At 41.5% G+C, this 55000-nt stretch overlaps 4 protein-coding genes across 4 annotated transcripts in view; 2 read left to right on the top strand and 2 right to left on the bottom strand.

The window, feature by feature from the left end:
• The window catches only part of l2hgdh (L-2-hydroxyglutarate dehydrogenase), a 12535-nt gene extending 12324 nt beyond the window's left edge, over nt 1-211 (top strand). The window contains exon 10 of the mRNA XM_036575268.1: nt 1-211. This exon is cut by the window's left edge and continues 1425 nt beyond it. The gene's annotated coding sequence lies outside the window, so the exon portion shown is untranslated.
• A 2166-nt stretch (nt 212-2377) lies between these two features.
• Nucleotides 2378-36805, top strand: sos2 (son of sevenless homolog 2 (Drosophila)). Its single transcript, XM_036575267.1, has 23 exons — nt 2378-3249; nt 15115-15240; nt 16100-16231; nt 16985-17149; nt 18059-18262; nt 19334-19477; nt 20219-20329; nt 23858-23956; nt 24790-24917; nt 26727-27382; nt 28031-28112; nt 28709-28831; nt 29297-29409; nt 30052-30274; nt 31058-31177; nt 31371-31533; nt 31624-31741; nt 32559-32731; nt 32824-32940; nt 33267-33528; nt 34711-34752; nt 35148-35248; nt 36129-36805. The coding sequence occupies exons 1-23, from the start codon at nt 3166-3168 to the stop codon at nt 36663-36665; spliced, it is 4023 nt and encodes a 1340-aa protein (XP_036431160.1). The 5' UTR covers nt 2378-3165; the 3' UTR covers nt 36666-36805.
• A 10591-nt stretch (nt 36806-47396) lies between these two features.
• LOC118811118 lies at nt 47397-50015 on the bottom strand. Its single transcript, XM_036575328.1, has 3 exons — nt 49431-50015; nt 47486-47801; nt 47397-47453 (listed from the first exon to the last, which is right to left on the bottom strand). The coding sequence occupies exons 1-3, from the start codon at nt 49682-49684 to the stop codon at nt 47397-47399; spliced, it is 627 nt and encodes a 208-aa protein (XP_036431221.1). The 5' UTR covers nt 49685-50015.
• A 1993-nt stretch (nt 50016-52008) lies between these two features.
• The window catches only part of LOC118811117, a 3829-nt gene continuing 837 nt past the window's right edge, over nt 52009-55000 (bottom strand). Inside the window, exons 4-6 of the mRNA XM_036575327.1 lie at nt 54790-54910; nt 53089-53227; nt 52009-52176 (exon numbers count right to left, since the gene is read on the bottom strand). Of these exons, the coding sequence (XP_036431220.1) occupies nt 52009-52176; nt 53089-53227; nt 54790-54910 (428 nt within the window). The remainder of the gene's footprint in view (nt 52177-53088; nt 53228-54789; nt 54911-55000) is intronic.

The following is a 55000-nucleotide window of genomic DNA, read 5'->3' as shown; positions in this document are numbered from 1 at the left end:
CGTAATGCACAAGAATATTAGGCCTCGGTTTGGAAACTTAAGCATTATTTTCTGAAATAAATGACGGTGTGAGAGTTTTTTCCTAAGCTGAAGCAGGATGTGAGAGCTGGGGTGTTGCTGTTTTAATTCCTTTATTTTGTAATTACATTTTCTTAATTTGTGTCAATAGATGAGTATTTTGTCAATAAAATATCCACAAGAGGGAAATTCAGTGCTTTAATTTGTTTATTTTGGCCTTTAGTTTCAGTCAGTGAGCCAAGATTAAAAATGAGGTTATGTTGACACTGATAAACTCGTTTGTGCCGCACGAAGGTCATGAGCGCTAAAACCAGTATTATGCTTAAATATGTGAGCCGCCTGTGATGTGCAGCAGCGTCCACAAGAGGGCAGCGCAGTTTCTTCACCGGACAGTTCAGGATTTATTTATTTTATTATTATTCATTTAATTTAAACATCAGGAGACACAATGTGTCCAACTTCAATTTCTATACAGCTTCTATTCTTGATCAAATTCTCCGTTCCACCTTAAATGGAGGCGCCAGATCGTAACAGTTGCACCATTTAAGGTGGAACTGAAAATTGGAATTAAGAAATCAGTTTATAAGAAGTTTAATTTAAAAGGCACTTTATAATATAATCATTCTGATAGATACACAAATGGGGCATGTTATGGTTCCTCAGATTGAAGGAGAATGTGTTACATGCGATTGTGTGTAGAACCTTTTTGAAAATGGTTCTACGTAGCACCAAAAACTGTTACAAGCTTGACATCGTAACAATGACAACACATTCTCCATCAATCTGAGGAACCATTTCACCATGCAGAGAACCATTTAAGCATGCAAATGGATCTTTGAGTGTTCTAGACACATAGAAATACACATATTTGCTGAAGAACCCTTGGAGAACCATCTTTTTTAAGAGGTTTTTTAAAGGTACCTTTATTGACTCAGAGTTGTTTCACTGCGGGAACAGAACTCCTGACTCACTGTTATACGACAGGAAACAGCCATCAGCAGATAAATGGTCTGACATTTGGAGAGTTCCTTAAAAGCGAAAGCGTTTCTGACCCGGTTCTGAAAGCGTTTCTGACCCGGTTCTGAAAGTAAAGCACGCTGGGAGCTGAATATTTCAGTGCTAGGTTTGTGCTTCGCTGTGTGCTTCGCTGTGCAGGCAGGCCGGATCGGTCTGGACTGCTGAGACGATTCGCCTCCAGCCTGAACATCACTCAGCTCCCATCCATCAGCGATGAGTTCAGCAGGAGCGCAGTGACCGCTGCACAGTTTAACCACCGCGACCTGCAGCTCTGCAGCTCTGCAGCTCTGCATATCAGGGTCACTCAGCCTCAGCGCTGCAGTGCAGTCGGCCTGCGCAGCCACACTCACGGTTTTATTACACTTATTATATGGATTAATATATCATAGTTAATATACCGAGGCCACAGGTTACTATATTGTCATGAGCTGCGAGAAACTTAACTAGTGGCCTCAGTATATTAATTGGTGGCCTCTATTTATATTTGTGGCCTTAATATAGAAATTGGAGTTCTGTAGAGAGGAGAGCTTAAGGAACATTCCTATTCCATACTGCGGGCATAGATTAATATATTGAGGCCACAAAAAATTATATACTGAGAACATAATATATTGAGAATATAAAGTAAGATATTGGGGCCACAATTAATCTACTGAGGCCACAATTTACTATGATGAGGCCATGAATTACTATATTGAGGCCACAGTTTACTACACTGAGGCCACAAATGAATATATTGAGGCAACATATTTTAATGAGAAACGTAACTTCTGACCTCAATATATTAATTTTCTTTATCAAAAAATAATCACCATGTCACCTTAGAGGCCATAAATGAATATATTGAGGCCACAAATTAATATGTCGAGGCAAATAATTACTGTATTGAGGCCACAAATTTACTATATTAAGAACATGAATTGATATATTGAGGCCTCTGATTTCTATATGTAGGCCACATATATTTATGAGGAACGTAACTCGAGGACACAATATATTAATTTGCGGCCACGCTTTATCGAAAACAATCACCACGTCACATTAGGGCTCCGTAGAGAGAAGAGCTAAGGAACATTCCTATTGGACAATCCTAACTTTTGCCTAAAGTTATCCGGTTAACCGAGGAACCCCGCTTTGTGAAACGTTTCAAACGCATCAGTTAAACTTTCACTACGCTGTATTTCAAACATACCTTCTCTACAACACCGCCCCTCCCTGCTTGTGACCAGCCAATCAGAGGGCTTAGAGGGGCCTGAATTCGTACACATGTGGGCGTGGTCCAAACCGAGACGCCCCGCCCCATCTGTGCGTCATTCGCGGGAAGTCCACGCGAGGACGCGAAATTGAGCGAGTGAGTGCGGCGCTGTGATTCTTCCGACAAGGAGCCCAAACAACAACAACAACAACAACAACAAATAAACAAACAAGAAGCCGAAGAAAAACAAACAGAGGCTCCCTGCTCTGCGCTGGACTGTGATGGATTTAAACACCGGGCGTGTTTATTTTATCGGACCCTGAGCGGAGCATGAGCGCTGAATGCGGAGTCTCGCGGCCCCAGCGGCGCTCGCGCAGCAGCAGCAGCAGCACCAGCAGCGGCGGCGGCGCGCGGCGCTGCCAGATGTGCGGCTAGCTAGCGCCCAGATTAGCTTTGGGCAGAAAGAAGCAGCCAGCGCGGATTAGATTAAAACCGAGTTTGTGTGAAAACTCACTTTATCAAGTCTGAACCTGGCTTAGATGGATGTCAGAGGTTTCAGTTTAAAGTTTTTTTGGATTTTGGCCCCAGAAAGCGGCCCGATTAGCTTCAGCTAAGCTAACGGAGCTAATTAGTGGGCAGGTAGTTAGCCGGTGAGCTAACGCGCGCGAGGCTGAAGAAAATCCTAAAAGGCGCGAATTTCGCTGAGGTAAAGTCAGTGAGTGATTGTGAAGCTGCGCTGAGGCGAGTCGCGCCGGATTGTTTGAATTATTTACTTAAATATCGAGATATTTCTTGTTGGGACTTGTAGTTTAGCTCGTTCGCTAGCCGGACGAGCGGGGCGGAGCGGAGCGGAGCAGCCCCTCCGCGGTGGTTGGTGGGTTAGGCCGGTTCGTGTGTCGGTGTGACCCCGATGCGGTCGGTCTGGTCCCGCAGGCATGCAGCCGCAGCACGGCTATGATTTCTCCAGCGAAGAGAACAGCCCAAAATGGAGAGGCCTCTTCATTCAGGCGCTGAGAAAGGTGAGTAAAAAGCGGTGGAAACTCATCAACCGGGGAAATAATAAAACTCCCCCTAACCAGGTCTGGCCTGAAGTTGGCTTCTTTTTCGAATTTCTCGTTCCACCTTAAATGGTGCAGCAGTTACATTCTGGCGCCTGAGGATGAGGAGAATGTTGCTAACTGCTGCACCGTTTAAGGGGGAACGAGAGATTCGAAGAAGCGGAGCGGGAGGAATGTGTTTATATTATGATTACGATCTCTGAGCTGAGATTAAACGTTAGCTTGTTTCTGATAATAACAAGGCACGATAGCTTTAAACCAGTTAAAGTTCACCTTCATGATGTGCCATTTCAACCTGTTAGCTAGAGGTGGGCGAAATGGCAAAATGTCATCACGATACTTCAGGAAATTTTTTGTTACAATACACGATGTGTCACAATATTTATTTTTGTCTGATGAAAACTGTGAGTTCAATTGCTTGTAATCAACATTTCACACTCGTTTGAATCAAAGAAGCAGCTGGTCAGTGTTTTCAAGTACTGCTGTTGATGGTGCTGTTCTGTGTAAATTAGGGCTGCACGGTATTGACATAAAATACGACATATCGACGATACAAGAAGCGGTACTTATTATTAAAAGTGTGCCTCTGACTGGATGTGATGCAGATTTTTTTGGATGCATTAACAGAAATCTAACTTAATGAATGATTAAAGAAGAATCATTCAATACTATGCAAAATAAAAAGAAAATAAATACTAAAATCTGCTTAGATGAGGACAGTTTGTGCTGTACATTAGTGTAGTGAGGTCTCTCTAGCACTTTGTGTACGAGGTTATCTGATCTGTTATTGCTGCTCTAATGATGCGTTTATCGTAGAAGCTCATGACAATAACAATAAAAATACGATTTATCATACAGCCCTGGCGTAAAAGCTGCTCTCCTTTACCTAACCTTAACCGTAACCCTAAATATCAGCTTTGTCCTCTTTTACTTTCTTTAACGAAAGCTGTGAGTATTTTTTAGCACCGATCCTCATGTAGCGGTTAGAGCAGTCGAGTTTAATATTCGCACATATGAGACAAATCACTTTCGGATGTAAAACAACATTCGGCACTATTTTTACAAGGCTAAAGTTGGCCTTCTATTCGCCAGCTTCTTTTTCAGAATTTTCCAGTCCACCTTCAATGATGCAGCAATGTTACCGCTGCTCCATTTAAGGTGGAATGGGAAAATCTATATAAGAAGCTGACTTCAGCTTCATACTAATTTTGCCACGCTGTGGGCTTTACATACATTCACCTTTGTCTAGTTAGGGTTAGAAAGCAATATTGAGATCTGTCTATATATCATATGTTGTTAATTTCTGTTTTTACTAGTTTGCCAATTAAAAATATTTTAGGTTTACTTCAAATCAAATATTCACTTCACAACTGCATGTTGGGAAAAATAGAGTATAATTAGACCTGTAACTGGACTTAGCGCAGCACATTGTGTAAAATGTCGAATACTAATAACTGAATGCATAGATTTGACAGCCTTTTTGAACATGGTCTGTTCTAATTTATCAGACATCAGGAAAAATGATGACACATCATGTATCGTAAAAAAAACTTCCTGAAGTATCGCGATGTGAAGTTTTGCCATATCGCCCACCTCTAGTGAGAATGCACATGCACATCTGTAATATAAGCAAGCTAGATTAAGCAGGTTTATACATTCAGTCGTGTTTATGGTTCTCTTCTGTATAAGTATGTGTAAATGCTGCTGTGCTTCACAGAACTCTAACCTTAAAGATCAGCTTCTTTTACTTTATCTAACAGCAGCTACAGGTCTTTTTAGCATCATTTCTCATGAAGAGCAGAACCCACAGTGACAGAATGGTCATCTTTTTGTCATCCTGGGAACATGGGGTCCTCACAAAGAGATAAACACATACTGACACACACACTAACAGTGAAAAATACAGAAAGTGTGGATCTTCAGCCTGTGTTCGACAGCAACGTGACTACAAGTAGTTACTTAAGCTATTAATCTGACTGCATTTCCATATGTTAACATTTCCATTGTCAGTTTATTAGAGCGTTCTTAAAGCAGTATAAAAGTGCAGTCTTTGATACAAAAGTAGAGCTGGGCAAAATGGCAAAAATATAATTTTGCAATACGTAAAGAAATTTTCACGATACTCGAAATGTCACAGTATTTATTTTTTCAGACGTATGATCAGTTGGAACAAAGAAAAAAGAACCAATAGTGCAACATTTTAAAAATACTATCAAAACTGTTAACATAATGATTCATATTCAATATTTGGCACTAAATCCAGTCAAACGGGTCTAATTTTGCTTTCTTTATAATGAAACATGCAGTTGGTCAGTGTCTCCAAGTACTGATGATACACACGAGATGTTCAGCTTTAGACTTTGAAGACACACGATATATTCTGTTGTTACATCCTTGATTTCCCAGTAGTGTGGTGGTAGTGCTGCTGTTTTCCGAATCAAGTAGTGAGGCTGTTTTACTGATTTAGCAGTGAGCTAGCATAATGTAAACGTTACATCAGTTCCTCCTCACAGGCTATATATCAATTCACAACGATTATAAAATGCACTGCACTAAATTAGAGTACAGGGCTTATGCTGTATGTTTTAATATAAAATGTAGTTGGTCAGTATTCTTAAAATGCTGACAATACCCACAATATTCTCAAAAAATATATTGTGACGTAATTTATCATAATGATGAAATATCATCAGATTGTCAAGCCCTAGGTCACAAAAGGCTTTTCTGATCATATTGTGGATATCATGAATACTTAAAAACACTAACTATGTATGTGTTTGATTATGAGGAGTGAACAATTAGGCCTGGTTAATTGAGTTTATTTCAGTGCATAATGTTCTTTGATCATATTCTTAAAATGTGGCACTACTTTATCTGTTCCAGTTCATCAAATGCCAGTAAAAACAAATAGTGTGACCCGTTGTGTGTCGTGAAAACATCTTGAAGTACTGTGATATTGCATTTTTGCTGTTACCCTTCTCTGCTATTAAACTGAAGTTGTTATTTGCGTTCTGAATTTCAGATTTTCAGAGACACCTAATTTTACTATCAGGTTATGCAGAGCATAATGTGACCAGATAAAGAAGAGCTGTCTGTGAAGCAGTAAACTCTATGACAGAATTACGTACAAACTCAATGACAACATTATGTACGATTTCAAAGTATTTGGCAATAAATTTTCTGAAAGAAAACCATGGAAATTTTTTTTGCAACAAAAAACGATGTAGTAATTAAGTGGTTAAGATGTAATCAGAGAGGTTCAGAGCGGTTCAGAGTGGTTTGGTGTGAAACACTCTGTTCTAGAGAAGCTTACTGAGTCAGAACTGTTCACAGTGGTGGTGATAGGAACCAGACGTCCACCTCTAAAATCTCCCTCACAGAAAGTTACTACAGTAAATGGTTATGAATTCACTGCCTGATGACTGAGACACTGTTTTATGATAGTTTTGAGAACTTGAAATCCATTCATGGTGGAGGGATACATGCAGGGTGTTATGCGACTCAGAAGACTCGTGTAGGTTCACTGGTGGTTTTGATAGTAAATAAAATGTCTATATTTGTGTTGTAGTCATGGCGACCTCTGGTTCCTATCACCACCACTGTGAAGACATCTGAACCATTTCACACCAAACCACCCTGAATCACTTAAACGCTAAATTATGCAGAATTTTTTAAACATCAGTGGAATTTCCCTTTAAATGCTCATAAACACGTTGAAGGAATTATTGCCAAAATTGTCTCAGTTATCAGATTATTTGTACATGTAAACATACCCACTTTTCTCAGCTCTAGGTTTTCTTTTTGCAGCGTATGATTAATTTTAGATCTTTTTTTACCCTCTTTTTGTCTTTCTGCTTGAGTTTCACTCTCTTCTCTTATTTCTCCTCCTAGTTGTTGTTGTGCTCATTGGTATGTTGGATGGGAGAGACTATTAAAACCTGAATGAATGTATGTACAGTATCACTGAGTCAGGTGACCCTGGGAGCAGGTGCTGTATGTGTATGTGCACCCACGCTTGCGTGTTCTAACAAGTTTCTGTTTTTATACAACTTCTTATGGCAAAATAGAGCGAGACAGTGACGTCAAAACGGTCTTGACTCACTGTGTGTGTGTGTGTGTGTGTGTGTGTGTGTGTGTGTGTGTCTGTGTTTGTGTGTGTGTGTGTGTGTGTGTTTGTGTGTGTGTCTGTGTGTGTGTGTGTTTGTGTGTGTGTGTGTGTGTGTCTGTGTGTGTGTGTGTGTGTGTGTGTGTTTGTGTGTGTGTCTGTGTGTGTGTGTGTATGTGAGTGTGTGTGTGTGTGTGTGTGTGTGTGTGTTTGTGTGTGTGTCTGTGTGTGTGTGTGTGTCTGTGTGTGTGTGTCTGTGTGTGTGTGTGTGTCTGTGTTTGTGTGTGTGTGTGTGTGTGTGTTTGTGTGTGTGTCTGTGTGTGTGTGTGTGTATGTGAGTGTGTGTGTGTTTGTGTGTGTGTGTGTATGTGAGTGTGTGTATGTGAGTGTGTGTGTGTGTGTGTGTGTGTGTGTATGTGAGTGTGTGTGTGTGTTTGTGTGTGTGTGTGTGTGTGTGTGTGTGTGTGTGTGTGTGTGTGTGTGTGTGTGCATGCTTGACTCATGTGGAGTGTTTGTTTTTTTTCTCGCAGAGGGGTTTCCCTCTGTTTAATGGAGCTGCTGGCGTACCCATCGCCATGCCAACCAGCCAGAGACAGAAACCGAGAGACGATCAGCTACTTAGTCATTTTGCTTTTTGGTGGAAGAAACACATTTAATCACGCTAAGGAGTTTTTTTTAGAAATGAAGGTGTGGTGCAGTGTCAAAAAAATAGTAATGACTGTAAAGGGTTGTAAAAATTTTTTGTAAATCCAACTGTTGTCTTGAAAAGACAGTCATTTCATTAGAACACATAAAGAAGAATATAAACAAAAGTGCAATATTTATATAACAGTAGGGCTGTCACGATCATTAAATATTAGCCGGCAATTCATTGTCGTATAAAAACTGCAGTTAATGATTTAATTGTCTTGTACTTTGTATACATCTATTAAAATACAAGCCAAAAGTGTCCTTGTTGGCTTGTTAGCCATCCTATCTGTTGTAGGGCTACTAGGTTGTAGGGCTGCACGATATTGACAGAAATTGTGATGTTCGATACAGCTGTCGAATATCACAGTGATGATGGGAGAAGTGATACATTCTTATTAAAATAGTGCTCCTCTGGCTGGACATGATGCAACTGCAGACCTTTTTTTTGGATGTGTAAACAGAAATCTAACTAACCTCACCTTTAAGCAGATAGCAAGAAGGACAGTTCACTATTGTACAAAATAAAATTAAACACGAACAGCTGCTTAATTCGGAACTGAAACAGCCTCATCTCAACAGCTTTTTCTATAAAGGCTACACAAACAAATAAATATATATTTGTTTTTATGTAGGCACGCGGGAACGAATACATATTTTTGTGTATTTATTTGTTCATTTTTGTTTAGTTATTAAATATGTTTGCTGTGGCAGTAGCCTTTACTGCCTCACGCACTTAAAACACAGCACTGGTTGTGAAAACAGTCGTAATGTTTGATGTGTTTTTACAGGCTGTAGTTCAGGATGGAGGAATGTTCGAGCTGCTGTGTGCGATTTGTAATTGTTAATGGTTAATTTGCTCGTCTCCTGCATGAAGAGCAGAGTTTAATCCCAGCGCAGAGAAACTCTCATTAGGCTTCTAACGTTTGTGCTGTAATGTAATGAGGTCTCTCTGCCGCTGCGTGTGTGAGGTCGTATGATTTGTTATGTCATTGCAGCTCTAACAGTGTATTTATCTTCGAAACTTGTGTCATGATAACGCTGACGTGGGTGTGTGCACAAATGTCTCAGTTACACAAGCAAAGTAGTCGAGCAAAGCTTTTTTTTTTCTTAAGAGTGAAAATTAGAAGCGAAAAAACTCTATTCTGTTAGCACACATGCTAGAGAAGTTAGAATTAGCTACATAGCTAACAAATAAACGACGGTACACTCTTCAGCTTTCAGATGTATTGTCTGTTTGAGTGGTTGTTTGCTCAGGATACATGTGCTGCCATGGCCAGCTTTGCATTTCACATTACAGAAAATGCAGAGTGTCGTCTGCGGCAAGCTTTGAAAAGTGTAACCACACTTTAGACCGCTTTAGGCTCTCCACTGCCCTGACTGTGGGTTAGGCTCGAACTGACATTTCACACAGATTGGTTTAACATAGGTCAAATTAAAGTAGTCAGTAGTACTGACTGCAATCGGTTGTTACCCTTAAATGTACAGAGTTCGGTACTGACTATAGAGCAGAGCATCCACATGTAGAATGCTGACTTTTCACAAAGTCTGATTAAAATAAAATAAGCCAGAATAAATAAACCAAACAACAAAGCTGATGTTTGGTTTATTTATGATCCTCTATTAGCTTGTGAAAACTGTCTGAGCTACTGGGGCAGAAGTCGTCGGAGAGTCTCACGTGTTTGTTTAAATGTCACACGTAATTGTTTGAACAAGTTTGTTTCGTTTATAAATTGTGATTCTTAGCATTTAGATTCAATTTCAACCTATGTTTTTTTTTCTTTCTGTTGCAGTTGATGCAGATATGAGTCAGTACTCAGTGGTCACATTTTTACTCAAATAAGTATCAGAAGCTCAGTATTTAATTACACAAATATTGTAACATTGTGGAGTGAAATTACCCATAATTCCTTGTGTTTTGGTTCTGTTCATTTATTTCTTATTTTTTATTTTTATAAAAAACATGTTATTATTTTAACCACAATGTTATTTTCTGTTCAGATTCACAAGTTCAGCCTGTATTACTGTGATATAGGTGTACGGGGTCACTTCTGAGGTTTGGCCCCATCAGGACTGCAAGTTTGAATCCTGGTCAGGCCAAAAACTTCATTGCCGCTAATTTTTTCAGATACCAGTAAAGTCACGGGTCATCGATATCAGCCATTGTTAAAGACAGACCGATATATTGGTCATACTAGCCTATAGAAATCAAACTGAATATATATTTATATTAATCTCATTTACTCCACTGGACAGCAAAGTCAGCACTAATTTTCCTAATTTTGAACTAATTTCAAACCGATGTATTTATTGTACATATAGGTGATTTTGTGCGACGTCATTAAAATATTTGCATTTTACTGCATCTGTAACCCTATACAAATACATTTTATTTCTCTATAATGCTAATCCAATAGATCTTGTTACAATTACGGCATTTTACAAATGTTTACATATAGACATTGGCAGATATATACATGAAAAATATTGGAAATCGTAGGTGTTGCCTATGTTGGCAAAAAGTATTATATATTTCTGTACTTTTTCATGATACATGATGTTTAGCTTTTCTCATATATAGTAAGTTGGAACAAACAAAATAAAACCTGTAGTGCCACATGAAAAAATACGTAACAGCAATAATAAAACGAAGAAATTACAACTAGAGGTGGGCAATATGGCAGAAATATAATATTGCAATACTTCAAGAAATTTTAGATGCCTGATATGTCACGATATTTATTTTTTCAGACATCTAATCAGAGAACAAAGAGCCAGTAGTGCTACATTAAAAAAAAATCAAAAACTGTGAATACATTGATTTTTATTCATTGTGTTCTACAAGTACTGATGATCTACACGATATGCTTAGAAAAGCATACTGTATTGTATTTTGACATTATTTATCATGATAACGATATATATTATCATATTGCCCAGGCGTAGGATATCAGCATTGACCTGCAATTCACATATCGATGCATTTCTACTAATTATGCTGTCTTTCTAATAAAACATGCAGTTGTTTTTAAGTAGTGATGAAATGCATGATAAGCTCAGAAAAGCATATTGTTTATCATGAGATTTCAGTGTGTTTGACGTTCAGACTGCATTCAGAAGTAGCATAGCGCAGTTAGTACCAGTTGGAGTAATTTAGATTAAAATGCAGATTATCCTTCCCTCCCTTCCTTCTCTATGTACATATGAATTCTGTCAGCATAGATAGGGTTGTACTTAATGCATTAACACACACACACACACACACACACACACACACACATAGTGAAACCATCTTTTTCTGTGTGTGTAAGCCTGATAAAGAGATGGTAGGTGATGTAATGCTTAGTGAGTCACATCATGCACACATGTGCTCATGTTACCAGCAACCTGAGCGCGCACATACATAGAGAAAAAGATTTGTGTGTGTGTGTCTGTCTGTGCTGGTCAGTCTGAGTCTGAGTCTCATGCATAGCTTTAAATTACTTTTTAAAATGCAGAGACTGTAGAAACCTATTGTTGTGAATACCTTCTAAATGACCTGTCCAGGCTCCGCCCAAATATTCATACTTTCTACTGTGGTCACAGCACCAGTACCTGCATTTAGAGCCGGTTATTCATTCAGCCTAATGAGAAACTGCAGAACAGACTCAGTTTATATTACAATACCTACATTTAGAGTCAGTTATTTGTATAAAATTAGAGGCGGGTGGTATGGCACAAGTTTAATACTGCAGTACTTTTCACAATTTTCACAAATTTCAGCATACACAATACGTCACAATTTGTGTTTTTTCACACATATGGTCAGTTGGGACTGAGAAAAAAGAAGTAGTAGTGCTATATTAAAAAAAAATACTAACAAAAACTGTGAACACTCAGATTCAATTCCCATTCCCTATTCCCTTTTTATACGCTTGCAGCCCTGGAGTCCAGCCGCTTAGACCTGATGAAATTCTGTGAACATCACAGAATGTAGATCTGAAGTTCGTGAGACTGGAGTCTAAAGATTGAGCAGTCTTTACAGCCTTATTTGAAGCCTCACGAGCGTCATGGTTCTGCAGTATTTTTAAGTGATAGTAGCTTCAAGTTTTATTAGACATTTTTTTTTACACACATTAAAGTAACGGTACGTGTCCACTTGCAACTTTGCCTCACTGAATCCTGTTCATTTCAAAGGAGAGCTCCGCTGCATCGCACATGATGGTTTGCATTGTGGTGAAAAATTTCAGCTGATCTCAACTTTATGCAAATGAGCGTGGCCACCACATTGCGTTTAGCCAATCAGGCAAGAGTAGACTGGTGTGTCACACGTTATGAGTCCGCTGTACATATTAAATATGTAATCGTATAATATACAATAATAAAAATAATAATATGTGATATGTAATACAGGGGAAGTTAGGAGTGTAACGGTTTTACTGCCCTCTAAAGGTGTTTTCAGTCAGAGATTAGAACTTTAGCCTAGTCTTTTTTGTAGAATACATGTCTCAAAAAATTTACTTTTAAATTCATAACCCCCCCGTTTCACATTCTGTTTGTTGCTACATAAAAGTATAATTCTGAAAGCTAACAATTGTGCCAAATAATTGCAGTCAGCTTAAATAATTGTGACGGGACTGAATTGAAAACTGAAAACTGTATTAGATTCACAGTGTGTATCATATCGCAGCCCCTGTATCTGAAAAGATGAACATTAAATTGTAATTGTACATTTATATTATTGTATAATTGTATATTTCATTTTCAGAAAGGGGATCCTAGAATAGGAAAGTGTGTACATGCCTACACTTCACGCGCACTCTCTCCTGCACTCCTTTTTCATCCCTCCATGCTCTCTCTTCATCCTCTCTACCGATCCTTCTATCCCACACATCAATACACCACTGTCTGCTGCTATCATGCCCTGTCCCTGGAGTGTGTGTGTGTGTGTGTGTGTGTGTGTGTGTGTGTGTGTGTGTGTGTGTGTGTGTGTATGCATGCTCTGGGTGTCCCTATGGAGAATGCCTCAGTGCTTAATGGAAGAAAGCCTGAAACCAGACACCAGCGCAGAGAGCAGGACTGTACAGCCTGTCTCTCTCTCTCGTCTGTGTGTGCTCATGTGTGTGTGTGTGCTCATGTGTGTGTGTGTGTGTGTGTGTGTGTGTGTGTGTGTTTGTTTGTCTTGTTATCTCTTAACCTAATGGAAACTAACATGCAAAAACAGCCTGTTTTAAATTCATTGTTTTGTGATGTCACAAAAAGCAACTCCTTCAGATATAGCCCTATATCTGTTAGCTTCCAGTGGTTTAGCCTCACCCAGTCAGCCTAAGGTAGTTTAGCCTGCAGCAGTTTAGCTCAACCCATTCAGCCTACAGCAGTTTAGCTCCACCCATTTAGCCTACAGCAGTTTAGCTCCACCCATTTAGCCTACAGCAGTTTAGCTCCACCCATTCAGCCTACAGCAGTTTAGCTCCACCCATTCAGCCTACAGCAGTTTAGCTCCACCCATTTAGCCTACAGCAGTTTAGCCCCACCCATTCAGCCTACAGCAGTTTAGTTAAGTTATAAGGAGTGTTTCAGTCTATACTGCTTTTAGAATTAGACACAATACAGGGCTACCAGTCAGAACAGACCTCATTTACATATATCAGTTGTAAAGGTATATTAACATATACAGGCCATTTAATTTGATCTGAGCAGATATTACAGATCTAAAGCTCTTCAGATATTACATACATTTAGTCTTCTGCTGTCTGTTTTGATTGTCTGTTTGTCTGGTAATGATGAAGATCGTGTTTTTTTTTATCCTGCAGTTCTCATCATTCTGAAAATGTGTATCTGTTCTTAACTTATGACAATAAATGCGACAACAGTTATTAAAGAAGATTAGATTAAACTGCAGAAGTAGCTTTTTTTTTGTGATGGTGTTAAAGAGTTAAGAAACACTGTCAGATGTGGATGTCGATCAAGTCGGCATGGATACCGATCTAGTAAATTAAAGTTAAGAAGAATTTTTGTTTCTTCTCCTGTAAAATTGCTGTTTTAGAGAAATAAGTTTTTCTTTACGATAGCATGGACAATATATGTCCAGCTGTTTCTATGACAACACAACGCAGCTACCACTTCTCTTTCAGTTTCTACACAACACCCCCCCCCCAGCCTCTTGTTTTACTGCAGAATCTTAACAAACTGCATTCCAGTAACAGGCCACATCCCTACAGAGAGAGAGAGAGAGAGAGAGAGAGAGATATAAGTGTAATAAAGACTACTATTTTCCACCTGAAATAGTGTTGAGTAGGGATGGGTGATGGGTAAAATGAAATGGATGATATAAAAAATATGGCTTTGTATTCAGAGTTCTAGTCGACTTTTTGTGAAGGAGCACTTCTGATATCAACAGTACAGGAGCACACAGAAAAAAATCATGAGCACAAACCTCTTTATTTTTATGTATCGCGGCTGTCCAAAGAAAGCAGGTGTCTCCAGAATGGCAGCTTTGTGGAAGAAGGCAAATACTTCTATACCTGTGATGTAAGTTAATGTAAAGAGATTTTGTTCCAGGCAGTTTTGGAGCATTTCTGGTGGTCCATTCTACATGAAATTTGTGCACAAAGGACAGCTGCCGAACTCAAACGATGTAGAAAACTAAAAATAGAAAAAATGGAGATATGTGGGTGTTTTTGGACAGTAAAAGTATTTTTTGTGAGTGAGTGCGAAAGAGCAAGTGAGTGAGAACAAGCGAAAGTGAGCGAGAATGTGTGTGTGAGAGTGAGTGAGAATGAGTGAGTGAGCGAGCATGAGTGCATGAGAGTGTGTGTAAGTGAGTGTGCTGTTAGTGAGTGCGTGTGTGTGAGTGTGTGGTGATGCCGCCTGCTCTGTGAAGTGCTTTGCATCATACAACAAAAAAGGAGCAGAGCGTTGCTATCGTGACACAACCTCGTTGCTCTGATCTGTTAATTTTACTGAAGAAGTAAAAGGCTTTGATGAACAGTGTGAGTGAAAAGACTCACAGAACGCGCCCGTGCTTTAACGCTGCCGCGCCGTTTTCTCTGCAGGTGCAGCTGCAGGTGCATCCGAACCTGTCGGCTAAAGAGGACGCCCTGCAGCACATAGAGGAGCTCATACTGCAGCTACTGAACATGCTGTGTGTCAGTCAGCCCAGAACCGTCCCAGATGTAGAGGTACACACACACACACATACACAGTTCTTTTGTTGCCCATAAAAGGGCACACACACGTTTATGGCTTTGATAGTTATCTTGCAAGAGACCTGAAGACTGAAAGCAAAACTGTTGCTTTTATCTGTTTTTATTTATAGTTTGAATTGCATGTTGCCATTTTAATCTGTCTTTTAAATGTTAACAGTTGTTTTGAGCTTTTCTGTTTGTCTTGAGTATAGCTTATATATTTAAAGATTCTGTCTGTAGTTTAAAAAAAGATTCCTCTGCAAATTCCACATGCAAATTAAAGAAAAGGTGAAGATTTGTTTTTCTAAACTGTGAAACACAATCCCATTTTAATTTAGACAGTTAAGCTCAGTACACATTTCTTTTTAATTAAAAAAACTGAAGATCTGCTTTGATACTTCTGTTTGTGTTACTGTCTCTGCCTAAGTTATACCAGAGACGTTATAAAGGAGGATGCTGTTTGAAATATGATTGGGAAAGCTCTTAACACTTAGCATGGCATCTGTTTTTGAGCAAAGTCCCACCCTTGAATAAAAAGAGCCAATTGGCTTGTTGTTTAAGCTGCTAGCAGGAAAAGCCCCCTTCAGTTGCAGAGACAACGTGCATGCACATTTAGGTCTCTCTCCATTCAAAAAGAGAGGAGTCAGGTGTTGTACGAGTGGAATAACTGCCCAGCAGCGATGCAACATAGCCGTCAAGTTTCATTTCATATGAGGACTTTTATACTCTTAATTTTCATTGTTTTATTTATTTAAGCTTGTACTTTCATGAAGCATAATATATAAATAAAGTTTATTGTTATTGTGTGTGTGTGTGTGTGTGTGTGTGTGTGTGTGTGTGTGTGTTTATTCAGGAGCGCATCCAGAAGACGTTTCCTTACCCCATAGATAAGTGGGCAATGGCTGATGCTCAGGCAGCCATAGAAAAACGCAAACGCCGGAACCCTCTACTGCTTCCCGTGGACAAAATCCACCCTTTACTGAAGGCAAGACACACACAGTTTCATTAAGTGTAATAAGCATTAAAGGTGCAGAATATATTGGCGACTGATGTGTTCTTCGCTGATAAATAGGAAATTTTCATTGTCATTATTGGTCAGATATTTTTTAGCTCGTGCACACATTAAAGCACTAATGTATTAGCTAGAATTCCCCTGTCTTCGCACAAATGGAGGGATAACTTCACCACCCCATTCACAGGAGGTTTGATTCTCCATCCAGACAGTCATAATGACTGTATATATGAAGCACATGACTGCCAGGCCAAAGAGAGTCTTTTTAACTCAATATGTCAAAATGCAGATTTTGAGTTATAGAATTTAAAACATTTCTGAGCTGTTATGGTAGCCAGTGTGTTCTGTCTTCCTGCTCTAATGATGTAAAATACAGCCATTCATTTGAACACAACAGCAATAAAAAGCTGCTCAACATTAACATTCCTCTATAAACTGACATACACAGTTGTTTGCTTGAATTTAATTTGGAAGCTGAAAGGAAACTTGGCTCGTTTTTTCCTTTCGCTTTTTGCAACCACTATCATGTCATGAACTCCTATGAACACTCACCGAATAACATGCTCATATGCTGAATAGTGAGTGGATTATTTACAGCAAATCTGTGTAAATCTAATAGGTGATCATTGAACGTTATTTTGTGTATGTTGTGCTTTTATTTATTTATTTATTTTTTAAAGTGGTCCTAGAGATGAACATGCTTACTGATGTGTTTTCTCTCCACAGGAGGTGTTGGGATACAAGATAGACTACCATGTCTCTCTCTACATCGTGGCTGTTTTGGAGTACATATCAGCAGACATTCTTAAACTGGCAGGAAACTACGTGGGCAACATTCGGCACTATGAAATTAGCCAGCAGGACATTAAAGTGTCCATGTGTGCAGACAAGGTCAGAAATCTACCTCTGTCCAGTTAAAATGATGTTTAAAATGAATCCTGTGAAGTCCTTTCTGCTAAAGGGATATTAAAAACACATTAAAATGATATTTTATTTTAAACATCATATAAACATTAATCATACCAAAGTCAAATTCCACTGTTGAAGGAGTATTTCACTGTTTTTTGTTTGTTTTGTGTTTTTTTAATGATGTGTTTTTTTGGAATGCATGCTCCTAAAGTAAGACGGTGCAAAAATAATCTCCCATACACCTCCATGGGGCAGAGAGGAGGAGAAGAGAGCATTGTACCTAATTTAGAAACTCACTTAATATTTCACTAACGTGGTGGCACAGTGTTCTCCCACACTTGGGCTGTTTTTTCCATCTTATGATTAAACCTCATAAACAACAGAACGCATGAAACATTATAACCTGCCTGGATGTATTTGTTGAATGTTGTGGGTGGTTAAACTTTACTCCATCATTACGTTTTGGTAAAAACATGCTCGTAATTCATGCAATAACTCAAAGGTGTTATGTCATTCAGTGTTTTATGTTTGCGGTTGTATAAGACTATTTTAACCCCAAAGTGCATGTGGTGTAATAATAATAATAATGCTAATAATAATAATAGTCATAAAAGGTAATAATGGAAATGATTAACATCATTTAAAGAGCAGCTTTCATACAAGTAGCAGCTCAAAGTGCTTTACAACACATCTTAAAAGTAAATAACGATAAAAAATGAACATTAAAAAAGTGGAAAAATAAACGCAAAGAACAAAATGCAACATTAATTTGCCCTTCAGAGGTCATTTATTTACTGTCTTCTGATAACATTCGTTTGTGATATTTGCAGGAATTAAATGTGTAGATATTTCTCAGTGTCTGGTTTCTGATCGTTTGTGTTTGTTTGTCAGGTGCTGATGGACATGTTTGACCAAGAGGAGGTGGGGTTGGTGTCTCAGTGTGTAGAGGAGGTCTCCTCCACAGGTGAGCTCACCTACGATGACCTGGTACGTCTAGAGATCGCAGAGGAGCGGCAGTACCTGCGTGAGCTCGACCTCATCATCAAAGTGTTCCGCAAAGCCTTCCTGTCCAACAGCAAACTCTTCACACCTCAGGTGAGTTCTCTTCACCTGTTCAGAGCCAACTTTCTGGACCAGGTCACACCACACTGGCCTGCTCAACGACCTCAAAGCGATAGTTCAGTGAAAGAAAGATCTTTCATGCTGTCGCTTTAAAGGTAGATCAGCCAGGACACGTTTGGTGTCTGAAGTTTGCTTCTTCAGTTTTTCTCTGGAGCTTTATTTTATTTAATTTTATTTTATTTTATTTTTTTATTTTATTATTTGCACATAAGTTACAGTAAATACAAACAAAACAACAACATTGAAAAGGGAGAATGTGCAGGAAAAGTTAAAAAAAAAACCCAGAAAGAGTTTGTACAAAGTACTTTTCCTCAAAGAAAAAAAAATTAATTGAATTAAATGAAAAACAAACAGACCAAAACAAGCACAAAAAAACTAACACATATTTTGGTGTACATTTAGGTTTGTTAGAGTGAGAGTAGATAGTTTGAACCTGTTTTTTGAGCAGTGTTTTAGACAAGGTGGTAAACAGTTCTAAATTGAAGGCCCACAATGAGAGTGTGTAAACTGTTCAAGTGACGTCCTAAAGAAAACTGTATGGAGGTTATCAGAAGATCTACTGGAGTAGTGAACCTGAAAGTTGCATTGAAAGCTGTTTTCAAAGCAGTCAGGAAGTAGCGTGTTAGGCTAATACAGCTAACAAGCACAGGGTGCTTATACTACACCAAGTTTCTGTTTTATTTTCTTCTCCTTATTTTGTATCAGTTCCTTTTCACATTGTGATTTTATCCTAAAGGGTAGGTTTGGGCGCGTTTATGTTTTAGGTATGCAGTTAGCACTACGCTAACTTGTGGGGTATAAGCTTCCATTACATGTTAGCTACATTAGCCACGTTGCTCCAGCTCCAAACTAAAGGGGCAAACTTTAGACACCAAGTATGTTTTGGCTGCTGGACTACATTTCAGAGTGTAAAATTGATCTTTTTTGCCAAACTGTCACTTTAATTCAGCAGTTTTTTCAACTTTGGCTTTCTGGTGCCAGGATTATTTGAATTAGACAGATTTTTACTCTTTTTTGTAATCATCTCTTTTTCTTTCTCTGTAGGATGTGGAGGTGGTGTTCAGTAATATTCTGGAGGTCCATGAGCTGACGGTGAAGCTGCTGGGTCTAATAGAAGATGCGGTGGAGATGACAGCAGATGGGAGTCCACACCCTCTGGTGGGCAGCTGCTTTGAAGATCTTGCTGAGGTACACTTTCAGATGTCTCACTTTCTGTAGGTGTAGATTTTCTGTACAGTGAATTTTTAAATCCTGGAAATTTTCTACACAGTTTTTGCACTGCAGAGTCAGACTGGCAGAAACACTTAAAAAAGGGTGTCAGAAACTCTCTTGCATACTCTGTGAAAGTATGTGTATGCATGAATTAATTTATCAGCATAAATGCTTCTGTTTCTGGAAGTGCCTTAACTTGATGTACAAAGATACACTTTCCAAGTAACCAGTCGAGCACTTCGGTAAGTAAGGAAGTAGCTCTGGAAAAGAATGTAAGCTTGTTAGGGAAGCTCCAACAGAGTTGATCACTGTGATGCTCCTACTGGACTTACAAAGAAAACAATACATCCTTTACAACTCGTACAAAATGCAGCAGCATCCTAACAAAAACCAAAAAAGAGCTGCACTGTCTGTATTGTTCAGGATAGATTTTAAATTTCTGCTACTAGTTTTTAAGGCTCTAAATGACCTTAAAGCACCGCTTACATCTGTCTGTTTATGTTCCAACACGTGATCTTGGATCACTGACCTTCTACAAACACCTTCTGTAAAATACAGAAAACATGGAGAGGCCTCGTTCAGTCGTTACGCTTCTAATGATGTGGCGTTGTGACAGGGTCAAAGGGAGAGGAAAAGGCAGCTGAGTAACTGATTAATTGAGTAATAGAAAGATTAATTGATCTCTCTCTCTCTCTCTCTTTCTCTTTCACTCTGCAGGAACAGGCCTTTGACCCGTATGAGACCCTTTCACAAGACATTCTCTCCAAAGAGTTTCACGAGCACTTCAGCAGCCTCATGTCCCGTCCAACTGTAGCGCTGCACTTCCAGGTAATCACCAGACACTGCAGCCTGATTCAGGGACGCACTGATGTGGGATTTCTGGGCCAGAACGATAACTGAACATTTTACTTGCATTTTTGCATTACAAGTTCACACTATAGTCCTCATATAAAGGGCAGTTCATGTAAAGTCCTATTCGGTCAGGTTTATTTTAACATGAAGAGGTGGGTAACATAATTATTGTCTGTGATTTAATCCTGTCCAGATCCACCATGTTAGTCATTTTTGACTGACAAATTTGATTTTATGTGGTGAATTCCCAAACCACTAATGATGCTAACGATGCACTACATTCACTTCAGAAAGAAAACAAAGTAAACAAAATAACGGCTAACTTTTCTGCAGTGAAGGCGGTATGTAAATTGAGTAGCCACTCCCATCTCTGTGATTTATAATGAGATTTATTGTCCTGTGCGAAACATAAACGTTGCACACTCCCTGTGGTAAACTGGCATCACCCACGTTCCCATGGAAAACTAATGTGCCGAATACGGTTTAAGACAGGAAAATATAAACTGTAAAGATGCTAACCGCCTTATATTTTTTACTAATCAGAGCGGCTGTAGCACACTTTTTCAAGTTGGATATGATTTTTGATTCTGAGGTTAAGATTCAGTTATGTTTTTCAGCTCCTGTTGCGCCACCCTCGAACAAAATACACCCCAAAAATCACAACCTCTACAGTTTATGCGCTCGTCAGGAAAAAAATCAGTCATTTGATTATGGGTGTGTCTATAACATGAGTCCCGCCTCTCCACACCCACTTTACTTTGATAGGCTGCACCCAGATGTCTGGTTGTGAGCACTGACAGTGGTTTCAGTGAAAGAGGGTAAAACAGGTGCTCTGAAGAGAGAGGAAGTCAGCCATACAGCTTTACCATTTTCTTCACTTCTTCTACAAGTTTATTTTGAAATAACATAGTAGTAATATTATTATAGAGGTGGTGGTGTTCAGTGCATTTATTGCTGTATTTCAGCTGAATATTTGTTCCAAACTGCTGTTCTATTTTATATCAGACACCTCTACTCTGATTGGCTCACTCATGTGTCTGTCACATTCATGAGCAGCCCTCCCTCCACTTCACCTCAGTGTAGCTAATGTGTTTAAACAGAGTGCTTTATAAATAGAACACTGCTCTCTGCACTGGGGTGTGAGTGTGGGAGAGAGAGAGAGAGAGGAAAAAGAGAAAGAAAAGGATTTGAAAGAAAGAGGAGAAGTGAAGGAGAGAAAAAGAGAGAGAAACGAGGGGAGGGAGAGAAGTAGAAAGGAGAGAGAGAAAGAAAGAACGGGAGCGAAAGGAGGAGGAGGAGAGGGGAGGAAGAAATAGAAAGAAAAAGAAGAGAGGAAAAAGAGAGTTTAGAGATTTTGGATTTGTTCCGTTTTTCTGCCTGTGAGCTCAGACAGGCTGTCTTTATTGTGTGCGAGCGGCTGATCAATAGTTTTATGTGAATAGAGCTTGCATTCATTTCAAGGAAATGTAAGGAGTGTGTATGAGAAACGTGACAGCTCTGGTGTGTGTGTGTGTGTGTGTGTGTGTGTGTGTGTGTGTGTGTGGTAGAGAAGCAGCAGTAGATTATTGATTATTGGGGGTTGTCGTGGGAGTCTGTGTCGTGGTTAAAGGGATGCTGTAACAGGCCTGGTTTCAGAGAAAATCACTGAGAGAGCTTTAGAAATAAACAGAGTTCACATTTTATTATAAAGAAATGCGCTGCTGGCGTTAATTATATGACTAAATATTAAACAGTCCTTGACCTTACTGTAATATCTCATGCTTTAATTGCTAATTTGCAGAGATTACTACAGGGAGAAAAGCAAAGTGGTGCATCGCATGAATAACACAACACAATAGTATGGTTCCTCTTTGGGATATTTAAATACTGATTGTTTACAAAGTCACTGCAAGTCAATGATAGTAAACCCTCTTGCTACCTAAAGTACTGTATGGACTAGATTTGTTTTACATTAGAATGGATAATATCATTTTACCGCTGTTTCTCAGTGATTTAAGATTCTGGCGCTTTTTGAATACTGTAAAACAAACTGTATGGCGATACGGTTGACACACTGCGTTCCCTTAAGACAGCACAGTCAGTTGGCTAAAGGCAGTAATGGTTAAATCAAACATTTAGACATTTTGTATTAATTTTCTGAGTGAAGATTTTTACGGACATTTTACAGAGGTCCTGTGGTAAAATTACCACGCCTCCCCATGGAAACTAATCGTGTCTGGATATTATTTACAGCCCTATTCAGAGAGGACTAGCTTTACATGAGGAGGTGGGGTGATGTAATTTTTACCAGTGTTTATCGGTGATTTTCATTCCTAACCGAATGCGCCATGTCAGTCATTGTAACGGCCCACACATTCTCACTTCAGTAAAGATTCCAGCGCCTTTACCTGCTATAAAACAAAGCATAAAGCTTATATCGACAAAAAGTTTGATTTTATGTGGTGATGTTGTAAATTCCCAGCGACACTCTGCGTTCACTAAAGACAGCTGATTAGTGAGATGGTCAGGGTAAACGAAATAACGGCTAAATTAAATGTTTTAACATTTTTTCTAATATTTTTTTCTTTTTTTTTTTCTACTATTATTTTTTTTTCTTTTTTTGAGTAAAGGCAGTATGTAAAAATCAAGTAACCACTCCCATCTCTGTCATTTGTCCTGAGATTTACTTATCCTGAGTGAATCCGTCATACCTTTTGTGTTGAAATTACCCATGGAAAACTAATCGCCCCCAGTAGTACTTGTCTCTGACATCAACAAACATCCAGTATGCTAACTGCAGAACGACACACAGTGATCTCATGAATATTTAAGGCTTTATCAGATGCATAAGTGCTATGTAGGTTAATTAGTTAATTAATTTCTCCTTATAAAGTGATCTCCACGCTGAGACACTGGTCTTAGCTGTAGGCAGTCTAGCCTTGTCCACGAAGCTTGACTGAAGGTTTTGGAGAAAATATTTAATTGGGATTTTCTTGACCAGTGTTTTGATTGTGGTTTTAAATAGCGATTATTTTTTTATAAATGCCTGTTATTTTGGCTAAGAAGACCAGAATATCCATGTTTTCTGGCTTGAGGCTCGAATGCAGGCCGTGCTGTTCCAGGCTGGCAGTTAGTTGTGGTTGTGTTGTCATGTACACAGCGCATGGTTTGGTTGCTTCTGATTGATCTTATTCATCCAAAGGCTAAGCTCCATGTTAAGCGGTTAAATTTACCCACTTAACTGTAATACAACTGCATCTCTTGCAATTTGAAAGATGCACTCATGATGTTGGTATAAACACATGTAATCTTACAGCCCTGACTAAGGGTGCAAAAACACTAAACTGAGGGTGCATTGCATGCCTTTGCTCCCCTGTAGAACCGGGCCTGTGCTTTGATCTCACTCTGGCACACATAGTCACACACACATTGTCATCCCCAGCTTTATCCCCTCTCAGATTACTGTCCAGTCCACCAGAGACAGATCTGACCCCTCCTTCCTCTGTATGTGTGTGTGTTTTACAGTCGATTGCTGAAGGCTTTAAGGAAGCTGTGCAGTATGTTCTCCCACAGCTGATGATGGTTCCTGTCTATCACTGCATGCACTACTTTGAACTTCTGCAGGTCAGTATCACTTACACTTTCATCATTTAAAGGGCCCATCCCACAGAGAAATGAAATTTCCTCTCTTTTTTAAATAATACAAATTTTAATGTCATGTTTAAACTAAGTTTCAAAATATTGCTTACTCCGCAGTAATCATACAGATCAAATATGGAAACTGAGCTGCAAAAACAGCCCGTTTTAGCCCCACCCACTCACACTGAAGTTATAAGGAGTGTTTCAGCTTGGACCACCTTTTGAACAAGACACTATCACTGTTGCACCAAAACCGTATCTGTATTGTTGCCGATACTGGCACTCAAACGCAGTATCGGCGATGGGGACACTGAAACCTCTGACACCATGAAGCAATTTCTGATGCACACAGAGTCAGAGTTGAACATCATGTCAGCGGTGTGGGTTTCACAAGAAGCAGTAAAAATGCTCATGGCAAAATCTGTAACGCCCATTGTTTTGTGGGGAAAACACATTTGCTGCTACTGACAGCATAAAGACAGTGAAATTTACTAAACTCCTGCAGAGTCTGATGCTCAGAGATGTCAGCACGAGTGAATAGAACACACATATCCGACAAATGACTTTAGAAAATCAGATTTGAAACAACAGTCCGCTCCGTTTTTGCCAGAGAAGCTGTGCAATCGATCCGCGGTTCAGATGGAATTCTTGTGTGTGAAAGCAAACCAGCGATAATGAGGACATCCCTCAAACAAGCCCAGAATCAGTGCTGGGTGCAGACTCAAGTATTTGGGACAAGTGTGAAAAAGTCCTTGGTGTCAGCTCAACTTTAGTGAACGCTAACATCAGTTGTTAATGTAGAAACTGTGTCTCCACAGCAACTGCAGGAGCGGAGTGAGGACCAGGACGACAGGGAGTGTTTGAAACAAGCCCAGACAGCCCTGCTAATTCTTCAAAGCAGCATCGAGCGCATCTACGGAAAACACCAGCCGCGTCGCAAACCTGGGTAATACACACACACACTCTCTCTAACATACAGGAATTAATTTCCATCCCACTCATGTAGGAACTAAAGGCCTTTGTTGTAGAGGGTGGGAGATATAGCAAAAAATATATCACAAGATATATACGATCTGCATCCCAGCAGTGCCACGTTAAAAAAATAATACCATCACGGCATAGTGTTCTACACACTGCTGCAGTAAATCCAATTAAACAAGATTAATTCTGCTGTAATTGTAGCCAGAGTTCTTTAAAGGCGCAATGTGTAAGATTTAGTGGCCTCTAGTGGTGAGGTTGCAGATCGCAACCAGCTGAATCCTCCCTCACCCCTCCCTTTCCAAACGTGTAGTAGAACCGACGGTGGCCGTCAGGTTTTCTGCTGTCCTCTGTCCTGATTTCATTTTGCTTCTTCATGTTTTCTCTTCTTTGACGGTGAAGATTCACCCTCTCTCGCTTTTTCTTGTGCTAAATAACAAGTCTGATCCTCCATTTGTCAAAATTTGAGTTCTCATATTTCTCACAACACAAAACAGTCACCAGCACCGGCAGCGACCACAGATTCTTCCTCTTTCTACATCTTCTGACTGGAGCTACAGCGCCACCTAATTCAAGCTGCTGCTTTAGGCGCCCTCTAGAGTCTGTGTGTGGTTTGTCCACTCTGGGCTACTGTAGAAACATGGCAGCCTCTGTTGAAGAGGAGCTGCTCCCTATGTAGATATGAAGGGCTCATTTTAAGCTAATGAAAACACAGCGATTTGTAGTCACAGGTGATGAAACGCTAATGAGAACATGGCTTTGTTACTATATTCCATTTCTGCAAATAGATCCCCCAAAGCCAAAGTACTGATGGTGTAAACGATTTAATCAAAAAAGTATAATGTGATGCAGTTTATCACATTAATGTTAAACATCTTCATTATGCCCACCGCTGCTTTATTGTGTACTGTCTATGAACAAAACGTTAAATGAATAATCAATAATTTAGCTCAAAAGTAGTCTGTCAGCCAAGACATGTTTGATGTTTGCTTCTAGTTAATGCTATGTTAGTCTGTGGGGGTATGAACTTGCTTTTCAGTGGTTCCCAATCCTCATCCTGGGACCCTTTTATTGTTTTCCTGTCCTACCACACCCGTTCAAACTCACTGTGTTGAGAGCAGGGAATCTTTAAAACATGCAAACTCCAGGACCAGGACTGGGCACCATTGGGTTACTTGTTAGCTATATTAGCCTCGTACCTCCAGTGCAGAGCTAAAGAGGACCAAGACTTCAGACACCAAATATAACATGGCTACATCTGGACTAAAGGGGGTAAACAGTGTAAAATTCATTTTTCACCAGACTAGCCTAGAGCTGGGCAATATGATGAGATACATTATCATGATGGCTCGAGTCACAGTACAGAACAATAATTTTTTTTCTCAATATATTGTGTACATCATCAGTGCTTGTAGACACTGACCCACTGCATGTTTTTGATAGTATTCTTTCCTTTTTTTTCCTCTGTTCCAACTGATCGTATGTCTGAAAAACTAAATATTGTTACATGTTGTTTATCGTAAAAAGTATCACAATATCATATTTTGCCATATCGCTCAGCTCTACTGAAAGCTGTCCCATGAAAAGGCAACATGCCCCTGTCTGTATGGTGTTCTTTGGAGCTTGGAGACTGAAGCTTTAGCGTTATCTAGAAAACAGTAAATACATTAGTTTAGTTAGTGATAGTAGCTTTACCCTCAGTGCTAAACGACTAATTCTATTCAGACTTCTTAGATGTACAGTATCAGTCACGTGTCTCTTTGTCCTCTGTTCACAGCGAGCCGCTGTACCGGTTGTACAGCCGGCCGGTCCGCAGTAAGCAGCTGGCTATAAAGCGCATGAACGAGATCCAGCGAAGCATCGACGGCTGGGAGGGGAAGGACATCGGCCAGTGCTGCAGCCAGTTCATCCTTGAGGGGCCGCTGGTACGCGCTGGGGCCAAGCACGAGCGACACAACTTTCTGTTCGACGGCCTTATGATCAGCTGCAAGGCCAATCAGAGCTCTCGGCTGCCAGGGACAGGCAGCGGGGCGGAGTTTCGCCTAAAGGAGAAGTTTGTGTTGCGCAAGTACCGCATCGCGGACCGGGAAGACACAAGTGAGCAGCGGTTTGCGTTTGAGTTGGTGGGTCGTGAGGAAAGCAGTGCCATTTTCTGCGCCCGCTCTGTGGAGGAGAAGAACGCATGGATGGCGGCACTGGTTACCCTGCAGTACCGCTCGACGTTGGACCGCATGCTGGACACGGAGCTGCAGCGAGAGGAGCAGGCTCAGCCCCTTCGGCTGCCTTCGTCTGAGGTTTACCGCTTTACTGTACAGGACTCAGAGGAAAACATTGTTTTTGAGGAACACACGCAGAGCAAGACGGGAATACCCATCATTAAAGCTGGCACCGTGGACAAACTCATCGAGAGACTCACTTACCACATGTATGCAGGTGAGGAAACTAGCTGGACATAATCGCACCTTCAAGTGATAGTTCACAAAAAGTGAAATTTAATTCCCATAATTAATTCCATTTTACCTCAGATGTAGTGGATCAGCCAAGACGTGTTGGGTGTCTGATGTTTGCTTCTTTAGTTTTAGCGCTGAAGCTATGAGGCTAATGTAGCTAACAAGTAATGGAAGCTTATACCTCACCAGTTAGTATGGTGCTACCTTCCTGAATCATAATATACTTCCCTCAAACCATGTAGAGTTCTTCACGATCTCTAATAGACACTGTATGACTCACTGTTATCTATAAACCTGGGAACAAAAACACAGCATAAATAAAAAAAACTTAAAGCCTAAATTTTGTCCATCTTGGCTACATTAGCCTTGTCCAGTGCAAAACTAAAGAAACTCCAGACATCAAACAAGTATGTTCTGCAGTGCCATCTGTTACAGTATCACCTGTTTTTCCAGTGCATTGGAGCCCCCTACTGTCTTGGAGCAGAAATCTCTTCGTGGATCAGTTTTGTGCTCTTTCTCTCAGTGTGTCTGTAGTTTGGGTGCGGAAAGCTCTAAACTTCTTGAACTAGGTACGATCATCACAGAAGGTTGGCAGGACTGTTCTCAGTTTCTTCTTCCTCTTTTCTCACAGACCCCAATTTTGTGCGCACTTTCTTGACGACGTACCGTTCCTTCTGCAAACCACAGGATCTCCTCACGCTGCTCATCGAAAGGTAAACCCTGCTGGCTCCTGCACAAACGCACAAGGACTTCCTCAAGCTAGCTCTTTTAGTAGTGACCCACACATATGCATTCGTCCACTGCTTTGACATTCTTAGGGGAAAATAGGGGTGGGCGATAAGGCAAAAATGTCACATCCTGATACTTGACCCCATGAAAGGCCAAAAAAGGCCCAAAGTTTTATTACACACTTCTATAACCTAAGAATAGCTCAGCCAGTTTGCTTTGAAGTCCCTGTAGTTGCAGAATAATAAGCCTTAGTATGTAATAAGCCTGAGATTTTAAGGGCTTAAATAAGTTCTCACGAACATCACTTTATTTTTTCTGGTATGTGATCATTTGAAGTAGACAAAGTTTAAAAAATACTATGAATAACTATTAGTACATGATTAATATTCAGAATTTCATACAATCATGCAGTTCGGAAGCGTTTTAAGTACTGACGATATCCACAATACACAGACAAGCATATTTTGTCATAATTTATCACAATAATGATAAATATTGCTATATTGCCAAGTGCTAGTTTTCAGCTCTTTCCTGCTGATTAGGTTCAGTGTGGTTTTGTTTTTTTCCCATGATTTCCCAGAATTGAAATTCCAGAGCCGGAGCAGTTGGAGGCAGACCTGCAGGCGCTGTGGAACGGAGATCAGCCAATGGCAGCTGAGCTCCAGAGATTCCGGCGAGAATATGTGCAACCTGTACAGCTCAGGTACACAGTGGTGTGTGTGTGTGTGTGTGTGTGTGTGTGTGTGTGTGTGTGTGTGTGTGTGTGTGTGTGGAGGCTGTATTAAAAAACAACAAATAAAAGCATATATGCACAGTGTATGTAAATATAAAACCCTACGACTGATAACCCTTCAGTGTCCTTAGAGCGTCTCTCATTTACCATGTTTCGAGGAAGCCACTGTGGGTGGGGAAGTAGGCGGGCTTATGCAAATGACATGGCTTGTTTATTTTAAAGAGCTTGTAACTTCTAGGGGTAGTAATTTAGTGGCTTAACTAAAGCTCAGTGTTACCAAGATGTTTTAATGCACAAAATTACGCAAATCAAAGTGAATCTTGATCTTAGAAGTGAAAATGGCATCAAACCTGAAACTATGTGTATTGATACACACCACCTAGTATCTGCATACAAACACACTCATGTTTATGTCTCTGTTTGCGTCTTGTTCAGGGTTCTGAATGTGTTCCGTCAGTGGGTGGAGCATCATTTCTATGACTTTGAGAATGATCCAGAATTGCGCTGTAGGCTCGAGGAGTACATCACCAACACCTTACAGCTCAGAGGTATGTATGTTTATATACATTTGGGGTTGCATAGACTAGTTGACTTATATGTCCACTAGTGGTTGCTGTAGGCAGCTGTCGACTGGTTAAGTCTAGAATTGAGATACAGTGGTGGAAACAGTAGTAAACAGGCAGAAGGAGCACTTCTTCTTCCAAAAGTACTTTATCAGTGGGAATTTTTTTTAAGGACTGAGTACTAATGAGTACACAAATGAATACAGAACATTGCTGTAAGATGTCAAGGACAGAAGACAAAAGGTTAAAAAAAATAAAATGAAAATAACACTACCAAATAATTCAAAGAATGAAAAAAGAAAAATATATACAGTCGGCAGTTGGTTACAGATTAAAAAGCTCAGTAGTAAGATGTCTTCAGATTTTGTATTAAAAACGATCCGTAGGTTATGCAGATATTTCAGTTTGTTAGTCTGGGTCCTAATGAACTTATGATTACTTATAGTTTTTACTCTATAGTCACTATAAACTATAGTTCAGTTACTAAAACTATAGATTTTAACTTTGTTTACATTTGCATTTATAAACAGTAGAATCCCAGTAGACTACTTATTTGATTGACACATTTGAGTCTTTTGGTATGTGATTGCTGTGTGTGTGTGTGTGTGTGTGTTTCTCTCTGTGCAGGCAAGTCCATGCGTAAGTGGGTGGAGTCTATAAATAAGATCATTAAGCGTAAGATTCAGACGCAGCCAAACGGAGTGAGCCACAACATCACTTTTGAAAGCCCGCCTCCCCCCATAGAGTGGCACATCAGCCGCCCCGGACAAGTCGATACCTTTGAACTTATGACCCTTCACCCGATTGAGATAGCTCGCCAGCTCACCCTGCTGGAGTCTGACCTCTACAGGTGAGACTAACCTCAGTCAGTCAGGATCAACACTGAATCTCTGTTCTACCAATCAGAGCTATAAATGTTGTGATGTTCCTCATAGGTTCTTGATTTGTTAATGCAGATCTTTTTGCCAAAACTTGTGAAACCGTGGTTGATATTATTGGCCTTCTGATATATCGGTGGGGCTCTAGATTTAACCACCTTTGGGCCAAAAGAGCTTCAGTATGTGCTTTTAATAATAGATTGGCAAAGAAAACTGGCAAGACTTGTACAAAGGAAGACACTTGTTGGAGATAAATGAGGGGATTAATTCCAGACCACTTTCAAGAATTTTGTTGTTTCCTTTTTTTTCTTTCATGATGTCCCAACAATGTATAAGAAATATCAAAGCCATATTATGATTAATACCACCTTTATTAGAGAAATGGAAATCTGTTCCAATATACATCAGCTGTTATTCCTTTTTAAAAACGTACTTACAAAATTGTTAGAAATGGACGTACTGCCTTCTGGGATGAAACTCTTCGAATGTACCAAAACCATTAGCAAAGACCTGCTTTGAGATAATGACAACTTTGCATATGGTTTTGCATTTTTTTTATTTAATTAAAAATTAAATCAAATGAAACAGTCAGTATCAAAAAATCAAAAGAAAGCAAGATGTTCCCACATTTTTGACCATCACTGTGATCAATTTTGAGTTCCTACATTGTGTCTTTGTAGAGAAATGACCTGTACCAAAAATTAATCAGTCAGTTGTGTGTGTGTGTGTGTGTGTGTGTGTGTGTGTGTGTGTAGGGCTGTGCGTCCCTCTGAGCTGGTGGGTAGTGTGTGGACTAAAGAAGATAAGGAGAAGAACTCTCCAAACCTGCTGAGGATGATCAGACACACCACCAATCTCACTCTGTGGTTTGAGAAGTGAGTAGCACTTTGCCCAGGTTTATCATGGTACACATAGTTCTCTGTAGACACCGGTGTGCTTATGCTGTATTCGCTATATAAAAAAAACTCATTACTCTCTCTCTCTCTCTTTCTCTCTCTCTCTCTCTTCTCTCTCTCTCTCTCTCTCTCTCTCTCTCTCTCTCTCTCTCTCTTCCCCCCCCCTTCTCAGGTGTATTGTTGAGGCTGAGAATTTGGACGAGAGGGTAGCTGTGTTTTCGCGGATAATTGATATTCTGCAGGTGTTCCAGGAGCTAAACAACTTTAACGGTGTTCTCGAGATCGTCAGCGCCATCAACTCAGTGCCTGTGTACCGTCTCGACCACACCTTCGAGGTGACTATAAGATGTGCAGACACGCAGGTGGAGTTTGCACTGATAAACCGTCTCACTTGATCTAAGCTAATAATGTTTTTGTGTGTGCAGGCTGTTCCGGAGAGAAAGAGGAAGATTCTAGAAGAAGCTGTGGAGCTCAGCCAGGATCACTTTAAAAAGTACCTGGCCAAGCTCAAATCCATCAACCCGCCCTGTGTGCCTTTCTTTGGTGAGACACAGCATCAGCTGCTTGTGTCCCAAACATTATCTTCCGAAATTGTTGTTTTATGTACATTTCTGTGAGTTAACTGAAGGTAAATTCCCACCACTCGTGACTGCATGTGCTTCAGTGCGTCCACGATCTAAAAACAGGACGCTTACCATAGTTGCAAAATTGCACTGTTGAAATTGTTTAAATTTTCTCATTTTTTGGCATATACAATACACTACCATTCAAAGGGTTGGAAAGAAATTTGTTGGCCATACATGTGTATAATGATTCTATGACCATACAATTTCACAGCTTTCAAATAATTAATATGATAATAGCTGTAAAAACATGTAGAAATGAAGTTCATTAAGACTGAAGTAGTTCTCAAATGATGCCGAGTTACTCAGTATCATTTAATATGTGAGTTTTATTGAAGATTTTCATTAAAAGTCAATATTTTAAAAAGCATATAGACTAAAATGGATTGAATGTAGGCCTATAATACTGTGTATTATACCTTCTCGTTACTATTGGATAATACAACAGCACTTATTAAATGACAAGTTCCAAACTTTTGAATGGTAACATATATCGGCTGCTGATATATCATCCAGCTCTAACATTAAAAAGAAAATATGTTGTTTGATTAATCTTTTTGTTCAAAGTACACATCTAATTTGAATACTTAAGAAAATAAATAGCAAGATGAGTTTAGATATCAAAGATGTTTGTTTATTTGTTAGATGTACAAACACGCCCATCTCCAGTGCTTGTCTGCAAGTTTGATAACATCCTCCTTTGTTGGCTGTGTGTGTGTGTGTGTGCGCGCGCGCAGGTATCTACCTGACGAACATCCTGAAGACGGAGGAGGGAAACCCAGACTTCCTTAAACGTCACGGCAAAGAGCTGATCAACTTCAGCAAGAGGCGTAAAGTGGCCGAAATAACCGGGGAGATCCAGCAGTACCAGAACCAGCCGTACTGCCTCAGAGTGGAACATGACATCAGGGTGGGGTTATCTCTCCTTTCGGCCCCTCGCTCTTTCATTTTCTCGGTTATATTTCTATTTTAAATGTCTTTCTGTTTGTGTTTATTTTGCAGAAGTTTTTTGAGAATCTGAACCCCATGGGCAGCATGAGTGAAAAGGAGTTTTCTGATTATCTGTTCAACAAATCTCAGGAGATCGAGCCACGGAACTGCAAACAGCCCCCACGATTCGTGAGTTCTATGGGCATTTTCAGTATTTATCAGTAAACGAATAGTAGTGCAGCCCCTAACAACATATAAATGGCATGAAAATATTAAAATATATATTACGCTATAACAGTAATTTAGTAAGTACGTCAACTTTTACTTGGACGTCAGTGAATATCAGAGGACGCTTTGGTGCCACAAGCTTCTGCTTCAATCTAAATTTACTGTATTTTTAAACCAGGAATTGAATTTTATTGCACTTAATACAAGATCAAACAGTGACTCTATTAACAGACATTTAAATATGACCTTAACCAGCTATACAATGTGCCCTCTGTCGCCCCCTGTAGCCCAGGAAGACAACGTATAGTCTGAAGTCCCCCGGGGTCCGTCCGGTGCGGCAGGCGTCCGGCAGCAGCGGGACAGTGCGGGTTCACCCGGTGCCTTTAGAGCGAGAACCTCCGCACAAAATCACGTTCAGGAGCATCGCCGAGACGGAGGTGGAGAGCACCACCTCACTGCCCACATCACCGAACACACCCACACCGCCGCAGAGCGCCAGCTCAGACCTCTCCTCCGTCTTCATGGACCATGAGCTCAGCAGCACCTACGGTGAGCAGCGTCTATGTTATACTGCATTTATGTTGGCTTGGGGGGAAAAAACACCGTTACTGCAGAGTCAGTGTAAACAGTGACAGTATGCAGCAGCGACGGCGGCTGAATTTCCTGCCACTGCTCCATTTAAAAACTTCAATTCGCCTTCTGTCTACCATCATTATGTTAACTAGGTTTGCACAATAAATTGTATTTTTATCGTTATCATGATATGAGATTCCACAATAAACACATTATGAAAGCAGCAATGACCGATCAGATTACCTCATACATGTAGCGCCAGAGAGACGTCAGTATATTAAAGCACAAACCATTAGAAGCCTGACGAGTTCTGGGATTGAACTCTGCTCTCCCACTTAACCATTAACAACTACAAGACACACACAGCAGCTCGAACACTCCTCCATCCTGAGCTACAGCCTGTCAAACACTAAAATTAGGACTGTTCTCCCACACAGTGTTTTAAGTGCGTGAGGCAGTTAGGACAGCTGTCACAACAAACACATTTAAGTACTTTGCCAACACTCTTAAAGAGATGGTTCTTCAAGGGTTCTTTAGTAAACAAAATAGTTCTATTAGAACCTTTTTGAAAAGGGTTCTATATAGCACCAGAAAGTGGTTCTTCTTTTGTCACAGTGTCAAGCTTGTAACAATAAAGTACAGGCTTATTATTCAGTTATTATTCTCAAGACAGGATATTGATATTATACTGATTATTCATAACTATTCTTATAAGTAAGTTCTGATGTTATGTGAAGAGTTGAAGAGTCAACACTGAAGATCCACATATAGACCTTTATAATAATTTTGCTAAACTATTTAAATGTAATTCCCTAATATTTTTTTCTGTCTGTTATTCAAATTGTTGTTCGATGGTAAAAGAAAAAAAAACAAGAACAGCAAAAATGCAAAGGATTGTTCTGTCTTCAAAACGCACAACAACAACTGACATAATATAATTTTTCTCCTCTTATACTTAGCAACACTAATGTGGTCTGGATTGAAAGTTTAGAATCTGCAACTTTCCACACAATTTCTCCACTTGTTTCAGAGTCAGAAATAACGAGTTGAAAATTACTACATGCTTTTATTACCTTCTTGACAAAGGCAAATTAAGTTTTCATTTTCAGCATTACTGCATTCTGATAACATCTTTGTCTGTGTATTTTCTCTATACAGGTAACAACAGTATATTTGCTCCTGTAATGCTGCCACCATCCAGTAAGTGTTTAAAATTGAGTTAAAAAGCTTTAATTTATCTCCAAACTGGGTAATAAATGTTCTTGTAGGTAAATAGATGTAAATACTTACTCGTATTCCTCCGTTTCTTCAAACGATCTGGAGGAATAGCAGTGGCCTCGTTAATTATCATACTGTCTAGTGTTTTTCACACTGACTGAGAATGTGAAAAGGTCTTTTATGGTTGATGCACTGTGGTGGTTTTTAAATTGAGAGCAAATGTCCAGCAGTAGAAAATAATCAGAACCTGAATTGGGGAAAAACTGGGTGCTGTCTTTGCATTGTCAATCTGAAAACACTTACTAAATGTAAAGATTTAAATAGTGACCAAACACTTGAGTCTTAATATACATACTATTGTGTGTTGTTCTTCTCAGAGTTTCACTCGGTGTCCTGTGGCAGTCTCCATCAGCTGGGGGACGAGCTTCTTAAACCTCCACCGTTACCCCCCCGCAGGAAAGACACATTCTCAGACAAGGTATTTTATAATTAATTTAATTTTAATTTTTATATATATCTATAATTTTTCGCTTCTGAACAAAGATAACTTTCGTCCACAACTCTTGGCTTAGGTTGAGGGTTTCTGCTCTCCTTTTATTTCAAACAATAAACAGAAGCCATATCGCCCCCTACACTTCCTGTAGTGTATTACAGTCTGTCAGAGTGACTGTGTGGATCATATGAACATTATAGAGCTTTTTAAATGAAACAGTAGAAGCCGTATCGCCCCCTACACTTCCTGTAGTGTATTACAGTCTGTCAGAGTGACTGTGTGGATCATATGAACATTATTGGGCACTTCTTTTATTATTGCGTTTTTCAGAATCCACTGTGGGATTGAAAAGTCCACACTGATTTTCATTTAAACAGAATTTTTTTTGAAAACTTAAACATAAAAAAGACTTCTGACAGGTAAAATGAAGATAACGGACTCTTACATTGAAGCTCATGTTCAGACAGCTTTGAGGTGGATTTGATCTGCTCATTAGAGGTTTTTACACACACTTGTGGAGTCTGGCTTGAGTGCACTCTGTCCTTAAGGCAAAAGGGGAACACTCCACCAAGTACTTTGAATTGTTTGTCAAAACAAGATTCTACTTGTTATAAAAATGGTTATGGTGATAACAGGATTTATATTTTAAAAAATTAATTAAATTAGAAAAAAATGCAAAATGGAAGCATTATTTTATTGGTGCTTCAGACTTTTGGACTCCACTGTATATTGTTAAGTAGTTGCTGGAGAAAAAAAAAACGTTGCCCTTTTTTTAAGTGTTCTGTAGAATAAATGTAAAGCAACTTGTCTTAGTTAATTAGCTATATGAAAGATGACCTCTAATTAATGTTGTGTGTTCGTGTAGTTGAGCTCCAGGTCTGAGGACAGTCCTCCTGCCATCCCGCCCCGGTTACCTCCTCCTCTCCCTCGCCTGCGTCCAGCAGACGGTCCGTTACCGAGCCCCCCGCCTCCACCACCCCGTGACCCCATCCCGGACTCGCTGCCCCCTCTGCCTCAGCGCCCCCCGGAGAGCTTCATCAACTACCCCATCAGCGCCGCCGTGTCTCCGGGGGGCCGGATTCAGTGGGACTTCAGCAGCTCGCCCAGCTCACCCTGCACTCCGCCTGGCACACCTTCGCCCCGCTTGGCGCCCCCTCCTGGCACACCCTCGCCGCGCGTGCCCCGCCGCTCCTGCCCACTGAGTGCCAGCCAGACCAGCCTGTGTCACCTGCCTCTACCCATCACAGCGCCCCCTATACCACCCCGACACAATTCCACCTCGGCGCTCCCCAAACTGCCCCCAAAGACTTACAAAAGAGAGCTCTCTCACCCCACACACACTCTCTCCCAGCCGTCCATACACACACTCTCACTGGTGGATAACACAGACAGCAGCCAGTGAGAACGCACAGCAGGTCCTTAAAGGGGAATTCCACTGATTTTTCAGATTTTCTGCCTTATTCAGTGTGTGAGATGTAATCAGAGTGATTCAGAGCGGTTTGGTGTGAAATGGTTCAGATGTCTTTACAGTGGTGGTGATAGGAACCAGGGGTCGCCATGACTACAACACAAATATAGACATTTTATTTACTATCCAGAACCACCAGTGAACCTACACGAGTCTTCTGAGTTTATATGGAATGTTGATGATGGAAAATAGTGGAAAATCTGAAATAATAAGTTTTCTTTGGGGACTATTTTGCCTCACAGCGCCCTGCATGTATCCCTCCACCATGAATGGAGTTTAAGTTCTCTAAACTATCATAAAACAGTGTCTCAGTCATCAGGCAGTGAATTCATAACCATTTCATGTAGGAACTTTCTGTGAGGGAGCTTTTAGAGGTGGATGTCTGGTTCCTATCACCACCACTGTGAACAGTTCTGACTCGGTAAGTTTCTCTAGAACAGAGCGTTTCACACCAAACCACTCTGAACCACTCTGAACGACTTTGTCTTAACCACTTAGTTATGCAGGAATTTTCAAAAATCAGTGCAGTTCTCCTTTAAACGAAGCTTGTGTTGGAGTGTCTGTTTGTGTGGAGAGTTGAACATCAAATTAAACCCCAATAGCTTTTCTAATTTTAACACTGTTCACACCTTAACCAAACTGATTTTTATAATTATAGACACAACTTGATGATAAGGCCATTGGTGAATGCTGTCCAATCAGGGCTGACAGTGACATCACACCGGAGTTACAGCCAATAAGCAAGGAACTGCATCTGCACTGGGCCTCAGTGTTGGGATGGGCTCTCACATGCAGATCTTAAAGCGATAGTGTGGCCAAAAATCAAATTTACCCAGTTTCCCCCTCTTACTGTAAATGTGGTCAGTCAGCAAAGACACGTTTGGTGTCTAAGTCTGAAGTTTGCTTCTTTAGTTTTGCGCTGGAGCTACGAGGCTGAAAGAGGAGTTCAGCTGTGTGCACATCATTGTTGGCAACAGTAACAGCATTTTAGCAGTTTTGGCGTGTAGAATCAGATCTTTCCGAATGCTGCTGTGTTTTCTGTCACTCCTATAAAAGATACACGAGGCTTCCTTTATTGTTGGATGCACCGAGTGAACACAATAAGTGAGCTTATTATTGATTTGTTCCATCAGAATTATGGTAAAGCGGGACTGATGTATGAATTAACACACTGAATAAAAATGACTTGTTTTTGTTAGATCACTTTCTTTCTCTCTAAATAAACACGACAGCAGGGAGAAATCTCGATTTAACAGATTTGGAACAGCAGAAAGTCACGTTTTTGTGTCTGCCTTAAAGAGTCAGCAAGCTGATGCAGTTTGAGGCGAGTGTGTGATCACTTAGGCAATTAGCACCATGCTAATCGGTGGTGGTTAAGCTTCCATTACTTTTTAGCTACATTAGCCTCGTGGCTCCAGCACTGAAGCTAACGAGGAAAACTTCAGACACCAACTGATCGACTGCGTTTGAGGTAACAGGAGGAAACTGTAAATGTACCTTTTTTATGCTTTGCCGAACTATCGCTTTAACAGCGTGGTGGACTGGCAGACGCTGTCGTGCTGCTGCTTCTCGAGGCCTTGTATGCGCTCACACTCCACCGCAGCCAAAGTGAAAGTCTTACTGCAAACGGGGAAGGAAAGCGAAAGGTGACTGACCCTGTATGATTCAGACAGTACGCTATAGGACAACGCCATGGCAACCACAGCACGCCTCTCTTATGCTGCCTTTTACTTAACAGCCATGACCTTTGACCTGAGACTGTGCCTGTGTTCAGGTGAACTTTTACCTTTTGTGACTGATTGGCTCTGGAACGTCAGAGGCTGAACTTTTTTTTTTTTTTAATTTAAAGCCATTTAAAAGCCAAGATGATGTCTTAAACTCTGGCAAACGCTAGAACATGGGTTCTGCTGTCACACTACATTTCCCATGATTCAACAGTAATCTCACCCCCTCAGTGGATCTTCTCAGTGGTTATGAATATCAGAGATGGAAGAGGAGGAGTTTGATCTCGATGGTTATGATTAGGGCTGGGTGTCATCAAAGCTTTTCCCATTAACATGATAATTGCTTTTTCCGATGCCGTCTTTTTAATTAAAGGCAGAAGGTGGGTGTGACTTAAAGCAGAAATGAGAGTGAGGTGCTGAAAGTGGACATATTTACTGACCATCATGGACCGCAGAGTAAGCACGAAGCTCTGATGTTAACAGCATGCGTACAGTGTGTGACTTTGACAGCCAATCAGAAGTCTAGATTTTGGAACAAGCGTGGCTTTTGGCTCACAGGTGCGAAGGCTGACTATTAAAATAATTCAGTATTGAATGCAGAACTTTAATTAAGTAATTCGGTCGCTACCATAAAGGTATTGAATTTTGATACCCAGCCCTAGTGATGATGATGATGACGATGATGATGATGAGGATTTTCAGCCCCAATCTCAGACGTGCCTTTTATTTCACTCACACTGTTATTGAACAAACCAAAAGGCTTGAAATAGAGTCTAAAGAATCATTTGCCTTCATGACGCTTAGAACAAAGTTGTACACTACAGCTGTTTGTGTGTCTGTGTATGAGTGCGTGTGGACTAACTGCGTTTTCTGTACAAAGCCTCCTTTTCTTCTTCTTCTCACCCTAAACGGTCCCGTCACTGGCCCTGCTCAGCATTATCCCCACCCAGAAACGGAGAAGACAGCAGCTACTTTTAATAACTCACTTACCGACAATCCGAGCGTGCGCCTCAGCCCTCCTACCGGACTGTCCAGCTCCGTTCCCCTCACATCCTCTCTTCTGTCCGCTGCAGAAGAGCTCGGCTGACGCGCAGCGCGAGTGTGAAGTGTTCCTGTGCGCGTGATGATAATTTGGGGCCTTTTTGTTTTTTTTTTGCACTTTAGGGCAGTACTGTTAAAGAGGTGTGCTGGGGTCAGCTGACTCACGACCCCGTGACCACTCACCTCATCGTTACTGCAGTCTGGCTGTGTCTCAAACGCCTCTCGTGCTCACCTGTGCTAAGTGCTCTTCCCTTTCTCGTGCCCTGCATGCTCACTGTCTGCTCCACAGAAGAAGATGAGTACAATCAGAAGGACTGGAGGGTCCCGGTCACTCGTGAGTAGGGGCGGAACAGCACGCCAGCTTTGTGGTTTCGGCACTCTGATAGATTTTTGATGCAGGAGGAACAGAACAAATGACAGCACTTATTTTGGGTGGAAGTCCAGTTGTGCTCTCTAACGCTACTTCTGTAGCTGCAGAACGCTGGTAAAAACACATTCAGCCCAATGAGGCAAGTTTTAGCCACAGTGTGTACTTTTGGACTGTTATTCATTCAGATATTTAATTTGCATGTATACAGAAGGCTAGCACTGGCTTAGAGATGGGCGATATAACAAAAATATAACTTCATGATGAAGTGTATCATGAAAATGTCATATATATATATATATATCTGTTGTCAGAAGAAAACCTTGTATCTCCAAAATGGCCACTTTACAGGAGAAGGAAAAAATCTGCTTCACTTTCAATGTAAGTCAATGGAACCAGAGTTTTTTCCAAGTAATTTTGGGCCGTTTCTTTTGGTCCATTCTTCATTAAATTTACCCACAATGTAAAGGACAGCAGGCATTTTCAAACTATGACAAAAATTTAAAAATGACAAATATGGAAATACTGACTTCTTCTGATAACAGCGATATATATGTTATATATGTATATCATCTGATCAGCTGGAATTTTGCCAGCCATCAGGCTAGATTGGATGTGAAATGCTATCTTTAGCATTTTGGCAAGTTCTCTGCCTTTGCCTTCGGCTACGCAGCCCAGCTCGTTACATAGCATTTCAAGCTGGAACATCAACGAATCTAAATGTTTGTTGTCTGCCAGTGTAGGCCAGTCACAGATCGCAGATCGCTGCTGTCAGAAAAAAACCTTTTTTTTCTTACATCATTTAAAGATGCCAGTTGCCCTTCAGATTATGTGTAAATTTCATAATGACTGGACCAAAAAAAGCAAAGAAGAGTCTGGTTCCATTGAAGTAAAGGATGTTTTTTTCCTTCTCCTGTAAAGTTATCATTTTGGAGATGTGAGGTTTTGCTCTGACAGCGACGAAACCCGTTTTTATAGCCTACATTCTTTAGGCTGTAAAACCTTGATTCACACCACATTTCATCTCAACACTGCGCGTTCTGAGGCCCCTACTAACAAGCCGATTGATCATCAGATAAACAAATTTGACCCAATAATCTGCTGCACAGGTGAAGCTGGTGGTGGCACTGCTGTTCCGTCTTAAACAGGCCTGTATTTGTGTATATTTGAATAGTAACGATGAGTAAAACCTCCCGCCATGTTTCTGATTAGCCCTTCTGCATGCTCACTACCTACTGTCCTCTTTCCGTGTCTAGTGCCTTCTCCTTTGCACACTTGTTGCCTAGTGCTCTAGCTATCGATGAGCTTGCATGTAATGCTCTCCTCAAGTCCGCCCAGTGCATGCATTTAAGGGCCACAGCTGGCGTTTGGGACACAGCCCGACTGAACCAGCCTCGCTGCAGTTCTACACAAACCGAATGACGTGAGACGTGGAGCAGCTGGAGATGGACGCCCCCTTTCTGCTCTGGCGCCATTTCTAGGCCTCCGAACCCAAGAGGCAAGGCTGTCACCCACAGGGGTCACCTCAGAAACTGTCCACCGGCCTTACTGGGCCCTCAGGGGGTCCGCTAATGATGTCACATCCTGTCTGCGTACCCACTCGTGTCCTGATTACTCCCACAGCCGAGGCTGATGTGCTCCTGTTCATCCCAGTGCCCAGGCCCTGTGTGTGTGTGAGCGAGCGAGCGAGTGAGTGAGGCTGTATTGTTCTCCATGGGACTCATTAATAAAGCAGCCAGTCTTATTTTGTACAGAACATTAAGATCTCATTGTGTTTTTTATGCCCATTAGAACTTTCTACTGGTGGAGTCTGAGGTTCTAGGTCTAGGTTCTAGGTCAGCAATCTGTCTGGTGTCACCCAACATGCAGGAGGTCTCTTAAACCCATCATGTACTAAATCTGCAGCAGACGTGGACGTTTTTGTGGTGAAGGGCTTTTAGACGGCACCGATCTGATCCCCAGTGCCAGTATCGGGTCTGTGAGGGAGGAGAGTGGCCCCCACCCCCAACCCCACACTCAGATATATTTGACACCAGTGTCAATGTTCCAAATGATTAATTGGCACCAAAAGACAGAAAAACCATGAAAGTGTTTTGATTCTGTAGTTTATGGCTCAGTAAAATATTCTCCTTTTGTTTGTAGTTGTTGTGCTTTTATGGTTACAAAACAACACAAAGGTGATCGATTTTTAATTTATGAAATGTTTCTATGGCAAAACGAAGGGCGATTCACAATGGTTTGAGCGCAGCCAGCAGGACGCTTTCCATCTCCATACTAGCAGAAAACAGAGTAAAAAGAAAGAATGAATCCAAATGAAGTGCAAAAAAGAAATCAGGTCCAAACCTGAAATGAATCCAGCCTGAAATATCACAGAATAGTTTGAAGCCTGAAGCAAAGCAGGTTACATGATAACCAATGTTAACGCAAGAACAGCGTGTAGCACTACAATGAGACTATCCTCATACAAACATTATTATTATTAAATTTGCTTATTAATGATTATTAATGCCTTAAAATCATTAATAAGCTGTTATAACACATTAATGAAAAGGGCAACAGTGAACCGTTATATCTGATTAATTGCTAAAGATTTTCGTGTTTATGATCTAATTATTAACCATTACTAACCTAATTTTTAACCATTTAAAATCCTTTTATATACATAGGTCATAAATGCATTAAAATCATTAATATGCAGTTATAACACATTAATAAAAAGGGCAACAGTAAGCTGTTATATCTGGTTAATTGTTAAAGATTTTCAAGTGTTTCTGACCTAATTAATAACTAGTTAATTAAGTCAGAAAACCATTTATAATCCTTTTGTAAACATAGGTCATAAATGTCTTAAAATCATTAATTTGCAGTTATAACACATCAATAAAAAGGTTTAACAGTGTAGATGAATGAGGATTCACTATAACGAAATCAATTGTGACCCTTTAGGTGTTGTAACTGCTTATTAGTGATTTAGTGACCCAATTAGTCACCATTAACAATTTATAAACCCTCTATAACAGTGGTCTTATTCTAAAGTGGTAATGAACAGGGAGTTACTAGCTGTTAACTAGTAACTGATTCACTAAAACACATCTGTCAAAGCAGCTGTGCAGGAATTCACACTAACGGAGGAGAACCGTATAACGGCGAGAACAGTGAGTCTAAGTCTGTGGAGTGTATCGAGGGGCGGCTTGAGCTCCGGAACCATCAACAACAAACTAAAACACATGCAGAGATAAAAGACACTTAAAAAGCCTCGGCGGCGTGAAGGTTTCAGGATCAGAGAGGGAAACTTGCCGTCTCTGTTTCTAACAGATGTATAAAAACCCACCCTGATATGTAAAGAGGTCAGAACCGTGCTGGTGTTGTACTGGGCAGATGTTCTGAGTCCAGGCCAGTGTCCCTCACAGCGCAGGACTTTTCCACGTTGTTCCTGAAGCTGTGAGGTGGTGCTGGGTTGAGTAAGGCAGGTGGAGGAAGCCGATGAAAATGCTGCAGTCAGAATTTTTCCCAGGTTTTGAGTGGCTCTCGTGCTGCTCAGCAGTTTGGCTGAAACGAGAGGAGCTGTGTGTCTCAGACGTTGCTGCAGGGCCCCTCGCTGTCCTCGCTCTCGTTCCAGATTCCATCCGGAGCTCCGACAGGACTGCTGCACACAGCTCTGTACACAGACCTGAAACACGTCAGGGAACAGTCAGGCCTTCTGTTAGCCAGAAAAAAACGCAAAGTGGTAAAACTGTTCAGCTAAAATTATACATTTGATTTATATGACACAGTTTCATGACAGCATGAACTCAAAGCACTTTATAGAAAATGAACACATCGCTAAAAGATTCTTCTTAAAATGAATTCATCAAAACACGTCTAAAAAGAAAGGTCTGAAAGTTCTTCTTAAAAAGAGAAAAAGACCCAGAACATCTCAGAGACGCAGAAGATCATTTCATAATGGTGGACGCAATACAGTAAAAGCCCAGTTGCTCACGAGGCAGAACTTCGAACATGGAACTACCAGCAGATTTGAGGATCCAGACCTGAAACTGTAGCACGAATCTGGGGAAGTAAAAGATCCTGCAAATATACGGCAGCTTGGGCATGAAAACATTTATCAACCAAAAGTCAAATTTTAAAATGAGTTCTCGCTCTGATGGTAACCAGTGAAGATATTCTGAAGCTGGAGAGATGTGAGAACATTTTCAGGTCTTTGTTAAAATAAATGCAGCGCAATTCTGAACACACTGCAATCTCTGTTTACTCTTATTTGGAAGTCCAGCCGAGAGGGCATTACAGAGATCTAACCGCATGAATCAGCTTCTCAGCATCACAGAGAGTCAGAAAGTCCTGAGTCTCGCAGTATTTCACAAATGATAAAAAGAGGTTTTACAAACAGAAGCAATATGACATCGTAGGGTTGAACATCCCACGATTCCTCACGTATGACGACAGCAGCAAACCAGCATTTACAGCAAAGTTGTCAGCCTTAAAAATCCGGCCTACCAGAGTAACTTCACATTTAGTTTTACTCAAATGCAGAAAATTTCTCACCATCTAACTGTGTAAATCCTCTAGTTGCCTGAGGTAAGGCAGGCTGTGAATTTGGTTGTTTGAACCTAAATTTGTGTGTCATCAGTAAAACAATGAAAAGAAATATTACTCTTATGAAAAATATTTCCCAGGCAAAGCATATCTGTGAGGAATATGATGGGACCCAGTATTGATCCCTGGGGGACACCTAAAGTAATGACCATAAAGGTGAGGAATGCCAACCCAAGGTTACACCCAGTCAAACACGAACTGAATCTATAATACCCGACATCCCTTCGGCCTGAACGCACCGCACAAGAACAGCACGGTCGATAGTATCAAAGGCTTCACTCAAATATAGTAAAATAAGCAGAATCAGCCGCCTATAAAAGATCATTAAACACCAGAACTGGTGCTGTTTCAGTCCTAAGAAATGTTCAGTATCCAGACCGAAAAACTTCAGCATGTTTGATTCCAGATGCGTCTGTAACTGGCTGACAACCTTCTCCGAAGCTTTGGATGAAAAAGGTGAGTTGGAGATTCACCTAAAGTGCGAATCCAGACAGTGTTTCTAATTAGTGTATTCAGTTATTTTAAGGTGCCCCCCCTGCAGGATCTGACTAAAAAGAATATTTGTCTCTCTCAGTCTGAGGCTCTGTTTCTCCCACACAAAATTTTAGGTGCAGTTCATGTTTAAAACAGGCTTCAGTGGTGTCAGAGGTGGGGCTGCTCCAGCACTGCTGATTTAATTAGATTAAAATGTATTTGGAGTGAATATTTTATGATTTATGGAAAATAAGATGATCATTTTATTGGGCCACATTCAAGCTCACTCTGCACACCATAAACACTGAGTGAATTTTCTCCAGGCAGGTTGGTGAAGAAGTGAGCCGGTGATAAATTATTTCCATGCTGAGGCCACGTTTGGATAAAATAATCCTTGAAAACACAAATAAACCCCCCGACAGACAGACACACCAAATCCAGACTGGAGTCGCACCTGTTCGCTGCTCGTCCCCGTCTCTCTTACCTGGAGGGCTCTGCTTGTGGTTGTGGGTTGATTATCTGGTTGGTTGTGCTGAAGGACACAGTGTTCTCCTTAGCAGGAGCCGCATCTGCCTGCAGAACCAAACACACGCTGTTAAAGGTTCCTCATCCACACTGAGCTGATGGAGGATTCAGTACAGACACACTCTGCCTCACTCACCGGGCATCGGGTCAGAAACTTCTGCCATATATACATCCTGTAACCCATCAATCAATGGAAGGAGACCACCACAGGACCCCTCACAAGACCCCTCAGAGGACCACCACAGGACCACCACAAAACCACTCACAGGACCACCACAGAACCACTCACAGGACCCCTTACAGGACCACCACAGGACCACTCACAGGACCACCACAGAACCACTCACAGGACCCCTTACAGGACCACCACAGGACCACCACAGGACCACCACAAAACCACTCACAGGACCACCACAGAACCACTCACAGGACCCCTTACAGGACCACCACAGGACCACTCACAGGACCACCACAAAACCACTCACAGGACCACCACAGAACCACTCACAGGACCCCTTACAGGGCCACCACTGACCAGATCACTTCTTTATTATTTCATTTAGGTTTAGCTGTAACTGTACACTCTTAAACACATGGTTCTTCAAGGGTTCTTTATTAAAGAAAATGGTTCTGTAAAGAACCATGAACATTCAAAGAAACAGTCACATGATTAAATGGTTCTTTGCATTTTGAAAGGGTTCTTCAGAATGTGCTACAGTTGTTTATGTATAGAACCTTTTTGAAAAGGGTTCTATATAGCACCCAGAAGCTTTCTTCTATTATTATGATGTCAAGCTTGTAACAATAGCAGCACTCTTTTTGGTGCTATATAGAACCATAAGTATCACAGTGAAAGAACCATTTAAGCATGCAAACTGTTCTATATAGAACTCATGGTTCTAAATAGAAGCATTACCTTTACGAAAGAACCTTTGAAGAACCATCTTTTTTAAGTGTGTAGAAACTTAAATGGTTCTCTGCATGGTGAACTGGTTCTTCAGACTGATGGAGAATGTGTTGTTTAAGGTTCTATGTAGAACTTTTTTAAAAGTGGTTCTTTATAGCACCAAAAAGGGTTCTTTTATTGTTACAAAATTAACATTGTAACCATAGCAGAACGCTTTTTGGTGCTATATAGAACCATATATATTACACCGAAAAACCATTTCACCATGCAAAGAACCATTTAAATGGTTCTATATAGAAGCCATGGTTTTAAACAGAAACACTGCCTTTACTAAAGAACCCTTGAAGAACCATCTTTTTAAGTATGTAGAACCTTAAATGGTTCTCTGCATGGTGAAATGGTTCTTCACATTGATGCAGAATGTGTTCATGTTCTTTATGTTGAAGAACCATTTTTAAGAGTGTATATTATTACAGAGAAATATAACATTTATATGCGTAGAGCTGCAAAATGAATGAAACATTGATTTGAAGTATTGATCAAAATTGTCCGATGTCATATTTTCTAAGTAACTATCAAACACGTGTCTTTTTGATTTTGCTCGACGCGATTTGAGGCGAGAGTGTGATGATTTAGGCATGCAGTTAGCGCCATGCTAATTGGTGGGGTATAAGGTTTTATTACCTGCTTCATTACCTACATCAGCCTCAGAGCTCCAGGGCTAAGACTAAAAAGCAAAGTGGGTAAATTGTGCAAATGAACCTAAACTGTCGCTTTAAGCTGTACAGTCACAGACCTGTCTGTAGGGGGCATCCCAGATCGGGCGGAAGGCACCAGCGGGAATCCTGTGCAGAGTTTTCGTGCGGCTTCCTGCTCCCGATCCCTCTGCGCCCACTTCTGGAGGGAGAGGAGCTCCTCGGGGGATCTGCCACCGCATACACACGCTGCCCTCCCTCTGAGGGTTTGCCGTCGACCCGGCGGAGTGTCCGTGCGTGTAAGACGGTTTTAGGAGGACGGGAATCTCGCTGTCCTCTTCATCATCCTCGTCCTCGCGGCTCTCGGCTCCCCCCCTCATCCCCAGCGTGTCGTCGGGGCTGCAGGTCGTCACGGACGAGTAGTCGAACACAGAGGCGTCCCCCAGGTCGGCGTCCGTGTCTCCGTCGTCGATCCGCTGCGGCAGAGAGTAAAGGTCCGAGCGACACACGCGGCCGTCCGGCCCCGGAGACCCGCAGAGCCGCTCTGCGAGCCCAGACGGGGACTTCAGGTTCTGGAGGTCTCCCGCCACTGCTGGAGCTCCAGGGTTCAGAAGCAGCTGCTGTGGTCGCCGGGCAGCGGGCACACAGAGGGGCACGGCATGGCACTCCCCGGCTCGGCAGTCCCAGCTGCAGCCCTGCAACCAACCGGCAGCAGGCAGCGGCTCACACACTCGTTCTCGAGCATTACTGAGGAGAGAAAGAGATGAAGATGATCAGCATTCGAGTATCAAACTACTGGCTTAGAGCAGGAGCATCAAACTACAGTCCTGGAGGGTGCAGTGTCTGAGTGGAGAGGCTTTTTAGAACCCCTCGAGAACCTTCCGATACCGCTCCGTCCCATGAGTGTGATACATGCCATAAAGCAACTGCATGGTAGATTAATACTCTTAACATCAGTTGTGTTATTCAATTTCAATAAAGCCTGTTGTTGTTAGTAATTTTAGCGTCCCGCTACTGCCGCAGCCAGGCAGAGCAGGGAGGCGCCTTTACAGGAGCAATATATGTAAAATGATATTCATATTCCACACTCCTAAAAGACAGGGGGCAGCATATCACCAGAAAGCTGTGGTGTCCAACAAGGAAATGCGCAATCCCTCCTCCCACTTCACTCGTCCCCTCCTTACCAGTCTAGAAGAAATTTTGCGGGTTCAGCATCAAACTTCATCCTGTTTACTGTTCCTTTATAACAGACTTTTTAATGGTCTAACCGGGGGCGGGGCTTTCAACATGATTGACAAGAACACGCCCTCAGGGCAGCGCTAAATCTTCATCCTCTTATGTTGGACTGACGGCAGAGTCGAAGCTACAGTGACTCACTTGAGGTACAGAGTGGTATTACATGTCTGGATTGGCTGGGGCTAGCTGTTAGCATGCTAACTTCAGTAGATATCTCTGAAAGACGACACACAGACGTCAAAACGTATCTCTTCACATTCTGTTAATAATTTTAGTTCATTGTGACACGATTACTGAACGCTTTGAGTGGCGGAGTGTTTCAGTGAAGCTGAGTGGAGAGATTTTTCACAGAGTAAGGAGCAGCGCTGTAGAAAATCAGGGTGTTAATGTTCTCTAATACGTGCTAATGGCCCACAAACCACAGGACGTTTGTAAAGTCTCTGTTCTAGTGCGGTTCTGCGCTCTTCCTCACAGTAACTGAGATCTTCCTCGTCTCCTCTTCTGTAGAGTCTCTGTTCTAGTGCGGTTCTGCGCTCTTCCTCACAGTAACTGAGATCTTCCTCGTCTCCTCTTCTGTCTTCAGTGTGAGAAATGAGGAACAGTCACTCTTCACTCCAAACTCTTGGGAAACTGGGCGAGTTTTCAGATTTACAGATCTGCTGCAGCTCATTGTAAAGTGTTTCAGAGGAATCCAGGCAGAGTTACAGTTTCCAGGCTATGAAGGACCAACTGGGTGAACCAGTCTGCTACAGCGCCACCCTGAGGCAGAGCAGTGCTGCAGCTCTAGTTAGTTAAGAACACCAGAGACAGAAGCTGATTGTGGGGGAAGCAGATAAACAATCAGCTTTTTTTCATAATGTCATAATTTTCAGGGACCCCCAGAATTTTGATTTTGAGATATTCAGGGATCCAAGAGGTTAATTAGGGGTCCCAGACCCCTCAGGACCCCCTGCATTTTGCACCTTTGCCACAGCACAGCAGAGTTTCACACAACTGATTCATCACTAACGGCTGAGTTGAATTCAGAGAACTATGAGAAGGAACACACTAATCTCCAGGACGGGGTTTGACACAACTGGCTTAGTAAAAGTGTGGAATTCCTCCACAGTGAAGTTCTTTCCCAAAGCTTGACTGCAGTACCGTAAAATGCCAGTGGGGGGCAGGAGTGGCTGTGGCACAGCGAGCTGGCAGCGCTCTCTCTGATGTCCGTTGCTGGGCACACCGATGGGCGCATAGCGGTCGGCAGCGCCTGATCTGGAGCTGGCGTAGTCGGCAGTGCCCGCTCTGGGCTTGGCGCGGTATTTGGTGAAGGCGGAGCGGCCACAGCCGGGGCTCCTGGCACAGAATCTGGAGCCGAGGCTGCAAATAAACACACCGAAATAAACCACCTGCATGAGGGAGGAGAATTCAGGTCATTCTCAAATAGACTCAGACAGTTTTACATGCAGTTGTGACTAAATGCAGATGTTGTGCGAATGTATGATAACGTTCATATGATGGTTAAATGTCGTCGATCAGCCAAAACGAGTTCAGTTTCTGACGCTTCTTTAGTTTATAACATATAGTTATAAACAATTTAGGCTTACAGTTTTCCTGCTAATTCATAAGGTGTACACCGGTCAGGCATAACATTCTGACCACCTCCTTGTTTCTACGCTCATTGTCCATTTTATCAGCTCCACTTACTATATAGGTGCACTTTGTAGTTCTACAGTTACAGACTGTAGTCCATCTGTTTCTCTGATACTTTGTTAGCCCCCTTTTACCCTGTTCTTCAGTGGTCAGGACCCCCATGGACCCCCACAGAGCAGGTACTATTTGGGTGGTGGGTCATTCTCAGCACTGCAGTAACACTGACATGGTGGTGGTGTGTTAGTGTGTGTTGCGCTGGTGCGAGTGGATCAGACACAGCAGTGCTGCTGGAGTTTTTAAACACTGTGTCCACTCACTGTCCACTCTATTAGACACTCCTACCTTGTCGGTCCACCTTGTAGATGTAAAGTCAGAGACGATAGCTCATCTGCTGCTGCACAGTTTGTGTTGGTCATCGTCTAGTCCTTCATCAGTGGTCACAGACCGCTGCCCACAGGACGCTGTTGGCTGGATATTTTTGGTTGGTGGACTATTCTCAGTCCAGCAGCGACACTGAGGTGTTTCAAAACTCCAGCAGCACTGCTGTGTCTGATCCACTCAGACCAGCACAACACACACTAACACACCACCACCACGTCAGTGTTACTGCAGTGCTGAGAATGATCCAGACATTGTCAGACATGTTAAGGGCGATTCCAAACCACAGAGTGAAACTGCTCCATTGGAAGGAACTTCAGATGCACAGGAAGCTGCAGGAAAGTTTACCCATCAGTCATTGCAGGTCTCTTGAAGATGAGTGTGTGATTACGGCGCTGCAGGACGTTCTGAACGACGGGGTTTATCAGCTGCAGCTCCCATAACCGTGAGTGTGTAGGATCAGAGCAGACCGCTGAGGGTCCTGCTAAATGGGATGCAGCTTCTTTTAAGGTTGAAATAAAAAGACTCACCTGTTCGCTGGCCCTGCCCCCTCTGCCCATTGCCCCTCCCTCTCCAGGGTCACGTGACAGCGTGTGCAGAGGTCCCGCAGCACCTGTTCACTCTCCTGCAGCGAACGCCAGTCAGCGTGTCCACTGCCCGAGCAGCTCAGCAGGAACTGAGACAGAAAACCTGCATGAACCCCACAGTGGAGACGGACGTTCAGGTCATTCTGCAGGTGTGGACATTTAATACTCACCTGTATGGTGTTCAGGTAGGTGTGTAAGCGTGACACAGGTGCTAACAGCAGTGACAGCAGTCTGACGCTCTCTCTCTCCTCCTCCTAGTAGCACAGCATCACAAAGCAAATATCACAGACACCAGTGAATCATCAAAAAATATTACAAAATTCCTGCATAATTAACTGGGTAAGATGTAAACAGACTGGTTCAGAGAGGTTCAGAGCGGTTCAGAGAGGTTCAGAGCGGTTCAGAGTGGTTCAGAGCGGTTCAAAGTGGTTTGGTGTGAAACGCTCTGTTCTAGATAAACTTACCAAGTCAGAACTGTTCACAGTGGTGGTGATAGGAACCAGACGTCCACCTCTAAAAGCTCCCTCACAGAAAGTTCCTACAGTAAATGGTTATGAATTCACTGCCTGATGACTGAGACACTGTTTTATGATAGATTAGAGAACTTAAACTCCATTCATGGTGGAGGGATACATGCAGGGCGCTGTGAGGCAAAATAGTCCCCAAAGAAAACGTATTATTTCAGATTTTCCACTATTTTCCATCATCAACATTCCATATAGACTCAGAAGACTCGTGTAGGTTCACTGGTGGTTCTGGATAGTAAATAAAATGTCTATATCTGTGTTGTAGTCATGGCGACCCCTGGTTCCTATCACCACCACTGTAAAGACATCTGAACCATTTCACTCCAAACCGCTCTGAATCTCTCTAAATGAACCACTGATTGGTGAAAAATCAGCACAAGTTTCCTCTCCCGCCCCAAATGTGGCTGATCATCCAAGACAACCAGCGAGTTTTGTTCTTTTCTTTAGCACTGGAGCTACGAGGCTAATGTAGCTCAGCAGGAACTGACACTCTGGCACTCTGATTCAACCCCCCAGATCAGATCTGTCTGATTAATGCTCTCAAACTGTCTTTTCAAACTGCCACTGAAACTGAGAGTCGGTCTGAAGGCCGATCTACACCTGCAGCCGTCCGACTCTGAGTGCAGGTGATCTTTGCTGTGTGTGTGAAGGATCTCCTGCCTGTGTGTGTTGCGGTTTGTCCGGCTGTTCTCTGCTGAACTCTGTGGTCAGGATGGTTGCCAGGGCGGCTATGTAGCCAAGATACGCGTCACAGAATGCTGACTGCAGAGAAACACACACACACACACACACACACACACACACACACACACACGCACACACACACACGCACACACACACAGTTATAAAAGCGTGTGCGGTGGTGAAGAACAGCATGAGGACAGTAAGGAAAGGAAATAAGACCTTTAGTACAAAGTGTCTCAAATAACCTACACAGTTTAGTGTAACATCTATTCTACAGTACAGGACAATAATCTGATTACATTAGACTGTAGTGTTTAACACCAGGTTTAGATACTCAGACTGTGATTAATCCAGGTTTAGATACTCAGACTGTGATTAGTCCAGGTTTAGATACTCAGACTGTGATTAGTCCAGGTTTAGATACTCAGACTGTGATCGATCCAGCTTTAGATACTCAGACTGTGATCGATCCAGCTTTAGATACTCAGACTGTGATTAATCCAGGTTTAGATACTCAGACTGTGATTAATCCAGCCTGTAGTTTTCAGCTAGATGGTGCCTCCAAAAAACCCTGCTCAGGGCCTTCAAAAGGCTAGAGCCAGCCGTTGGGCGTGGGCTGGAGGGGTATAAAGCCCCCCAGCATTGGGCTGTGGAGCAGTGGAACTGTGTTCTCTGGAGTGATGGAGCTCCATCCAGTACCTTTGGGATGAGTTAGTGATCCAGAACTGACCATTCAACATCAGCACCTGACCTCACTAATGCTCAATCAAATCCTCACAGCAGTGTTCAACATCCAGTGTAGAGCCTTCCCAGAAGAGTAGAGGCTGTTCCTGCAGCACAGACTCACTATTAACACCTTCATTTCAGGAGAGACGCTGGATCAGCAGGTGGACACACGGCGTAGGTGGACACAGACGTTTGGGCGTACAGTGTTTACTGATTAGCACTATTTGAACGTTCTTTATACTCAGTAAACAGTTCTAAACGTACGTTCTCCGGCCCGGTCAGTTTGAGAAACGCGTCTCCCACAGCCCAGCTCCTCTGGTCCAGCGCCAGACGCTCCTCTAGACAGTTCCTGAACAGCAGGTGACGCTGCAGCATCTGATCCACATGCCTCGAAAATGCCTTCCTGACATAAAACAAACACACTGCATTTGGAGCTCCAGCACAAATACACACTCTTCAATCAAAAACACGGTTCTTCAAGGGTTCTTAGGTAAAGACAGAGGTTCTGTATAGAACTATGAACACTCAAAGAACCATCTGCATGTGTAGATGCTCCTTCAGATTGATGGAGAATGTGCTGTTTATCACTGCTGTTGGCACAAAACCTCAAAATCTCCGAAAAGGTCACTTTACAGGAGACGGAGATCATTCTCCATTTTGAATGAAAGAAAATGGAGAATTTTGTGGAGATGGAGAGGTAATTTACCATTTCTGGTCCGTTCATCATGAAATTTTTACACAACGTAAAGGGTAACTACCTTTTTCAAATCACGATTATCAAAAAATGAAAAATGGAGATATGTGGAAAATGGAAAATAGAAATACAAGGTATTTCAACAGCAACAATATGGTTCTATATAACAGCAAGAACGGTTCTGCTATTGTAAACAAGCTCACATCAGAACAATAGCAGAACATTTTTGGTGGAGCTATTTAGTCTTTTGTTTTTAGACGTGTTTAGATTTATTTTTGTATGAATTTATGTTTTATTTTCTGTAAAGTACCTTGAGTTGATGCAGTCATGAAAATGTGCTACATAAATAAAATGGATTAATATTATTATTATTCCTAGTATTAGTAGTATTATTATTAGTAGTAGTAGTAGTATTTTGGCTATATAGAACCTCTGTATAGAACCTCTTTTTAAAAGGGTTCTATATAGCTCCAAAACGGGTTCTTCTATTGTTAAAAGTTTGACATTGTAACAACAGCAGAACCCTTTTTGGTGCTATATAGAACAATACAACACATTCTCCGTTCTCCAACACATCTGTGGAAGTGTTCTGTAAGAACTGTTCTGCTAAGCAGAATGAACTCTCGGGTTCTCAGTGGACTCTGAGTTTGTTTCTCAGTATGTTCTGAGTTTCAGGCTATGATAAATAGCCGAGTGCCGTGTAAGATCTCTGCCATCAGACGGTTCTGTCAGGTAGGTGGGAAGATTAGGGGACTTGTTGGAAATGAGGGGTCTTTAGTTGAGCCGACAGTTTGAAAAACGACTGATCTCTCCAAACGGAGCTGGACATGGTCCAGTTAATGTGTTGATTAAGACATATTGGAAGCCAATAGGAACATAAATGAACGGGTCTGAAATTACGCAGAAATTGATAAAAGTGGGGAAGGTAAAGGAGCAGACAGGTGAGCCCCTCCTTCACCCTGTGGCTCTAAAAACCCAGAGACCTTCTTTGAGCCTCTAGTTTCGTCTCGAGACTCAGGATTAACACTGCGCTCTCTGTAAAAGCCGCTGCTGGAATGTCTTGCAGTTGTTTTCATTTGAGTTTGGGTGTTTAGTGTTCTTCACAGAAAAGAACGTCAAACCACTCATGAAAAGGGTTCTTTGAGTGTTCTTGGTTCTATACTAAAGAACCCTTGGAGAACCATCATTTTTACGAGTGTAGAGATTCTGTAAAATTAATTAATGATGATGATGATGAAGATGGTGATCGGAAGAGTGTGTGCTGGTCTTACTGTAGCTCTGAGCTGCTGGCTGCTGCAGATGGAGTTTTGTATTTGTCGTATAACTGACCAAGACTGGACACGTAGTCCCACTCTGACCGCAGCAGCAACACGGCGACACGCTGCCTCCTGCCTGAGAGACACCGACAGGCAAATCATCTCACTCAGTTCTGACACAGATCTCACACAGGTCTCACTCAGATCTCACACAGTTCTGACACAG

This window comes from Colossoma macropomum, unplaced genomic scaffold, assembly GCF_904425465.1.
Source record: "Colossoma macropomum unplaced genomic scaffold, Colossoma_macropomum, whole genome shotgun sequence".
Classification (NCBI taxonomy): Eukaryota; Metazoa; Chordata; class Actinopteri; order Characiformes; family Serrasalmidae; genus Colossoma; species Colossoma macropomum.
Note: the sequence above shows the minus strand (reverse complement) of the source record. Positions and strands in the feature narration are given on the sequence as shown.

Coding starts and splice junctions, on each gene's coding strand:
- sos2 (XM_036575267.1), top strand. CDS start 3,166: ATGCAGCCGCAGCACGGCTATGATTTCTCCAGCGAAGAGAACAGCCCA. Junction 16,232..16,984: donor AAATCCACCCTTTACTGAAG/GCAAGACACACA, acceptor TTCTCTCCACAG/GAGGTGTTGGGATACAAGAT. Junction 31,742..32,558: donor GCCCTGTGTGCCTTTCTTTG/GTGAGACACAGC, acceptor GCGCGCGCGCAG/GTATCTACCTGACGAACATC.
- LOC118811118 (XM_036575328.1), bottom strand. CDS start 49,684: ATGCAGGTGGTTTATTTCGGTGTGTTTATTTGCAGCCTCGGCTCCAGA. Junction 47,802..49,430: donor CCCCCCACTGGCATTTTACG/GTACTGCAGTCA, acceptor TTCTCTCCTCAG/TAATGCTCGAGAACGAGTGT. Junction 47,454..47,485: donor CCGACCTGGGGGACGCCTCT/GTGTTCGACTAC, acceptor GACGACCTGCAG/CCCCGACGACACGCTGGGGA.